Raw genomic sequence first — 67,135 nt, forward strand, 5'->3', positions numbered from 1 at the left:
CCTGATTATCTTTATTTGGCCCACAAGCTGAGAACTTTTATTTTCAGAAGAACATTTGCAATTGATTTGAGGATAGGGAACATTAACCTTGAATCTCAATTAAGTGAAATCTTGTCTCCTAAAAAAGAATTCCATTTTTCTCATCAGTATATCTGTACTACAAAAAATATACTCAATTGAAGTGAAGTGAAGTGAAAGTTGCTCATTCGTGTCTGACTCTTTGTGACCCCATGAACTATACAGTTCTTAGAATTCTCCAGGCCAGAATACTGGAGTGGGTAGCCTTTCCTTTCTCCAGGGGATCTGCCAAACCCAGAGATTGAACCCAGGTCTCCTGCACTGCGGGTGGATTGTTTACCAGCTAAGCCACAAGGAAAGCCCATGAATACTGGAGTGGGTAGCCTATCCCTTCTCCAGCATAAATTATTATTGTATTTTTAATGTTACCATTTTGAAATGTGCAGAAGTTTGTTTTCTCGCTTATTATGTGAATACCTACCTAATATTTATGGTTGTGCTTCCTGGCCTTCAAAGCCTAAAATATTTTCCATCTGGCCTTTTACAGAAAAAGTGTTGTTAAACTCTGTCCTAGAGGAATCTCAGGTGTTGTGTTCTCATTTAGCCAAGGAAATTTCTAAGCATCAGTGAAAACATTTTAATTATGATAAATAGGATTGATTTTTATCTGTTTTCATTTTACAATAAACTATTTCCCTTGTTACTTTCTTTATAACAGCTTTATTGAGATATAATTCACATATCATATAATTCACCCACCTGAAGTATATAGTTCAGTGGTTTTTAGTATGTTCACAATTTTGCCATCATCCCCACAATCAATTTCAGAATGTTTTCAGTTCAGTTCAGTTCAGTCGCTCAGTCGTGTCCAACTCCTTGTGACCCCATGAATCGCAGCACGCCAGGCCTCCCTGTCCATCACCAACTCCCGGAGTTCACTCAGACTCATGCCCATCGAGTCAGTGATGCCATCCAGCCATCTCATCCTCTGTCATCCCCTTTTCCTCCTGCCCCCAGTCCCTCACAGCATCAGAGTCTTTTCCAATGAGTCAACTCTTCGCATGAGGTGGCCAAAGTACTGGAGTTTCAGCTTCAGCATCATTCCCTCCAAAGAAATCCCAGGGCTGATCTCCTTCAGAATAGACTGGTTGGATCTCCTTGTAGTCCAAGGGACTCTCAAGAGTCTTCTCCAACACCACAGTTCAAAAGCATCAATTCTCGGCACTCAGCCTTCTTCACAGTCCAACTCTCACATCCATACATGACCACAGGAAAAACCATAGCCTTGACTAGACAGACCTTTGTTGGCAAACTAATGTCTCTGCTTTTGAATATACTATCTAGGTTGGTCATAACTTTTCTTCCAAGGCATAAGCATTTTTTAATTTCATGGCGGCAGTCACCATCTGCAGTGATTTTGGAGCCTAGAAAAATAAAGTCTGACACTGTTTCCACTGTTTCCCCATCTATTTCCCATGAAGTGATGGGACCAGATGCCATGATCTTCATTTTCTGAATGTTGAGCTTTCAGCCAACTTTTTCACTCTCCACTTTCACTTTCATCAAGAGGCTTTTTAGTTCCTCTTCACTTTCTGCCATAAGGGTGGTGTCATCTGCATATCTAAGGTTATTGATATTTCTCCTGGCAATCTTGATTCCAGCTTGTGTTTCTTCCAGTCCAGTGTTTCTCATGATGTACTTCAGTGGCCCATACAGAAATTTCATACTCATTGGACCCATTAGCAGTTAGTCCCCATGTCACACAAGCCCAGACTCTCCAGCCCTAGACAAACATTCACCTACTTTCTGGGGGCTTCCCTGGTGGTCCACTGGCTAAGACTCTGGGCTCCCAATGCAAAGCAGGGTGTGATCCTGGCTGGGGAACTGGATCCCACATGCTGCAACTAAGAGTTTACTTGCTGCAATGAAAGATCCCACATGCTGCAGCTAAGACCCAGAGCAGCCAAACAAATAAATAAAAATAAATATATAGTTAAAAAATCTACTTTTCTGTGTCTATGGATCTGTCTATTCTGGACATTTCATACAGATTGTCTATGTTACTTTTCTAAATTTGCTTTGGTTATATTAATTTTTTAATTCATTTTATTTCAATCCTTTAAGAACAAGAAGAATTAAAACTAGATGTGTGAGCCATAAAAAGTTTTTATTTCTCTGACATCCATCTTTCCCATCCTGGTATTTAGCTCACACATATGGTCCCACTGGCTACATATCCCATGTAGACTAAAAATGTCCTGGATTTCCCTTACAGAAACATTACATGACTGAATGTCCTGAGGTCAGAAAGTTGGAACTTGGTACACAGGGATCCTAAACCTCCCAGCTTGTAGCTTTTTGAGTTGCTAAATTGTGACATGTGAGGAATCACCCCATATATCTGTCATAGTTTATTGGTAATATGAATCTCTGCAATAGGAAGGAACAGTGGTAAAAATTACTTACACAAATTGCCTTTGAGAAATACAACTAATCTTTAAATATTTCATATTAACTAAAGTGAAGCTCTTTCAGAGTCAAGATTTTTTTTTTAATATTATTTGGTCTCACCAATGAATTATTTGCCTTAATTATGGGGAACAGATCCTCTGCCTGGAAACTGGCAGTTCTCTTTGCTTGTTACAGTAATTAGCTATAATGACTTCTAATGGTCCTAGGGTTCTTCCCTTACTTATTAAAGAGCCATAGTATTTAAATCACCTCCTCTATTGTTCTGAATATCTATTGCTGCATGATGAACCACCCCAAAGCTCATTGGCTTAAAATGACAACAATCATTTTATTATCTCTTGTGGTTTCCGTGAGTCAAGAATTCAGGAAGAGCTCCACTGGGTGGTTCTGTCTTTAGGATCTCTCATGCAGTTGAAGTCATTCAGGGGCAGGAACTCAAAGAACAAATATTCGCAGAGTTGGGATGGCCGGGCATCTCTCTCCATGTCAGAAGGCCTCTTCATGTGGTCTGTCTGCATGAGTTCGCTTGTGCTTCCTCACAGAATGGTGGTCTCAGGGTGGCAAAACTTCTTACAAGTTCATAGTTCTAATGCAGGGCCCAGGAAACCAGGTAGACTCTGTACCACTTTCTATGACCTGCCCTGGGAGGTCACATATCACTTCTGCCACAGTTTACTGGTCAACTGGTCACTAAGGTTTGGCCTGGATTCAAAGAGAGGGGCCACAGAATTCACTCTTTATGGGAGGTCAAAGAATTTGCAGAAATGTCTTTCAGGCTGCCATTATCTATGCAGAAGACATTTTTTTGGTTTATACAATAGATACTCCAGCAAGAGACATTATTTCTCTCTTCCTCTTGCTTCCTCGTGACTTTCATTTTTTTTTCTTCTTTCACAATCCCCTTAAAATGTTTACAAATGAAAGATTTCAGCTCCATATATTTTGCTTGGTACTTCTGCGTTCTGTAGACAGATTAATTCTTGCACCAGGCCCAAATATTTCCGGATGTTCTGTTCTACTCTGTCTACTTCCTGTTTGGTTGACTTTTATTTCCTGTACTCTTTGTTGAAGTTGTAAACTTCCATTTTGGCCTAGGCACTGTGTTCTATTTCTGAATCTGCCAGTGGTCTTGAGCAACAGTATGCATACAGCAACTGCAAGTATAACACAGGAAGTGAAAATTAAAGTACTATGTCTTAATATTAATAGAATTAAATATCCACTTTAAGGAAATATATATTGTAGTGGAGACTGTTTTCCAGGAGCTCAGACCTTAAAAGAGTCCGTTCACCTTCTCTGAAGTGAACTGTTCTGAGCCATTGGTCACATGCCTAACTGAAATTCTTCCTTTTAGGGACAGTTCTATAGCTCTTAAATTGTTTGGGGCTGTGGGCAACAGGAACCTCAACTCAACTGGCTTAAACCATAAGAGAATATTTTTATAACAAGGGATCTGATGGTTCCAGCTAACTGCGTCATCAAAAACTCAGATTCCCACTAAATCTTTCGGCTGTGTAACATCTTCAGTATGTCAGCTTTATTTTTAACTTATGCTCTTAAAATGGCTTCTCTGGTTCACTTGTCACTCTCAGACACAGCAAAGTCCAGTGAATTCCTAGGTGTCTCTTTTTATTATGAATGAACAAAAAATCATTCCAGAATCTCTCTAGCAAATTTCCCATCCTGCTACATTGCTGTCTATGTATGTCTATGTATCATGTATGTCTACATACATGTCTATGTATCATTTGCCCATTCCTAAAGCAGTCTCTGGAGATGGAAATGGCAACCCACTCCAGTGTTCTTGCCTGGAGAATCCCAGCGATGGGGGAGCCTGGTGGGCTGCCGTCTATGGGGTCGCACAGAGTTGGACGCGACTGAAGCGACTTAGCAGCGGCAGCAGCAAAGCAGTCTCTGGCTCAGGAATGGTATTACCATGATTGGCTTCAAGATGCACTTGGCATTTGTAGCATGGCAAATTACCCAAACAAAATCAGGATTCTGCTAAAAAGAGGGAAGAGAAGAAAGGATAATAGATGGGGAACCTTCTACTATTTGGATTTAATGTAATACAAAGTAAGACATTCTCCTCCCGTGGGGTTCCTAGATCATTGAATAGCACCACAATTGATACAGTGGCTCAAAGCAGAAACCTGCAGCTCTTTTTACCTATGTTTCCCAGTTGTCTATCCCCCCAAAGCTACTGCCTTAATTCAAGCACTCATTTTCTTTCCCTGCAATTGTTACAATTATTTTCCTTACTATTCACCTGCCTCTAGTCTTCCACTTCCTCTAATCCATCTTCCACTTTGTTGAGCGGGTGAGCTTTCTCTCATGAATTATCAGGGTATTCTCACTGAAACTCAAATGCTAAAAATGGAGTGAGATGCCACTTTCACTGTCTACTTCCTCTACATGTGTTGGTGAAATATGTTTTTGTGGCTGCAGGTGTATGAAAGAGTTCTTGTCTCACGTTCAAGAGACAAGAGGAGATGGGATGGCATTTGTTGCTATCATCAGCCTAATGATGGTTTGGAGTTACTATAGAGGGGTTATGTGCTCAGTTGCTTCAGTCGTGTCCAACTCTTCACAACACTGTGGACTGTGTCCTCGTCCATGGGATTCTCCAGGCAAGAATACTGGAGTGGGTTTCCATGTTCTCCTCCAGGGGATCCTCTTAACCCAGGGATCAAACCCTTATCTCCTGCATTGCAGGTAGATTCTTTACCACTAAGCCACTGGGAAAGTCCCATAGGAGGGGTTAGAGCCAAAAGATAAAGATACTGCAGTCATGGCAGATTATGTGAGACTTCTGGCACAAGCAGTCCTTTTTGAGGCCTAGGTGACAAAGTGTGACACAGTGTTGGACAGAAGGGAAGGTCATCTGAGCTCAGCAAAGTAGGAGAGAATATCTCATAATCTATTGTTCTCTGTCCCTCCTATTTCTGTGATATTATCAAAAGTCTAAGGCAACATGGATGGACCTAGAGATTATCAAACTAAGTGAAGCAGTCAGAAAGAGAAAGACAAATACCATACGATACCACTTATATGTTGAATCTAAAATATGGCCTATCTGTGAAACCGAAACAAACTCACAGACATAAAGAACAGATTTGTGGTTACTAAGGGGGAGAAGGGATGGGGGAGGGAAAGATTGGGAGTTTGGGGTTAGCAGGTGCAAACTATTACATTAGAATGGATGGACAAGGTCCTAACGTATAGCACAGAGAACTATATTCAATATCCTGGGATAAACCATAATGGAAAAGAATATAGGAAAGAATGTATATACACACATAACTGAGTTACTCTGCTATACAGCAGAAATTAATGCAACACTGTAAATCAACTACACTTAAATTAAAAAAAAGTCTAATACAAGATTTCCCCAGTAGTCTAGTGGTTAAGACTCTGTGCTTCTACTGCAGGAGGGACAGGTTCGATCCCTGGTCAGGAAAGTTCCACATGCCATGTGGGGCAGCCAAAAAAGAAAAAAAAAACAGTCTAAGGCAAAAATCATATTAAAAATATATCCAGTAATCTGAATGAAAATTTTAATATTGATCTGTAACATTAGTTAAGTACTAAATAAAAATGTGTATATGTTTACCATAAAAATGAAAAAGTTTCATCTGGAATATTCAAAATTAGGTTTAATATAGTTTGAGACTCATTAGAGATTTTGATAGTTATCTGTAAATATTAGATGAAATAGTAAAGTAATAATAATTTTTTCTTCAATCTCTTTTGTTAAGATAACAAAATATAAATTTTTCATATGTAATAATTTAAAAAGCCCAACCTTCCGCTTATAATTTCCTATTTTTCCAACTTTCCCATTCCTTGGTCACACAAAATCTGTTTCTTATCCTCAATAAGACCTACAAACCTTGCAACTATTCCCAGTTTGCTAGGACATCCATTCTTAAGCCAGCTTCCTTCCTTAAAGAGCTTAGTATGAAAACTATGTAGCAACACAATTTAATGTGGATGGTATAATTACCAAGTGAAAAAAAAGGCTACCAAATTTTATATATGCATAATATTCACGGTTGAAGCTGTATACAATAGGTAATAAAACTTATCGAGGATACACTCCAAACCATTACTCTTTTTTTCCCAGGGCTGGAGGTGAAGTTACTTTCAACTGATTCTCATTTTCTCTGAAAATGAAGAAAGAAATCAAAGCCTGCATATGGAAAAGTCCTGCAAGGAAACACATATACTCATACAAGCACACAGGTGATACTTGTGTTAATCAGGTAGATTTATAGGCCTTCTTTCCTACAACTTTCATTGTATAAACATATATATATTTTTGGCTGCACTGCATGCCATGTGGGATCTTAGCTCCCCACCAGGGATCAAACGCATTCCCCCTGCAGTGGAAATGCAGTCTCAACCCCTGGACCACTGGAGAGTCCCTTATATGTATATTTTTGATGGACTATTAAAATAAATTAATTAAAAGTTTAATAAAAACTTAAGGGCTTTGCATATTATTGAAGAATTTGTTAACTTGTTGACTCAACTTGCTTCTATGATATTAATTGGAGATTTTGGTATCTGTCTTAATTTCATTGTTATTATGTCTCTCTGCTTCCCTTGTGGCCCAGTGTAAGAATCCACCCCAATGAAGGAGATGCAGGTTCAATCCTCCGGTCAGGAAGATCTCCTGGAGAAGGAAATGGCAACCCACTCCAGTATTCTTGCCTAGAAAATTCCATCAACAGAAGAGCCTAGAGGGCTACAGTCCATGGGGTCATAAAAGAGTCGGACATGACTTAGCACTAAACAACAAGTGCCTCTCTGCAGGCGTGGTTACTTACAACTTCTGGGAGGGAGAGTTGTAGCCTTGTGTATGCATGTGTTTGTTTTGCTCTTTTTTAATAGTATCTAGCGGAGAAGGCAATGGCACCCCACTCCAGTACTCTTGCCTGGAAAATCCCATGGATGGAGGAGCCTGGTAGGCTGCAGTCCATGGGGTCGCTAAGAATTGGACACGACTGAGCGACTTCACTTTCACTTTTCACTTTCATGCATTGGAGAAGGAGATGGCAACCCACTCCAGTGTTCTTGCCTGGAGAATCCCAGGGAAGGGGGAGCCTGGTGGGCTGCTGTCTATGGGGTCGCACAGAGTCAGACACAACTGAAGTGACTTAGCCCAGCAGCAGTGGTAATAAATTGTTACTCATAGCAATACTGGAGTGATGCAATGTATAACAATTATATTTCATTAGATATTTACTGAACATCTGAATACTCAGGGCACTCAGTAGGAATAAACCACCACTGTAGGAATAAACAATGACTATGACAGTCAATGCCTTTAACAAAAAAGTTAAAGTACTGATTTTAACTTTTCCCATAGTGTTCAGTTGAGAACTTTTGGGGAAATAGCATGAGGGACTTATTTTTTTTTAATTGAGGGACAGTTGATATACAATATTACATAATGAGAGTCTTAAAAGATACAGAGCCTGTGAATACTAAATACTTCCTATGTTGGCATTTTTACTGATAAGATTATGGCTGTGAGGTAACTATCAAATATTTTTATATTGTTTCCTATCTTAGATCATATTTGGAAATGTAATGTGACGTGGAAAAAAGATCCAAATTATGAGTTTGGAGGTCTAGTTTCAAGCTCCAGCTCAGCAAAATAGCTGTATTATATGGGCATAGCACTAAAATTTTCTGCGCCTCAGTTTTTTCATGTGTAAAATGAGAATGTGAACTAAATGTTCTACAGGATTCCTTCCAACCTTAAAATTTAACTATCCTCTGTTGAGACAAATCAGAAACATCATATGACTTTAAGGTGCAAATGACTTTAGTACCAGTTCTGAAAAATGCTAACTCTAAATCTGTGAAAGTAATTATTGGATCACAAGCTTGTGGAACAACAGCTATTATCACTACTTTTACAGAAACCTAGTATACGGCATCATGCTTCCAAGCAGTGCTATACACATAAAGCTAGCATATATAGAACTATCAGGCCTACACAATATAAAGATTAAAAAGAGAGAGAGATTTGACAAATGAATGTTTTGTGACTGCTTTTGAGAGTTTTCAGATACTAAGATATCAATTCTCTGGGTGTTCACAAGCCTCACATTTCAGTTCCTCAAATGAAAATAGGTGAGTGGGGCAAGTTTCATCAGGGCTAGAGGTTCTTATTTTAGGGACTGGTGGTGGATATGAGGGAAAACAGGCAGCCGATCTGGGTTTGCTGCCACACTCCAAACGATCTATGCAGTTTTGAAGTTAATCTATGTATTTCTGTTTTCCTGGTAAATTCAGGAAATTCTTGCTGCATCAGCAGTTTTCCAGATGAGAAATCTAGGCCTTTTCTCTGACTCCTGGTTCTTCTTAATACTGTATGTCTAGTTGGTCACCAAGGCTAATCACTTCTCTTTGTAATCTCTCTCGTTTTCCTTCCTCTTGTTTTTTACTTCATTTCCACACTCAGTATTCTGGTCTGTTTCAGGCTCATATTTGTTTGACTGCAATAACTACTTAGGTGGAGGCTTTAAATGCTACCAGTCTGATTTTCCTGAGATATGGCCCCCATCACAGCACTCTCTAGTTTAAGAATTTGGAATATTTCTCCAATGACAAGGAGACAAAACTAAACTATTTCTCCTGGCATTGTAACCTCTCCATTACCAGGTTTTAACATTATTTCTATTTCCCAATATGTACTCATAATATTAGTTATTGTAATGCTAGCTGCTATAACAAAGAGATTCAAATGCAATGGGTGAGGAAAAGAGATTAATTTCCCAATTTAATGTCTGAGCTCCAGTTCTCAGAACCCATGTAATCATACAGATTCCTTCCATCTTATTTTTAACCTCTAGGACAGCATCCTTAATATTAGAACTAAATCTGGATAACAGGACATCTCATTAGCTTGAGGGAAGGCAAATAAAAAAGAAGTAGGCTCACCATCTGAAAGGCTCTGCCTAGGAATGGGTGGGTATATATTTCTACTCAAGGGAAGCTGGGAGATAGAGTGTAGTTGGGCAATCATATATACCAAGCTATAGTTAACACCAAAAAAGAAGAAAAGTCAGCCAGCACTGTCTACCACACACCCTCTGCTTCAGTTTTCCTGGTTGCTCCAACGTGTTGGATTTCCTTCTTTCTTTTCTCTCCACGTAGCCAAATGACGTCCACCCTTCTCTTTTCAGTATTGCAGCCATTTTCAAGGAATGCTTCAGTATGCTGAAGAAAGTGGAAATCGATTCCAGGACTCTTCAAAGCTGGTTTGTAGTCCTCATTTTTTATGTTTTTAAAAAAAATTTTTATGATTACATTTTATGTTTTTTCCCTTACTTTGGTCTTTTATAATGTCTTAATTTATGGACATGGATTTAGGAGATCTCAAACAGTGCCCACATAGAAAGCAGGTTAACAGGGGAGGAGCAGTGATGAGATACAGTGAAATCCACTCCTAAGAACTGATTCCGGCTATTACAACTATATGTCCTGACTACTAGTACTTGAATTGGGACTATTGTAGTCTTGATAAAGCTTAATTTCTTGTAAAATAACCCTGTAGCCTAAACTGATGTAAAATATCTGCATAAACTTTGAATAAAAAGGGGTATTGAAGAGAAGCCATGTGGTCATGTTCATCTGGGGCTTCCCTGGAAGTCCAGTGGTTAAGACTTCATCGTCCAATGAAGGGGGAGTGGGTTTGAGTCCTGATTGAGGAGCTAACATCCCACATGCCTCTCAGCCAAAAAACAAAACAAAACATAAAACAGAAGCAATATTGTTTCTTCAATAAGTTTAATAAAGACTTTAAAAATGGTCTACATTAAAAAAAATTGTTAAAAACTGAAAAAATAAAAAAATTTTCTAAGGAAGAGATGCATTGAATCTGATGAACAGGATCATTCTGGTTATTCAGTTCAATTCAGTTCAGTCACTCAGTCGTGTCCAACTCTTTGCGACCCCATGAATCGCAGCACACCAGGCCTCCCTGTCCATCACCAACTCCCAGAGTTCATTCAGACTCACGTCCATCGAGTCGGTGATGCCATCCAGCCATCTCATCCTCTGTCGTTCCCTTCTCCTCCTGCCCCCAATCCCTCCCAGCATCAGAATCTTTTCCAATGAGTCAACTCTTCACATGAGGTGGCCAAAGTGCTGGAGTTTCAGCTTTAGCATCATTCCTTCCAAAGAAATCCCAGGGCTGATCTCCTTCAGAATGGACTGGTTGGATCTCCTTGCAGTCCAAAGGACTCTCAAGAGTCTTCTCCAACACCACAATTCAAAAGCATCAATTCTTCAGCGCTCAGCTTTCTTCACAGTCCAACTCTCACATCCATACATGAGCACTGGAAAAACCATAGCCTTGACTAGACGGACCTTTGTTGGCAAAGTAATGTCTCTGCTTTTCAATATGCTATTGAGGTTGGTCATAACTTTCCTTCCAAGGAGTAAGCGTCTTTTAATTTCATGGCTGCAGTCACCATCTGCAGTGATTTTGGAGCCTAGAAAAATAAAGTCTGACACTGTTTCCCCATCTATTTCCCATGAAGTGATGGGACCAGAGGCCATGATCTTCGTTTTCTGAATGTTGAGTTTTAAGCCAACTTTTTCACTCTCCTCTTTCACTTTCATCAAGAGGCTTTTTAGTTCCTCTTCCCTTTCTGCCATAAGGGTGGTGTCATCTGCATATCTGAGGTTATTGATATTTCTCCTGGCAATCTTGATTCCAGCTTGTGCTTCTTCCAGCCTGGTTTTTAGAGCAGTGTAAAAATAACTGTTTATGCATGTTAAAGTATTGAGAGAGACATGTACTATTGTCTACAATTCAAATCCAAGGTTTGTGTTGTTTGCAAAGCCAGGGCCCTTAGTTAAGTATTGAACAGTGATAATTCAACAGACTTTTTTTCACAGCCTCCATTAAATATTATTTATGATTCTCTCACTTGTAGGGTAATCAATTCAAAATATAGATTTCAGGACCCTTCTCCTACCCACTGAACCAGAATTTCTGGGAGTGGAACCAAAACATATGTATTCCCAAGAAGTGATTCTTCTGACCACCAAAATTCAAGAACCAGTGTTCCAAACCATTGGGGATATTCTGGAACTCTATGACCAAATAGTCCATAACAACATAGGAATACCTCTGAGATTTACTGCAGGGGTAGTCAGGAATGCTAGACGCTAGATTCTCTGCAAAGGACAGTCTAGCATGGCCAAGAATTGTCTCCCATCTTCATGACCTTCCTATGTTTCACCAAAAATTTACATTCATATACATGAAAAGTCTATTTATAATACAAGCCTAGATCACAATTCCATTTTACATATGAACTTCCCAGTAATGCAAGTATAGTTGTTCCTCAGTATGCAAAAGTGATTGGTTCTAGGACCCTTCTCCCCATATCAAATATTCTCAGATGCCCAAGTCTCTTACATAAAATGGCATAGTATTTGCATAAAACCTATAGCAATCCTCCCTATATACTTTAAACCATCTCTAAATTACTAATAATACTCAATACAATGGAAATGCCATGCAAATAGTTGCTAGTGCACAGCATATTCAAGTTTTGCTTTTTTGAGCTTTTGGAAATATTTTCTCCAAATTATTTTCAAATTGTTTCAAATTAGTTGAAACTGTAGATATGGAACCCATGGATACAGAGGGCTGATTGTACTGTATAAATCAAGAGATGATTATTTTATGAGAAAAATTTTTTAAAAGTTAAAAAATTGCAACTGTGACAGCCTACTAATACAACACATCAGTATCAGGCTGCATTTGTAGCCTGTGATTCTATGTATCAGTACAAACATTTAAAATCTTCATTATGGTCTTTTAATGTACTCATGCCCAAACATTTACATATCAAAGTCAATATTATTTTTCATAAATGGCTTCCTATTTTGCCTTGATATTGCTATTATGGCATTATTTTTGTTTGAAAACATACATGTAAGGTAGATTATATGTAAGACTTTCATTTTGGGGTAGTAAAGGGGATGTTACAAATATTTGCTATAAAACAGTGAACACTGATCTGGGTGGGCAGAAAGGCATTACTCTTGATACTAAAGAACATGGCTTAAACATTTTAAATCTTGTGGAAAGAAAAAAAAAAGACACTTGTCATTAAACTGAATAGATATAACAAAGTTTTATAATAAGATTCATTGTAGGCTCAGAAGAGCTATCCAAATGTAAGGCTATCAGCTCAGTTCACTTGCTCAGTCGTGTTCGACTATTTGCCATCCCATGAATCGTAGCATGCCAGGCCTCCCTGTCCATCCATCATCAACACCACACACTAAAGCCCAGATGTGGTAGCATGTTCAATAACCACACCAGGGCGGAGAAACAAAGGTGCTGATCTCTAGACAAGATAATTCATTCAACAAATATTGAACATCTGCTATGTGACAGCCATCTGGAATAAGAGGCCTGCTTTCAAGGATTTTATTGGAGAAGGCAATGGCAACCCACTTCAGTACTCTTGCCTGGAAAATCCCATGGATGGCAGAGCCTGGTAGGCTGCAGTCCATGGGGTCGCTAAGAGTCGGACACGACCCAGCGACTTCACTTTCGCTTTTCACTTTCACGCCTTGGAGAAGGAAATGGCAACCCACTCCAGTGTTCTTGGCTGGAGAATCCCAGGGACAGGGGAGCCTGGTGGGCTGCCATCTATGGGGTCGCACAGAGTCGGTCACGACTGAAGCGACTTAGCAGCAGCAGCAGCAGCAAGGGAGCCAGGCCAGGTGGCGCTAGTGGTGAAGAACCACCTTGCCAATGCAAGAGACATAAGAGATGTGGGTTTGATCCCAGGATAGGGGAAGATCCCCTGAAAAAGGGCATGGCAACCCACTCCAGTATTATTGCCTAGAGAATCCCATGGACAGGAGCCTGGCGGGCTACGGTCCACATGGCCACAAAGAGTCAGACACGACTGAAGTGACTTAGCCCACACGCATGGGAGCCAGGCACAGGACCTGTACTTCGGTGCGGTAAATGAATGGTAGATGATTTGCTGGCTACTATGTTGCCCAGAGTAGAAACAGCCCATCTGACCAGAGGAATCTGTAATGGCTTCCTGTATAGATCTTAAAGGATGAGGAGAAATGAACCAAGCGAAGAAGTGAAGGGTTGGGGGTGGGGGCAGGAATGAACCAAGTGAAGAAAGGCGGAGGGCGCCGGGGCGGGAGGAGATAGAAACTGGGAGATAGCGGCCCTTACTTTAAGTGTTGGCTGGAATAAACAGTAATTTCTTTTGGCAACCTTCAGTTTCCTTAAGTTGAAAACCTATGGGAGCTGAAGTTGTCATCTTAGGGTTGCGGCCTTGAGCTATCAGAAACTTTGCTAGAGTTTACTCAAGTCTCTTAGCAAGAGAGAGTTGACAACATTACTTGTGCTGAGAACCTTCAGTTGTTAAAGGTCAAGGATGAGGCCGAGTTGACAAGAGGGCTCAGAGGAGCCTGACAAGAGTTTGGTCAAGGAGAGAGTCGTTGTCACTCATCCCCAGATCAAGATATGGGATGTTTCCAGCAACTCAAAAGGCTCCTTCAGGGCCACTTCTCATCAATTTCTACCCTCAAAGACACCTAGTATTTTGCCCTCTATTATAATAATTATTTTTTAATCTGTTTTTGAACTTGTTATAGATGGATTCATATAGTATATACTCTATTGTATGTGACTTTTTCACTTATAAGACTCACCCATATTATGTGGCAATAGTATATTCTTTTTCATAATTGGGGATAAATCTGTTATGAATATATTACAGTTTATCCATTCTGCTGCTGATAAATATTTGAGTTGTTTTCCTATTGTTGGATAATACAAATAAAGGTGACTTAAATATTCTTATCTGTCTTTTGGTAGATACAGACATTTATTTCTGTTTGGAATACATCCAAGATTAATACTGCTGGATCATTAAGTATTTGAAAAAGTTGACTTAAAACTCAACATTCAGAAAACTAAGATCATGGCATCTGGTCCCATCACTTCATGGCAAATAGATGGGCAAACACTGAAATAGTGGCAGATTTTATTTTTTTGGGTTCCAAAATCACTGCAGATGGTGACTGCAGCCATGAAAGTAAAAGACACTTTCTCCTTGAAAGAAAAGCTATGACCAACCTAGATAGAATATTAGAAAGCAGAAATATTACTTTGCTAACAAAGATCCATTTAGCCAAAGCCATGATTTTTCCAGCAGTCATGTATAGATGTGAGTTGGACTATAAAGAAAGCCGAGCACCGAAGAGTTGATGCTTTTGAACTGTGGCATTGGAGAACTCTTGAGAGTCCCTTGGACTGCAAGGAGATCCCACCAGTCCATCCTAAAGGAAATCAGTCCTGAATGTTCACAGGAAGGACTGATGCTGAAGCTCAAACTCCAATACGTTGGCCACTTGATGTGAGGAACTGACTCATTAGAAAAGACTCTGATGCTGGGAAAGATTGAAGGCAGGAGGAGAATGGGACAACAGAGCATTAGATGGTTGGATGGCATCATCGACTCAATGGATGATAAGTCTGAGCAAGCTCCGGGAGTTGGTGATGGACAGGGAAGCCTGGCATGCTGCAGTCCATAGGGTCACAAACAGTTGGACATGACTGAGTGACTGAACTGAACTACTGCCAGTTTTCCCAGGTTGTTGTACAAATTTATATTTGAACAAAAATTTTTATGAGAATCCCATTTGTTCTGTCTCTCCACCAACACTTGGTATTGTCCTTTTAATTTTAGTCATTCTGATAATGATGGCTCTAAGATTAATGAATGGCCTTAAAGCACAAGAGTGGTGTGGTCTGATGTGCATTTGTCCAGAGGATTCAAGCAGCAATGGGTTTGAATATGACTGAAAGGCTTTCAAATGGGACCAAGATATAGACAGGCAAATAGAGATTTTAGTAGTTCAGGTGAGATATGATGAAGATTTGAACAGAACAATGTCAGTTAAGATGGAAAAACAATGGATTCATATTGGACTGGTAAAATCAGCAGGACTTGATGATCCTACATTGTGGGTTAGGTGGAGGACAGTTAGAGAGTCAAAGATGGCTCCTAACTTTCTAACTTGTGTCTGGGTAGATGGTAGTACAAAAAATATGGGAATAAGGGTAAACTTCAAGAGAAGATGTTGTGTTGATTGAATCCCGGATGTCTATGAGTCTCCTAATAAATAATCAGATATACAGGCCTGAAACCCATGAAAAAAATCTAGGCTGTATATATGGTCCTGGTACAATAGGTAACATCATGGGAATGGGTGACACTCCCAGGGAGTATGTATGTATGTGTGAGCTCAGAGGTACTTGGCATCCCTCCTTCATATTTCCATTCAGATTAAAATTTTCCTAGTTCTTTGTCTTCTTTTTCAGAAAGAAACCCATTGATATACCTGGGTTAACAACCACATATGAAATACTGTGTACTACTCTGACATTACATTTATGACCACCAATTTCAACTGGTCATTCAGTATAGCCAGACACATATATGTTCCACTTTCACACTGCATTTTAAACTTCTCCTCTTCCTTGTCGCCCTCCACTCTCAGCTGAACATAACCTCATACCTTACACAAGACTAAAAAAAAAAAAAAGGAATGCGACTGACTACTTCATCTCCATACCATCAGGTCTACCAGGTTCTGCCTTCCTTCCTGTTACCACAGAGGAAGTGTCTGCATTCCAATCTGTGGCCAACCCTATAACCTGTGCTCTAGATTTCACCCTTTCTCCCATCCTCATGCCTCCCTTCCTCTCAATCACTGCCAATTTCTCCTTCACTAGTGAGTCAGTCTCATCTTTTACAAACATGATTTAATTGCACCCTCTCTAAACAAAACAAGAGTTCAGTACCAGAGACTGATAGTCATTACTCATGTTCAATATCTTCCCTATTTCCAGGGCACATAGCTAAATTCCATTTCTCAAATTATATTTCTCAGCCCCCTTGTGGAGGCCATATGGAAAGTAGATAAGAAGTAATGTATTTCACTTTCAGGTCTGGCCCATAAAAACCTCCCATTTGTGATTCTCTACCCTCTTTCCTTTTCCAAGGTGATTTTGAAAGCCACATGTTGGTGCTACAAGATAAAAGGAATTTAGGCTCCTGGATTACTTCCAGAAGAAAGCCACTCAATTTATAATGGACTGTGACTCAGCGATAAATAACCTTCTGTTAACTTGTTGACAGGGAGGTGGGAGTTATAGCCCTTAGCCTAATACAACCCCACATCCCCCTCCAGCTAGTGCTCCATTTCTGTTTTCATTAACAGCCTTCAAAGCATTCTATATACTCATCGTTTCCATCATTTCTCTTCTCAACCTCCTCCATTTCCACTTTCATTCCCACCATTCCATAGACACGGTTCTCATCAGGGTCATTAATGACCTTCATGTTGCCAAAGGCAATCATTTCTTTATTTTCATCTTTTGCAGTCTCAGCATTATTTAACACAACTGACCACTTCCATTCTTTTTGAAGCAGTCTCTTGGTCTTCCTCCTAATTCACTGGCAGTGGCTTCTTTTCTACTCACCTTTTGGGGCTCTTTTTCTTTTTTTTTTTTCTCTATGTTCTTTCTTTCTCTCTTTTTAGTGAAGTGTTGCTGACTCACACACCTTATTTCTAACTCTGACCTCTCCCCTTAGACTAGTTCTACATATATCCAAATACCTACTCCAGATGTCTAATAGGTATCTGTAACTTAACACGTCTAAAACACAACTCCTGGTTTTCCCTTTTAGAGCTTTTTTCTCACCAGCCTCCTTTTTACCTGGTTTTTCAGACCAAAAATGTGAGTTATCTTTGATTCCTTTTTCTTCCCTTCCACTTGCATCCAATCTATCAGCAAGTCCTTTAGGCTCTTACTGAATATTCACCCAAATCTTACTGAATATGACCCCTTTTCACCATCTCCTCTGCTGGAACACTAATCCAAACCACTTTTACTTCTCCTGTAGACCACTGCAATAGCCTCTCTGCTGCTCTACCTTCACTCTTGCCCCTGGTTATACTACAGTGCCCCTAACAGTTTAAAACATCCTCCAGAGTAAACCTCTCAAAACGTAATCATAAATCAACCTTGTGCTTAAAACTCTCCATATGTTCCTCTGGGCAGCTGGAATAAAATTCATCCTCCTTACCATGACCCTGCTTATCTCTTCAGCATCGTTCAGTTTGGTCTGGTCCCACTGGCCTCTAAGTCCCTCAAATTAATGCTTTCCTGTCCCAAGGACTTCATACTTGGTTCCACCGACTGGAAGGCCCTTTCCCTGAATCTTTCTGTGGATGTCTCTTGTTCTTCAGGACTTGGCTCAAATAGCACCTCTTCAGAGTATGCCTCTCCCTCTCAGTCACTTTCTATCCATTACCTTATTTTCTTTACAGCAATAAAGAAATAAAATAGTTTAATTATAGTATTTGAGATGATCTTACATGTTAAAATGCTTGATGTCTTTTATGTGAAATATAGCTGCATGAAGGCAGAGATTTTTGTCTTTATCTTTTTTTAACTGAGGAATAGTTGATTATCTTGTTATTAGTGTTTGTGCCACAATCTAAAGAGCACCTGGCACAGAGTAGATATTTGCTGGACTGAATAAATAGTATCAACAACTGCAAGCCCTTGAAGAAAAATACCACGTGCTGGTCACTGGGCTTCCCTGGTGGCTCAGTGATAAAGAATCTGCCTGCCACTGCAGGAGATGCAGGCTCAATCCCTAGGTCGGGAAGTTGCCCTGAAGAAAGAAATGGCAGCCTATTCCAGTATTCTTGCCTGGGAAATACCATGGACAGAGGAGCCTGGCAGGCTACATATAGTCCATGAGGTGCAAAAGAGCCGGACACCACTTAGGAACTAAAAAACAATTCATTATAACCCCCCCCCCCCAACTAGCTACCCATCATCTTTACAGTAATACACTATTTTTTCCCAGGATAAGCCCTAACAAAAATAAAACTACTATTCACATTTATTGTTGTTTTTAGTCCATCCATTACCTTGTCTTGTAATCTTCCTTTTTTTCTAATTAAATTTATCCCACACAAGTGAAATAGTTTCACTTTTCAGATGTGGGCTGGATCTTTGATAAAAGGGTTCAGCAAGTTTTTAAAAAATATTTATTTATTTATTTGGTTGCACTGGGTCTTAGTTGCAGCATGTGAATTGTGACCTGTGGGATCTAGTTCCCTGACCAGGGATGGAACTTGGGCCCCCTGCAAAGGGAGCGCAGAGTCATAGTTACAGGACCACCAGAGAAGTCCTGGCAAGTTTTTAAAATAGTGAAAGAGTTTTCAAAAAAGCCTTTTAAGGGTGGCATAATATAAACCTATGGCTTACTCATGTGACAAATACAAATAGCTCTGGAAATAAATACAAACATGCATTCCTATTAGTGAGGAGGTTTAAATAAGTTAAGTCTTTGGAAAATAAAAATAAAACGAATTCAAAATTGTGTAGTGTTACTAAATCTCCTAAGATCTAGCTTGTGATTTCACAGGTGGGAGTGGTTTTAGAACTCTGGGGTCCTGTACCTGGGGAGAGATTTTCTGTCTGGCTCCGAACTCTCTGCAGTCCATTGGGTCGCTAAGAGTCTGACACGACTGAGCGACTTCACTTTTACTTTTCACTTTCATGCACTGGAGAAGGAAATGGCAACCCACTCCAGTGTTCCTGCCTGGAGAATCCCAGGGACAGCGGAGACTGGTGGGCTGCCATCTATGGGGTTGCACAGAGTCGGACAGGACTGAAGCGACTTAGCAGCCGAACTCTCTGTAAGCAAACATTATTGTGTTCTATTAAGAAGCACCTAAAGTCAATCAGTTTCTGGAGGTGAAATATAAGAAAATACATGCAAAATACTTTCCATTCCTCTTTTGTCTCTCATCCTCCTAATGGATTCTTAAACGTTTATGCTTAGTTCATTCACATAGCCCTGACATTTGTGGTGGTACGGGTAAATACAAGTCTAAAATGATTACACTGAAAAATCTGCCTAGTGCCAAAAAGAACAGGAAACATTTTCCCCTCTATTTTCATTTAGCAATGCTTTTAGAAAAAAAAGAAACTGTAAACAAATTCTGTACACCTTTAAAAAAACCAAATAAGCTTCTTGCCGGTTTTGCACCCCCTTAAGATCTTTCTTGGGGGCCTTGGAGCTATCTCTTTGAAATCTGAACATCAAGGAAGGTGGGGCCTCAGCTACCTATCTCTGGGAGTTTTAGCTCCAAGATGTAATTCCTATTATTTTCCCTTGGGAGAAAGACAACAGGTATTGTAATTGATTGCATCTGATGATATAAACGAGAGAGATTTCCTTTTTCTCTTTGCGGTCTCTTAAGTGCATCACAATATGGTTTAAGGCTTATGCTAATTATAAAACTGTTTCATTGTTTTCTATATTTTGTGGAAACGATGCTTTGCGGGGGGAGGTGACAGGAGAGTTTATTTTTAATTATTTCCCAACTGAGGCCTCCAGTTTGGGCATTTGTATGGCTGATAGCTCCCATTGCCCCTCCATAGTTATTTTAAACGGTAAAGGAAAATGGAAAGAGCACGGAGTTCTGGAGTCCGAAACCTTGAGTTTAAAACTGTTCTTTTTTACTAGCATTCTGATGTACAGGCAAGTTACTTCTCTGAACCCTGATTGCCTCATCTATAAAATGAGGATAATAATACATTATAAATGGGGTAACTAAACTGACACATACAAAATTCTTTACACAGGAAGGAAACAAAAGTTATCCTAGATTCCGATGCTACACGTTCGTCCTCCTTTCCTCGTGAATCTGTCAAATCCCAATGGGGTGTCCACTTCATTAACTTGGAGCACTGAGTAACGAGGAAACGAACTCACACTGCGGACCTTACGAGTTTGAAAAGTTTTTTAGTTTGTCAAGTACGTTAACAGAGCCCTCACAAATGAGATGTTGCAAAGGGATATCAGGGGGTCCCCGTATACAAATACCTGAATTACAGGCTCACCGAGGCCGCGGCAGCTTCCGCACTTCCCCTCGAGGGCGCTCCGGGACGCCCGCGCTGCGCCGCTCGCCGGTCCGGGGGCGAAGATTTGCATGTGCGACAGAGGGAAGAGGGGGAACCACCCAACGAAAACCCCGGCCGTCGTTCCCCTAGCCTGGGAGGGCTGGCCCCACTTCGCCGCCCGGCCCGCCCCCAAGTGCTCGCGGGCGGGCGGCCGGCCCTTCTCGACGTCACCGCACCCTCCCACCCCCTCCTGAACTTTAAGCCACGCGCCCAAGAACATCCTGGAGGAGGGGGATTTCTCGGGGGCCGGCGGCTTTCGCACGCTCGGGGCCGTCACTCCCCGGCTCCCAGCGTTCCCTACGCTCCCGGAGAGCCAGCTTGCCCGACCGGTTCCCGAGCCCACCCGGGCTTCAGGAGAGGGGTGGGTGGGCGGGACATGGGCGGGACAGGGCCCGGCAGCGGTGGGCGGACGCACGCGCGCAGGTCGCAGGACGCTCCGCCCCCGCCCCCGCCCCGGGGTAGCGGAGGTGAGGGATCCTACGTCAGTCTCTGGAAGTCCCCCTCCCGCCGGGCTGTCCGCCTCTCTGGCAGACCTGCTCTCTGCTGTTGCTGCGCTCCGCCTCCTGGCTTCTGCCACCTGGACGGGCGACGCCGGGTGACCGGAGCGCGAGGATTAAGCGGGTGGGAAGGTGTGAGCCGCAAACCCAGAGGAGGGCGGAAAGGAGGAGGAGGAGGCCCGGGGGGTGGTCAGGGGGACTGGGGATCCCGCCAGCAGAGGTCCCTGGGCGGCCCGACTGACTGACGGGCTGAGTGACTGTAGCTGCCTCCGGTCCGGACGCTCGGAGCGGGGCGGCACAGTGAGCGCAGCCATGGCCTCAGGTGAGTGTTGCCGGCCGCGGGCTACCGACGGCCGGGCGTGGGCAGGGTCCCGGACGGCGGGGAGGGAAGGAGTGAGTCCGAGGGTCTAACTGCTCAGGGTTTCGGGGGCCCAGTTTTGGTTATTTCTCATTCTGTTTTTAAAATCGCCTCTGGCAAGTTTGTCAGCCTTTTAAAAGTGACCTGGTTCAGGGTTTGCGTGCGAAATCTAAGTCACGCTCTGTAATTTGATGCCATTGTAATAGCCGGAACCTTAGACCTTCCTAAAGACTTGGATTTTGGATTAAGGAAGTAATAAGAATCTAAATAAAGGAGGACGAATACTTTTAAATTGATTGAAGTTGAAATGGTGGTTTTTCGTTTTAGAATAGGAATGAGGAACCTTCCGGCCTCAGGAGAGCTCTATCTTTTTTTTAAGTTCAGTTTCATCAGTTGCCAAGAGGTGATTGCAGTTGTGCTGACAGTTGGACAAATGAGACGCGCCTTTAAAAATCACCAGTGGTATTTTAACAGGTCTTAAGTGGAAATGTTGCTTCAACAAGTGGATCATTTTTACTGTAAAGTGCGTACTTTTAAATTTATGGAGCAGAAATCGAGTTTTGCTTTCTTTTGTTGGAAGGAAGGTGAAAAGAGGATTTTTAGGATCCCCGTGCTTTAAAGTAACGGGTGAGAATGAAAACTCGGTCACTTACATGAATACTTATTTATAGTCAGTAGATGCGGGGATCTCTTGCTATACCTAGAAGCTGCTTAAAGGATACGGGAGGGAGCCTCCCATCCAGCCGTGGTTAGGTTTGCCTGCAACTTAAGTGTTACTATATCAAGTAGACTGCTTTGGAGCGGGACCTTCACTGGAGTCTGTCACGGTTCTTGGAGGCACCTTCCCCGCAGAGGGAGCAAGCGTGAGCAGAGGCAGGGAGGCCTAAAAATGTGAATTAACGCTGTGCCAGAGGCTGAAGACAATAACAGGAGGCTGAAGAAGGAGGCTTGTTTATGTTTGACCTGCATCCTCCCAGCACCCTGGTTCAGTGACCCACAGTAGAAGACTGATGACTACCAGAGAAGAGGAAGTAGAAAGCATAAAGGACTTTTTTTTTAAAGGGTTGAGCAGAACAAAGCCATAGCTACTGCTTTAGGCCAAAAAGGAAATTGGGGTGGTTCACATGACATTTGATTTCAGTTTGTCTGTGGTTTTCATGTGAGAATACAAATGTAGTTTAAAATATTTCAACTTTCTCTTTAGCCACTTCAGTGACCCTAAACTTTCAGATAATCTTGTAAATTGATAAATTCAGACCATGTTGAGATTAAAAGTGCAAAGTTGATTGAAACACTTGGTTAATTTATTGACTATCAGAAAGATTTTGTATGAAAGTTAAAGAATGGTTAGCATAATAAAGTAAAAAGAAAAATCAGCCTTCTGGTAATTTAACCAGACTTTGTTGATACATGGTGTGAATGTAACACTTGTAATCCATTCAAAAGAGAGAAAAAAAGAATTAGCCATTTATGGACTATTGTAAGACCCACATCATTTAAAAATGTGGTACAATTTAGACTTGTTTAATGACATTTGTTTTTGTCTTATTGTGAGGACTGATTTCCTAAATTGATGGGGGAAAATTTTAAAGGGTAATTATCACCCTCCCCTTTTCTGGAATTATATTAAAATGACACTATTTAAAATGTAACAAGTTATTTAAATTGTAATTCAGTTGTTTGAAAACTACTAAGGAAAAATCTGGGTGTACTTTCCTTAATCATTTGTAAAAACCTTAGAGAAAAAGATTCACAAAATTATAAGCTCCCATCCTGTTTTGAAACAGTAATTTAAGCAAATGAGTAACTGAAAAAACCTTTTGCTTTGTTAGTTTACCATTGTCTAGTTTATAGTTTGTAGAAAAGAGTATAAAAACCTCAGAAAGTATTTTTATTGATTGATTACCAAGCATTTAAGACTGTTTGTCCATTTCTCACCGGATGTTATATGTAAATAGGTGTCTAGTTGAATATATGATCTGTAGAATATGACAGTAACATCATAATCTCATAAATAAAATTATATAAGTATTATGAATAACCGGGACTATATGTTTGATTCTAAATTTTGTTCAGTTAAATTGTCATATTTAGGATTTCACAGCTCGTGTTCTATTAAGCTGTCTTGATTACTTTTTTAAAAAAAATTACACCTTGATTCCAGTCTTTTGACACTATTAATTAGGACAGGCATTAAAAAAAAGTTCTCAATCCCATCCAAGGTATACATAAGCAGTCATTACTCTTGGATATTTATGATTCTAATCTGTTTAAGGTAAATAAAATTAGCTATTTTTTGGTCTGAATTTAAAGCTTCTTATTCCAGTAGAAGGTGCAAATGTTTTGTGTGCTTTGTTTACTAATAAATAGTACTGTCTTTGGTAAAATATGTATTATAATTTAGATAACTTATTTTTATTTACAGTTTAAAAATTATTATTTTTTAAATTGGAATATAGTTGATTTATAGTATTGTTTTAGTTTCACGTGTACAGCATAGTGACTGTTTTTTTTTTTTGCAGATTATATTCCATTATATGTTGTTACAAGATACTGGATATAATTCCCTGTGCTGTACAGTAAATCCTTGTGGCTTATCTATTTTATATATAGTGTATTCAGTTTTCTTTAGTATCGTTCTGCTACATCATGTAATAGGAAGTACATGAAGAAATTATTTGCAGACCCACTGCTTATCACCTTTGTAGTGTAAATTTCAAGAGAACCCTTTTGAGTAAGGAGGAAAAATCAGTGTAAGACACAATCTTTGATGATAAAACTGGATGCTGAAATTGATGGGTAAAGAAAATGCTTTTTTTTTTGCATAAAAAACTAAACACATAAACACGAAGGCTGCTTCAGAAGTGCAGTACGTGAAAATGTCAAGATAACAGTATTATAAAGGAATTAGGGTGATACATGATAGATATAGAGTGAAGGGAATTAGCTAGTGAAATGACTTGGGGGGGGAATCAGAGGAGAGTCATAATTAGGAACACCTGGGGTGTGTGTAGTATCTTTCTTAAATGTAATTTGAGGGACTCAGAATTTCCTTTTTTTCCATCTTTCCCTCAACTGTTTTCTACAAATGATTGTGTTTGTAGGCATACGACCCAAATAATTGCATGGAGTATACGTATGGTAAAAAACTATTTGGTTCATATTTAAATGGGCATCCTATAATTTTTATTTTAAATATAGCAGTCTTAATTGCCCAGATGATTTGGTCCTGCCATATATTTTTAACTTAGTTTCTCTACTTTTTTTCGTCCTGGAAGTTATATTTTTTTCAAGATTTATTCCTCCACTCCATACCCCAACAGTAGTGGATTCTCTAGCAGTAGGATCTCTTTGCCAAATTTTTTTACATCTCTTATTTACTTTATGGTGCATACATCAATCAAGTACTCTTCTGCACATCCCTTATTTGGATTCTTAAAGCCCAGATGAGAGAGTAAATCTGATATATTGGAGTAAACCTGGACTTCAGTCCATGATGGACCTGGGTTGGTTTTTATTCTAGTTCTGCCCCTCTGTGATTTGAAAATGGGTCTAACTATGCAGAGTCTTAATAGGAGCGAATGAGGTAATATATGCCCATAAATATTCGTTTTCTTCTGTAGTGGAGACTCAGAACTCTTCTGTTTTGGGACTCAGAACTCTTCAGAAATAGGTGCTACTAGGCACATTTGGCACTTAATATTGTTTAAATAATCTGACAATTATAGAATTTTATGAAACCTTAAGTTTTCATAAAAATAGACTAAATCAGATGCTAGATAGATAATATATCTTTTAAGAATATGTAAGAATTCCCATTTACTTGTAAACATGTTGAAGTGGTTCCATATGTATTTAAACTAGGGGAGTAGAAGTTGACAGTGATCTTTGGAGGCCATCTCCTTGGTCCACTTAAATGATAGCATTCTGAAGAAAAAAGTAAATAAAAAATTGTTTAGTAAATAAACCACATGTCCTTTTGGTAATTTGACTGATACAACTTACCTACCTATCCTTCGTCTGATTTCCTCTGCACCTTCTGTGTTAGTCTCCTTCTGACCTTATGGGAAGAGGCTTGAGTTTTCTTTGCCCTTTTGTTACTTGGATGTAATGTCATCTATGTAGGAAATGGTCTTTCTAAATTTTTATCGTAATTGGGTAGAAGTGGAAAAAACTCACCTGTGTCTTGAGGTGAAGAAATAGCAGCATAATTCTGTTGGGTTCCTAGGTTTGAGGAAAGAATAATAGGTCTATTCTTTTTCTCCAAAGTGAGTAGAGGTGATATTTGGAAAAGTATATATTGTTACCTCCATTTGCTCCTTTGAGTCTTAAGCAGTCTATTATCCAGTACTTCAGTACTGGATATGCAGTACTAGAGATGCAGTCTCTAGTCAGTTGCTCAAAACTGTGGTGTGTCACATTGGCATGCTGTCTTGTAAGAAATGTTACTGATGGTAGTTATAATAACTAATTTTGTAAAAGGTAAATTTTAAATAAATCAGTGTAATTGAAAGCTGTCTCTGTAATAGTATTTTTTTTTTTTCTCTTGCTTGCCTTTGGGTAAACGTTTGAGAGAGGGAGAGAGTTAACAGGTAGTTAGAATTCCTGCGCCTAGTTTATCCATCCCCTGGCTCATCCTTGTGCATGAATTTAGGGATTGCTTCTCTAGATATGTGCCTTGTGGTTTCCACCTCTTTATGTTTTAGGGCAGTGGTTCTTAATCAGGAGTGTGTTCAAATTGCTTGGAAGGATTTTTTCACAAACAGGTCCGGGCTTTAGATTGATTTCTATTTCAGTTCAGCAGATCTCAGGTGTGGTCAGGGTATGTATTTTTTGAAAAAGCTACCTAGATGATTCTGATACATATGAACTCTGTTCTAATAGGATCCAACAAGATGCATTATTTTCTTACACTAAAGTTGCATTTATTTTAGGTCATTTGCTGTATCAGTTACTGTGACTTTATCCCCAGCTATTTTTATGCTTGTTGTTCTGTTAAATTTGATGTCCCTTCCCTCAAGGATCCCAGCTGTCATATTTACTAGTATCATTCATAATTTCTTTTTCTTATAACTTCATATAATTTTGAACTTTAGTTTTATCAACTGTGAAATGGGATAATATTTGCTGTCCTGTTTTTATGAGATTAAAGTTAAGAGGATCAAATGAGAAGTGTCTTAAAATTAAGAGTGTTTTAATTACTGTACTTAACATTTTTTTCACTCTTCAACTAATGCTGGTTCCCAGTGCTACCTGTAAAGTTTTAGTTAATAATCTGCCTGTCTGACAATTGATCATCCATTTTTAACTTTTATTTCAGTAAACTTTACTTTCTTTTTTCTTTTTTTTAATGTACTTTCTTTTTTTAATCTTAAAAAATCAAGTAGTACTCTTTCTTGCCTAAGTGCAAATAAAAACATAAATATATCTTGCAAACATTTTGGCTATATTTCAGATATTATTCTAGTCTGCATTACCATTTTACAGTACTATTAAAAACTTAGGGGTCAATTCCAGCTTTGCATAATATTGTTTAAAGAAAAGTACAGTGATCTACTTGCTTAGAACCAGTTTTGAAGACATTTCTATTGAGATAATCTTAGTAGAGTACTCACTTTCTCTACAATTCCCTAATTTATGTTTTACTGTCTTCTACTCCATAAATGATTGCATTTCACCACTTTTTCTCTTCAGGAAGGATAGCACTTTAAAACAGGATACTGAAGAAGGAAGTCACTGATACACTATACAGAGGCATGATATAAATGATTTATAAGTGGAAAGGTTTTTTAAGTTATAAACATAGGTAAAGAAATTAGAATATGAGTAAATATGAGGAGTATGACAGTATAGTGATTTTAGCACTTACAAACAACTTTTTTCCTAGTCAGTTCAGTTCAGTCGCTCAGTTGTGTCTGACTCTTTGCGACCCTATGGACTGCAGCACGCCAGGCCTCCCTGTCCATCACCAACTCCCAGAGTTTACCCAAACTCATGTCATTGAGTCAGTGATGCCATCAACCATCTCATCCTCTGTCGTCCCCTTCTCCTCCCACCTTCAATCTTTCCCAGCATCGGGGTCTTTTCAAATGAGTCAGCTCCTCACATCAGGTGGCCAGAGCTCTTCACATCAGGATTGGAGTTTCAGCTTCACAATCAGTCCTTCCAATGAACATCCAGAACTGATCTCCTTTAGGATGGACTGGTTGGATCTCCTTGCAGTCCAAGGGACTCTCAAGAGTCTTCTCCAACACCACAGTTCAAAAGCATTGATTCTTCGGTGCTCAGCTTTTTTTGTAGTCCAACTCTCACATCCATACATGACCACTGGAAAAGCCATAGCCTTGACTAAACAGACCTTTGCTGGCAAAGTAATGTCTCTGCTTTTTAATATGCTGTCTAGGTTGGTCATAACTTTCCTTCCAAGGAGCAAGCATCTTTTAATTTCATGACTGCAATCACCATCTGCAGTGATTTGGGAGCCCCCCAAAATAAAGTCAGCCACTGTTTCCACTGTTTCCCCATCTATTTGCCATGAAGTGATGGGACCTGATGCCATGATCTTAGTTTTCTGAATGTTGAGCTTTAAGCCAACTTTTTCACTCTCCTCTTTCACTTTCATCAAGAGGCTCTTTAGTTCCTCTTCACTTTCTGCCATAAGGGTGGTATCATCTGCATATCTGAGGTTATTCATGTTTCTCCTGGCAGTCTTGATTCCAGCTTGTGCTTCTTCCAGCCCAGTGTTTCTCATGATGTACTCTGCATATATTTTTCCTAGTAGTAGAACCTAATAAGGAAAATCCAAATAATTATTAATATAGTCCTTCATTGTTTGCGTGATTTATAAAAACAAAAAAAGATCTCCAGATTTTCAGTCATTCATTCCACAGATATTTCCTGAATATCTGTGCAAGACACTGATGAGTAAGGCACAATTCCTGCCTTCAGGTAGCTTGAAGAAATAAAACAAATAGCTTTTTTTTTTTTTTTTAAGAAGAAATAAAACAGTAAGTCTTCCCTCACAGTTATTTGCAATAATTGCCATAAACAAAATGCTCAGTAGTTTAGAGCAGGAGATTATTTCCAGCTAGGGGAATGGAGAATATTACAATAGACTCTGATTGTCAGACTTTTTACCATTAAAGAGCTTCTGCAATAAAAACAAGAGAATTCAGGGGTTTTAAAAGTACTTGATATTATATGATAACTAATATATGTCATTCTTAGTATTCAAACATCTTTTAAAAATGTTTTTTTTAATCTTTCAACAACTGCTTTTCTGTTCTCTTGTCCACAAACTATTTTCTTAAATGCACTTTCTAGTTTAAGGAAGTTTTGTGTAACCAATGAAAAATATTTGAATGCTCACTTTAAGCCTAGCACTTCTATTCACACTCGTCCCTTTAAAGTTAGCCACTTACCATTAATGATGTCATTCTGTATCAACTTCCCACTAAGACACCTTTAAGTAAGCAGTGGGCAGGGATTTATTTGACCTTTAGTTCAACCACATAGATGATTTAAGATATTACTTAAAAAATACTGTTGAGTATTTTGAACTTCATTTTGAGAGGAGAATGTACTTTCTTTTAAATACTCCTACAAGGATATGCAAGTATGTGAAATATTTGAAACTGAAGTGTGAATTTGATTATTTGAAATATATGAGGATATATATAAGGATGTGAAATTGTTTTGTCTTTTTTAAAATTAATTTTTATTGGAGCATAGTTGATTTACAATGTTGTGTTAGTTTCTCCTGCACAGATACACACACATGTATAAATATATATATGTACACACACACATATCCACTCTTATTAGATTCTTTTCTCATACAGGCCATTACAGAGTATTGAGTGTGTTCCTTGTGCTATACAGTAGGTTCTTATTAGTTATCTGTTTTATATATAGTACTGTATAGATGTCACTTGCAGTCTCCCGATTTATCCCTCCCAAGGATGTGAAATTGAAATACTCATCTGTATGCCTTACATTTTTCAGTAAAATTGAAATGAGTATTATAAATTTGATTAGCTAAAGTCACTCTTCTCTAGCTCCTTGTGTTTAGAGTAAACAGATAGATAGTAAATTCAAGCACAAAGAATCTAAACCAAACAATAGAATTAAAGATACCGGTAATACTTGACTTAGAAAATATGTAATATGGAGCCATCAATGATAGTTTCTGTTAACCCTAATGTTTATTTTGTCACCAAGTACTGTCAATTTTGTCTTGTAAATAATCCTTGATTCCTGTTATCACTACCAAATTTCACATATACCCTCATCATCGCCCACATTGCTGTAACAGCCTCTAAACTGATCACCTTGCTTTCTCTTTCTTCAGTCTGTCCACTGCCACCAGAATTCTTACTCTAAAATGTCAATCTGATTATGTGATTCCCCTGCATAAAACCATTAATTGATTTTCTGTCACTCAGAGTAAAATCCCAATCCCTAGATGTACTCAGGTTCTGGTTTTCTTTCTAAGGGTAGACGTGTGTCTCAGCTCCATTGGGGCTGTCGTTTGATTCTTTAGCTCTTTTTTTCTGTGCCACCACCTTTGAACACCCTCTTCCCTTTCCCTTGAAATGCCTGCCTGCCTTCCTTCCTCCTCCTAACTCCCCACCCAGTATTTCAGTAACTTTTGTTTTCCTTGACATAGGATAGGCTTTCCGAACTCTTTTGCTCTTATTATCATTTTATGCAGAATTTTGTTAGCATAAACAAAATTTTGTTTTGTTCCTTCCTCTATAGTCTAATAATTTGTGTTGTTTGCCACATTGTTCTGTAAGATCCTTAAAAGTAGCAGTTGTTATACTGTCATGGTATCACTATAAATTACTGCTTTCAATAAAGCATCTAGAATAAGAATAGACCATTTATTGAATATTTGTTATATGCCTGACACTTGGTAAGAAACTAACACTTGTTATCCCTGATCTTCACAAAACCTATGTGATAGGTGTTATTGTTATTATGTCCATTTTATAGAGGAGGAAACTGAAGAGATATAATATTTCCAGTGTCTTCAATGTTAGGAAGTGGCTGAGTTGGACTCAAAAGGCCTCTTCCCCATACTACATTGATAAGACCCCCTGTGTTACCTTTCTGAAGATTTTCTTGCATCCTAACAGAGGATAAGTCTTTAGTTAAATAAATGGATATCTAACTGTGGGAATTTAGAAATCACTAAACTGATGGAGGGAGGGGTTTTTTTTGGGGTTGTGGTTTTTGATTTGGGGTTTTTTCATGGAAGACATCTTTATACCCCTGAAATAAAGATACATTGCTAATATCCTACTTGTAAGCACACTAGTGTGCTTTATTTAACTGTCATTTCCATGATTTGGATAATAAGAGGGGATAAAGGTACATATATTTTAGACAACTTTATTGGCATATAACTAATGTACACTGTTTAGAGTATGCAATTTGATAACTTTTGACGTATTTATACAATTTTGAGATCAACACAGTCAAGTAATTAACATGTCTGTTGTCCTCCAAAGTTCCTCATCCACTCCACACCCCTATGCTTAGGCAACCAGTGATCTGCTTTCTTTCATTATAGATTAGTTTACATATTCTGAGTTTTATATAAATGGAATCATAACACATAAAATTATGTGCACTTTTGATTTGACTTCTTTCACTGAGCATATTTAGATACTTATCCACATTGTTGTGTGTGTCAGTAGTTCATTCTAAAGGTATATTTTGAATTACATTCATTATAGAAAGTAAATAATTATTTTCCTCTATAGTGTCTTATACTTTAGAGGGATTGACTGAAAATTCTTCTGAACCTAAGTCCCTTCTGGAAGTTGTTTTGATGTACTATGTGTAAGTCCTTTAAGAGTCCAATGGAGATATAAAAAAAACTTAACATTTCCTTCTGCATTTTTATTTTCAATGAACAGTCTTAGTCCACTGTTAAGCCTAATGTAAAATCAAGCAAAGTCACTTTTGGAATATAATATTGTACTTCTGAAGACTATCTTCTTGACCCTTCTGGGAGAATTTTGGGGGAAAACCCTTCTGCTTGGTCTCATGTAAGTGGGTATCTCTGAAGTGGTTATCACAGAACTTCATGGTAGCATTAGTTACAGATATTAAACGATAAAGTGCTAACCAGTAAATATGATTTGAATGACTTGTGTTTACACAGTAAGGGAGTGCAGTTTGAATGAGAGAGGAGTGTCTTCACCAACCAGTCTTGGATAATTGCATTTCAACCTTGTTATTTAGTAGACAGGGAACATTTTTTAGACTACTGTTTTCTAAAAAACAAAATGGTTAAAATCCATTATTATTTTGATTGTAATCTCACTCTTCCCCCTTTTAAAATTTCCAGGTGGGTTTACCCCATGTATAGAGATAATTGAGCAACCCAGGCAAAGGGGAATGCGTTTTAGATACAAATGTGAAGGGCGATCAGCAGGCAGCATTCCAGGGGAGCACAGCACAGACAACAACAGAACATACCCATCCATCCAGGTAATAGAAGGCTCCTGTGTGTGTATATGTCTCTTAGTTGCTTCATATTTTAGCTATGGCAATTATGTTAAAGATCCAGCTTCTTCACAGTGATCTCCATTAGCTTTTCTTTTTTTCCCCCTCTTTATTCTTTTTAATGAATCCCTAGTGGATAGAATGCTTGGGACATTTCTTAAGTAAAGTATGGACTCTTCATTCCTGCAGATAGTTATACTTGTGTGTTACTCTAAGTGATACCCAGTGGTTAGTGTACATTGGCAGCTTTTGGATGATTATCCCTTTCATGGGACAAAAAGCTAATAAGGAAAAAGCTTTCTCTCCTTCCAGAGGTGAGCAGAATTGTTCTGAAATTTAAAAACATGTATTTGGGAACTGACTTAGAATTCTTCCTGCAGTCACTTGGCTAATCTAAGGGCTATGGATAAAGAAAACGTTTTTGTCTTTTTTTCCTTACCTTTATTGCCTGTCCCTGATACTCTGGGTTGCCTTGACTGATTTGAAATATTGTCACTTTTTAAATACAATGTTTTCATGTTAGCATAAAATTTGAAAGTAATTTGGTAATCCAGAATGACTTTGGTAATATACTGTATTTATAAACTATACTATATTTATATTTGTATTTAAATTTATTCCATTTATAATGATTTTTTTATTCTTTAAATGCCAGTTTAAAACCTTAATGGCAGAGAGCATTTTGAAAAGCATTATTCAGTGTTTCATCAGTAGATTTTAAGCTACTGTTTTATAACTACATTATTTACAAAATTTATTGGACTTTAAGAAAATGCTAAGTTATATAACAAACCAGTAGCAAAATTACATATTGAATTCCAAATTCCAGTCTGTTATCACATTTTTTGTTAGCAATGTAGATTTGAGTTATCTTGTCTTTTTTTTTAATATTAAAATGGGAGAGATGTTACTAAAAAGTAAATAAAACAGTAATCCTTTCCTTTATAAGAGCAATTTTTACCTCATTTCCATAATTCAGCTTATTCTGTATAGTCTCTTGAATATTTCTATGATCTGTATCCTTGCCATTATAACATGTTCTGAACAACTTTGCAGCTTGAGTTCTACATTAGCCTACCTTTCACTTTTTTTTTTGCCTTTTTTTTTCGGCTGCAGTACACTGCTTGCAGGATCTTAGTTCCCCAGCCATGGGTCAAATCTGTGCTCCTTGCAGTGGAAGCTCAGAATCCTAACCACCAGACTGCCAGGGAATTCCCAACCTTATACTCTTAAATTTTTACTTTCTCTTTTATTCATAAAGGCAATAAATACTTTCTGATTACTGTTCAAATTAAGTTTAAATTCAGAGTTAAGGAGTTTAATGCCCTTTTACCTGTGAAGCCACCTGTTTTTACTTAACTGCCTTGCTCCCTTGTATGCTGTTTTTTAATGTTTCCTGCTTTGTGCTTACAAATTTGCTAGCTTCAAAGTAAATATTAACTCCTTCCCACAAGCTCCTCCTTCCTTTCCCATGTTTAACTCTTCTCCTCATTCTCAGTGTTCTGTGTGAAAACTTAATTTTGCAAAACTCAGCTTGATTTATTGCCTGTTATACAGTGAACACTTGGGATATGCTTACTGATTAACAAATATTTTTGTGAAATGAAATGTCATATATTAAGTTACTTAAGTGATCATATTTATGTACTATCATTTCCATTGTGGTTTAAATATATACTTTGAAGGGATGTTATGGTATGGCATGGCAATGGTATGGCAATGAATATAGCAGCATGGCATTCAGTGACTCAGCATCTTAGAATTTCCTCATCCACTCTGATAATATTTTTGTATACTTTGACTTGTTTTCAAAGGAAAATAAGCAAAATCAGATGATATAACCAGTTGAAATTAGGGCACAAAATGATATACCAAGGGACTGAGAGGTAAATTCTTCCCTACTGGTATTCTCTGGATGTTTCATGCATACTGCAGTTACCAGTCAGTTGTACTTTATCCAGTGCTAACTATATGATGTAAATTGAACTATTGGATATAAATTCTGATACTGATGTAAATTTTATAATTCAGTTCTTGGTGAGACATATTTATGGATCACATATTTAATTTCCGCCCTTTTCAGATTTTGAACTATTATGGAAAAGGAAAAGTGAGAATTACATTAGTAACAAAGAATGATCCATATAAACCTCATCCTCATGATTTAGTAGGAAAAGACTGCAGAGATGGCTACTATGAAGCAGAATTTGGGCAAGAACGCAGACCTTTGTTGTAAGTACACAGTCATGGACATTTTTAGGAATAGTATAAGAATAGGATTCTCCTGTTTCCTATCTATGTACCTTTGTTACTTTTTGGCAGAATAAATAAATTCCTCACTGTACTTCTATTTACTGTAGTATATATTTGCATTCTCTTATCATTTGCGTTAGAAGTACCCTTTCATTTTTTATTAGTAGACACAGCCCATGATGGTAGTAGGAGTACTTCTTTATTGTAACTAAAAGTAAACATAAACTTATTTTATGCTACAGTTTTCTTTCTTAGTTTGAACAATTTATGAAAGGTTTTCTCTAACTTAAAAATTGTCAGATGTGAAAAAATCACCTGGAAAACTGGGATTTTTATTTGAAAAAGCAGTATAAAATTAACATACAACAATAGTTTTAAAGTTTAAAATATGTATATAGTACTTTGTGTGTGAGGCTGTTGGGTTCATTTTCATCCTATTGGTGAAAGTGTAAATAAATAAAATCTTTCTGGTAGGTACTATAATTTCAGCAAAGCCTGAAATTATATGAATGTCTCTTGAACTAGCAATTCTACTTCTAGGAATTTATCTTGAGGAAATAATCTAATTAAGCATGTTCTGAAACTTAGCTGTAATGATGTTCATTGAAGCTTTGTAATGGCAAAAAGTTAGAAGCAATCCGGATTATAAAACAGAGGGAGATTTGTTAAACTGGTACCTCCATGCAGTGTACTCCTATGTAGCCTTAAAAATAACATTGCAAAAATTTCTTTGTATAGAAAGATATTCCCAATATTTAGATAAATAAAAGAAGACTTTACAGTGAACTGTGATAAATAATTTAAAATTTTTTATTTTATATTGGCGTATCATTGATCAACAATGTTGTGTTAGTTTTTCAAAAGTATGTGTGTACATATACATGGTAGTTTAAACACTAAGATGTTGATAGCAGTTTTCTCTGGGTAGGAAGAATTGTGGGGTTTTATGTGGTTCTTTTAACTGATGTTCATTTTATAATTCTTTTTGTAATGAACATGTATTGCTTGTGAGAAAAAAATGAAACTGATTGCAACAGGAAAAGATTAGTAGCCTCCTTAAATACAAGTAGTAACCATTTAGAAAATATACTTTAGTAACAGCACAAAGCATAAACTATCTGGTTACACAAACTTGGCAAGGAATACTTCCTCTTTGTGTTATTTCACCTCCCAATGTTTTACATTGTAGATTACTCACTTATTGAAACATAATTACTCCTTGTTTTCTGATTTAGTGAGAACAGACTCTTTTGTTTTACTTCTTATTTCTCTGGCTCTTCTTTGTCAGCCTTCAGTTCAGTTCAGTTCAGTGGCTCAGTCGTGTCCGACTTTTTGCGACCCTGTGAATCGCAGCACGCCAGGCCTCCCTGTCCATCACCAACTCCTGGAGTTTACCCAAACTCATGTCCATCGAGTCGGTGATGCTATCCAGCCGTCTCATCCTCTGTCGTCCCCTTCTCCTCCTGCCCCCAATCCCTCCCAGCATCAGAGTCTTTTCCAATGAGTCAACTCTTCGCATGAGGTGGCCAAAGTATTGGAGTTTCAGCTTCAGCATCAGTCCTTTCAGTGAACACCCAGGACTGATCTCCTTTAGGTATAGGCAGTTAGATTTTTGGACTACCTTATTTATGTCCATTGATGCCCAATAATGCCTTTAGGGCAGCCATGAAATTAAAAGATGCTTTCTTCTTGGAAGGAAAGTTATGACCAACCTAGATAGCATGTTAAAAAACAGAGACATTACTTTGTCAACAAAGGTCCATCTAGTCAAGGCTATGGTTTTTCCAATGGTCATGTATGAATGTGAGAGTTGGACTATATGAGCACAGAAGAATCAATGCTTTTGAACTGTGGTGTTGGAGAAGACTCTTTAGAGTCCCTTGGACTGCAAGGAGATCCAACCAGTCCATCCTAGGGGAAAAATCGGTCCTGGGTGTTCATTGGAAGAACTGATGTTAAAGCTGAAACTCCCATTATATTGGCCATTTGATGTGAAGAGCTGACTCATTTGAAAAGACCCTGATGTTGGGAAAGATTGAAGGCAGGAGGAAAAGGGGATGACAGAGGATGAGATGGTTAGATGGCATCACTGACTCAATGGTGATGAAAACTGTTGGTGATGGACAGGGAGGCCTGGCGTGCTGCGGTTCATGGGGTCTCAGAGTCGGACTCGACTGAGCGACTGAACTGAAGTAAACTGAACCTTGCCCCTCAATCCAAAATCCTGTTAAGGAGCATACATTGTATTTAGGTGTCATGCTTATTTAGTCTCCTTTAACTTAGAATATTTTCTCAACTTGTGTTGTCTTTCATGACATTAACATTTTTGAAGAATATTATTTGTTTTGAAGAATGTTATTCAATGTGGGTTAGTCTGAATGGTTGCTCATGATTGTGTTCATGTTAACATGAAATATTTTGGATGAGAAATCTACAGAGGTGATGCTGTATTGTTCTCAAAGTAACACTTCAGGAGATGGTGATACTAGTTTTTTTCCCATTGGTGATATTAATTGGCATTCTATTATAAAGAAAAACATATCCATATTCCCCTGCCTCAGTTGAAAAAATACCAGTATAGACTCATGGATTCTTTGACAGATAATTTTGTTTATTTATTTTTGGTTGTGCTGGGTCTTCGTGGTGCACAGGCTTTCTCTGTTTGCAGAGAGCAGGGGCTACTCTAGTTGCGATGTGTGGGCATCTCTTGTTGTGGGGCACAGATTATAGGGTGCCCTGGCTTCAGTAGTTGCAGCTCCCTGGGCTCTGGGGCATGGGCTCAGTAGTTGTGGCACACAGGCTTAGTTGCTCCATGGCATGTGAGATCTTCCCAGGTGAGAGATCTAACCTGTGTCTCCTGCATTGACAGGCAGATTTTGAGCCACCAGGGAAGTCTAGACTCATGGATTCTTATAGTCAATGCATTATAATTGGATGCTAGTCTATTACTAGCATTATTATTCTGATTTTCACATTGACACAAATTTGACCAATGCAAGCCCCTTCAGTGGAGAAGGAAATGGCATCCCACTCCAGTATTCTTGCCTAGAGAATTCCATGGACAGAGGAACCTGGCAGGCTATAGTCCATGGGGTTGCAAAAAATCAAACAGGACTGAGCGACTAACTAACACACACACACAAGTCCCTTCAAACTGTTTACGCCTGCTCTAGGCTGTGAGCTCCATGAGAGGAGGGATTGTATATTCCCATTACTCATCACAGTCCTTGGGACACAGTAGGAACTCCAAAACTTGTTGAATGACTGTGAATGAATGAATAATTGATTCAGATAATCTCTGTGATCTTGGTTTCCTTATGTCAAAATTTGTGTGAATAGCACTCAAATAGGATTATTCAGATGAAACTATCAAGTAATGTGTAAATATCTTAAAGAGTCCTTTAAACTCTTTTGTCAAAGAAAAAGTGAGAACCAACCTAAGAATCTTTCAAAGAAGTGGAATACTTTTGAAGAGAAATATGGTTTTAGGGTTCAAGAAAGGATTACAAGTTCAAAATTTATTTTTTAATTATTGGAGGCAGAAGAAGGAAGTGTTAAAGATATTTTAGGTGTTAAAAATCACAAGGATGGTAAATATTAAAAGCACGAACAGTAAAACAACAGAGCATAGAGGGGGCACACACGGCAAGTGACCCCCTGTTGCCAAGGGCCATGTGAAGTTTGAGCAAATAGTAATGTTATTATAACCAAGTTTTGCTTCCTTATTCACACCCACCCAATTTTAATGATGTCATGGTTTTTCCATGTGGGAACAAGTATGACTAGTGGTGGTAGGGGAGTTCCCCCCACCATCGTCTGCACTACTCCTATGCAAATTAGTAATATTTGTAGCTGTTGAGAAATTTTCCATAAATGACATTTTGAAACTCTGGTTAAATATTATTGTTAGTTTTAAATATCTGTCTAATGAAAAAATACGTAGTTTGATGCTTTCTTATGATAAACGATTATTATAACTTCATGTGATAAGGCATAAAACATATTCCACTGCTAGTAGTGAAGTCATTTGTAGTCAGAAACCAGATGTCTGTGGAGTGGAGAGGCTGAGGTAAGAGAGGACTAGCAGGCACTGCAGCCAACTGGAGAACCCTGTGTAAATGGGGCCGCAAACTTAGCTCCAGGCAGGTGTTTCTGTGCCAGTCTACTGTTGCTTTTAAAATATTCAAGAGAAAGCAGGAATGTTTATATGCAGTTTCCTGATTTTTAAATGTTGGTAGTCTGCACACATTTTGAAAACATGTAGTCAGCATTTTTATGAACTCAGCAAAACTATACATGTAGGTGTCAGCCTGTGGGCAACTTTTTATGACTTTTGCTTTATATTATCAAATGTACAGATTCTATTGATTTGATTATGAATTTTGGAGGGAGGTGAATTTTAGCTTTGTGATGTTGCTTTCCTATTAATCTTTGTCTACTTTGATATATTTGATGCAGGAATGTTAGTAAAATATAACTGTAAAACACTATATATAAAAGTACTATAGTGTATATTACTTTTCTCTTTAACAGTTCTCTTAGAAATATAACCCCATTTTTTATCCTCACATCTTTATCATAGGAATTGGAAATGTATTTCATGCTTTTAATATCTCCATCTGACATTATGATGACTCCTCAGTGTTGGATATATGCTTGATTTTTGCAGTATTCTTTAATAAAATCTCATTTATGTGTCCCTGTGTTAGCTCTAAAGAAGTTTGAAAGTTTTGTGTTTCCCTTCTAGTTTTCAAAATTTGGGTATTCGATGTGTGAAAAAAAAAGAAGTAAAAGATGCTGTTATTTCAAGAATAAGGGCAGGAATCAATCCTTTCAATGGTGAGTATGTTTGATTTAATTATTTCTATTATTTGGATATTTAGTTATTTGTGTTAAGTGATTTCTATTTGTATCTTTAACCTGTGTTTTAAAAGCTGTCTTAAGTTCTGTGTTCACTTACATACTTGTCTTACACAGTATCCGAGGAATGAAATATATTTAAAATGCTTCAGTGTTGAAAAAACATTCCTATGCAGACAAGGCTTTGTGAAGAGTGTCATTGTTTTCTGTAATAAAATCTTCTCAAAAATATTCTGATTCTCTTTGAATGTGGCCTTCCTTTTGCCATACCAGCAGACAATTTATACTCCCCTTGCTGAATATTGAATAGGCACTGTGGTTATAAGGTATTGGAATGCATTTAACTCCAGGCATATTCAATGGTGAAGTAGTTTAGAAATAGTAGAGGCCGTGTAAAATATCTACATGGTGTATTTGTTTAGTGGATTTACTAGAAAGTTACTGTGTAGTGGATTTTATTGGGGTGGCACTGCCTGGTGCAGCACCTGGTAACTGTGCCACAATTGCTACCGGATAGGTGAGGGCTGCTGACACCCTGCACCACGGAAGTCTCCTTTGGAAAGTCATCTGCAGTCACTTAAATGTGCATAATTCGGGTATCGAACAGCTATACAATTTTCAAAGAATAGATTTCTTTGTCATATTTAAAATATCCTTATAGTGTTGGTTTATGTTTTTTTTCAGATGTTTAAAAATAAATTTAAGTGATATCATGATAATTTAAAGAATATGCTCATAGATAAGTAGTGTCTTGTGAATTATAAGGTCTATATCTCTTTTCTCTAGATCTTTATTTTTCATACTATTTAGTATGATGCAGAAAGCAAAAGTCCCTTTCAGTATTACTCACTGTAAGAGACTACTGTTAAATTTGATGAAAAATTTTCTAGAATTTCCTTTTTACATGTGTCATGTATTTATATATATTTTTAATATAAATGGAATCATGTTGCACTTCCTAATCTACTATTTCTTTCTTTTCACTCAGGAATATATCTTAAATAACTTTCCATATCAGTACTTATAAATCTATTTTGCTTTTTAACAGTATTCTGTGGCTTAGTTAGGCTTTAATTTGTTGATCTTGTTATCTATTAATAAACATTTAAGTTATTTTCAACTTACTGAAATGCTCAATTGAATATATACTTTGAACTCTTGTGTGATGCTTTTTCCTTATATTGTTTATGTTCCACTTCCTTATTTATAAAATGGAGATAATAAACCTACCTCATAGACTGTTATAAGAATTAAATGAAGTAAAATATGTGAAGCACTTATTATGTACTAGGAACTATTCTAAGTGACATATAAGTACATGTTATTAACACCAAGCCTTGTTCTGGATTGGTAAAAACAAAAAAGAAAAAAAATACTTCAGCAGTGGCCCATCTGCCATTCTGCATTTTCCTTTTTAATACCCTTTCCACTGGAGTTCAAAGGATTTGGGTTTGAATTCCAGCTCTGCCCCTGCTATATACTATGTGACATAGGAAAGTTAAGGAACCAAAGCTTTGGTTTTCTTTGCTGTAAAGCAGTGCTGTAATGATAAAATAAAATAGTGTACATGAGTTACTTAACATTTACTCCTTGACGTACAAATAATACTTAATAACTGGTAGCTATTATTTATAATATACTACATTATGCCTATTTCATACTACGCCTAGACTAGATGGCCTCTTTAATTTAAAAGTTGACCTTTTACTTTAACAATGAATCAGAATTTTAAATGAGCATACTCTTGACCCAGACATTTTCTACTTTTGAAAATTATCCTAAGGAAATAATACCTGGTGGAGCTAGGATTTGAAAACAGTTACCTTGGCTCCCAGGTGCATGGTTTTATCTCAACTATGCTTTATAACTCCCTGCCCCCATTAAAATAATCTTAGAACAATGCTTTAGCATATTACTGTGATTAAAAAGTTCCAGTGGTTCTTTAAATAGGCTAAAAATTAAATGGCCTTAAATTGGAAATTTTCTACATGTAGCTCCAACATCATGTTTCATACCTTCTCTTCCACTGTTAACTCTATTCCAGAAAAACTGCTTTGTTCACTTACCCTGACCAGTTGTCAGTCAACCTTCTCTGTTTTCACCACCATTGGTCTTGATCACCCTCCAGGCAGTTTATACACTCTATATCCAGAAAGATTCTTCTGAAACCAGTATGAATCATTTCAGAATTGTGCTTATTATCCTTCAGTGGCTCCACATCATCTTCACCAGTGACTCTCAATTTGAATGTGCGTAGCACCCCCTTAGTACTTGCTAAAAATGTAGAATCCAGGCCACGTTTTCCCTAATTTGATAGTCTGGTGTGGGGCCTTGAGTGCTGCATTTTAAAAAAACATCTAGATCCATGTTTCTTAACTACAACTCACATTAGGAAATAGATTTTATTTCTCTACTCAATAGATACACACATAGATGAAAAAAAAAGCAATATTGTTACTTCATGTAATATACTGTCTAATCTGTTCCTTTCCATTTTATTTTATTTTATTTTTTTGTAGAAAAACATGTCCAACCCAGTAAATTAATTTTATGACCAGTGACCCTAAACTCTTGGTACATGCAGTACGCCCTCCATCTGTTCTGTTCCGGTCCACTCCATTTCTTTTCTTCTTTTTCTTTTTTTTTTTTTTAAGAAGATGCTCAGTTAACCCACTAAATTATTTTTAGGACTACTGGGTCTCAGAGTACAATTCGAAAATCTCTGCCCTAGACGGTTCTAATGCTGGTGATCCATGGACCACACTGAGGAATTCTGATACACTGGCTAGATTGAGTTTCTCAAGCATGGCATTTAAAGCCCTTCATATTCTGACCCTTGTTTTCCATTCCAGCATCATCTCTAGGTATCATCTTCTGCCTCTGTGTTCTTCTGTTTGCAGTTCCTTTGCATGAAATTCTTTAATCTGTCTGATAAATTCTTTCTGCTCATCCCTCAAATTTAAGGGACACTTCTTTTATGTTTTCTCTGATCTTCTTGGAGCGAAGTATATGTTTCCCCAAAGTGCTATATATATTTCTAACACTGTTTGCTATAAATTTATTTATATGTTTCTCCCTCACTGAATTGTGAGACTCTGAAAGGTAGGAACTGTTCTTCTGTGCATCTCTGGGTACCTAGACCAGTGTCAGATACACAGAAGAAACATAATTAAAATATGTTGACAGAATAAATAAATAACTGAATGAACATGCTTTGTTTGTACTTGTCTACCAAAAATACTCAAATTGCTTTCCTTTGCTTTCCTTATCTGAAATGCCTTTTCAGTTCTCTTGAGCCCAAAGTCCTATCCCCTTAATTATACCATTCACTTAGCAATTGATCACAAAAAGCTTTATAATAACTATTAGGTTGTCTTCTGAGATGATTTCATGCTTATTGTAGACAGAGTCTCTAATGGAACTTATTTATATTTGACTTTGGCACCTAAACAATGTATTTGTGTTACTGTTATATTAGATATTTATCTTTACAGCCAAGTACCTTCAAGCAATGTGTTTTCTCCCTGTATACACTAGGTTACTCATCTTAACTACTTATGCATTCATTCCTTTGACAGATTTTTACTTTATTTTATCCTTTAGTCCCAGGTTGTTCTTGGTGCTCAGGATAAGTCAGTGAATAGAACAGACAGAAATTCCTGCCTTTGAATAACTTATATTCTAGGGAGAGAGACTAGGAGTTAACAATTAAACTTAATAAACAAGTATATAATTTATTGGGAAGCCCAGGTGGCACAGTGGTAAAGAATCTGCCTACCAGTGCAGGAGGTGCAAGAGATAACGGGTTCAGTCCCTGTGTAGGGAAGATCCCCTGGAGTAGGAAATGACAACCCACTCCAATATTCTTGCCTTCAAAGTTTCATGGATAAAGTAGCCTGCTGGGCTACAGGCCTTAGGGTTGTGGAGTCAGACATGATTGAATAGCTGAGTAGCCACACACACATATAATTTATTAGACAGCTAGAAGTACTAAAGGATAAAAACAGCAGTGTAAGGAGCTGGGAATCTGTAGTTAGGGGGGTGGGTTATAAATTTAAATAGAATGGTTAGAGTCACCTCATTCTCTATTCTGATGTGGTTTTTGTAATAGAAATAAATATTCTGTGTTTTTTTGTTTTTCCTAGACTGTTGAAATAAAACCTAAAATGTGCATTTCTAATATTAAGCAAAACATATATTATCTAATCCCCTTGAAAGAACTCAAAACACTAAAAACTAATGGAAGTAATCTGAACTCAGTTGTAGAGTTACCCTTTCTTGGTTGTTTATTCTGTGCTATTTTCAGAATATACCAGTAAATTCTACCACTTGTGTAGGAATTTGCCAAGCTGAACTGACACTTTTTAAAATAGATGTATCACTTAACACAGGAAAATTCTACTGATAAAGAATTACAAGTTAAGTATCTGACTTTGTATTATATATTTATGATATATAGAAACAATGGAATTGGAAATGTTTAGCTGAATGGGATCTACCAATTCTGGTCTATAGACAATCTGATTATGACAGTCCATTTTCTAAAGATCAAGTATGTGAAAATACAAAGACTATTAAAAATTGTTTTTGCTTTGTGTGTATCTAGGATGTTTAAGGTAAGTTCTTTCTTGCCATTAGTTCTTTAAAACAATAGCTCTCTCTTGCAGAAAGGGACATATAATAGTCAAGTAGTATTAAACTTGAGGCTTCATGTAAAATACCAGTTCAAATTATCTAATATGTGCTAAAGTTTAAATTGGATGGAGGAATTTAATTAAGGGCTCTGATAGCAATTTTTAACTGTGTTCATTTAGCTGGCACCAAAAAAAAAAAAAAAAAAAAAGACTTCATGGGGGGCTCTTACTGCAAAAGCAGGGAAAAAAATTTTATCACTTTCTGGCTATGTATTTAATGACATGTAAGGAATTCTAATATTAATTAAATTAATTAAAAGCCATAAGATTTTTACAATAAAGAATTCGCAATTCTGTTTTATTAGTTACTTTATACTGTTTTTCATGTATAGAGGACACTGAGTTGTTAGGGGAGCACAAAGACTATTTTACAGTTAAGTTTGGGAGGATAATTTTGTATTGGTAGTCTGAAAGGGAATGTAGTTTAAAAAGACAGATAGTCTCTAACATTCTCCTCTCTAAAGTGTGATTAAATACAAGAAAATAAGAGCCTTTCCTCACAACTTAAAGCTTAAAAAGCAAGAAGGAAGAAAAAGCTTTTGTGTACTTTGTTATCCTTTCTTCCTTGCAATCATTTTAGAAAGCCTTCTTTATTACCCTGTGCAGAACTTGGGACACTTCTTTTATGCCTTCAATGTAAAGGCCTATGCCTTGAACATACTCCCATTATAACACTTTTCATGTTATTACATTATATAATTTTAGCTTATATATCTGTTTCTCATCCAGACACTAATCTCACTAAGGGCAGGCACTGTCTTTTCATATCTCTATTTGGCATTTGTTTTAGTGTGTAGCACATAATAAAAACCCAATAAATATGTTGAAAGAGTAAGTAATGAATGGTAGATTGCTGTGACCATTTACCTTTTGCCTGGCACACAAGCACTTAAATGTTAGCTTTTACTGTATTATATCTATACATTTTAAGTAACAGAAATTAAATGAATTATCACTAAACTTTGTTTTTCTTCCTTAAATGAGACATAGCTCTTAAAATTGTTAATCTGTGTACTTTAATCTCTTTTTAAATGAGACATAGCTCTTAAAATTGTTAATCTGTGTACTTTAATCACTTTTTAAATTTTAGTAATATATAGCAATAATTAGAATATTAGAAAAGTCACATCTCTAGAGCTAGTAGGTGTTATAATTGATTTAAAAATTTTAATCCCTATTTTCAGGAGAAATCATGATCATATCTTTTTGATGAAAATAAAATTCTTAGTGCATATACACTGCTCCTAAGTATTTATAAAGATGGCTTAAGGAGAATAATTGTTACCTTGTATTTATCCTTTTGATAAGGTATAAAGAGAAATTTTAAACTAGTTTAAGAGAAATTTAAGAGAATTTAATTAATCTCATGCTTACTTTTGTTAGATTTGCAACTATCATTTTTCACATTGCAGAATTTTTTAAATAAGGCCTTTTGTATTATGCTATGTATGTATTACAAAGACTACAGTAAACATTATCTAAGTGGAGGAAATGGAAGCATTCAGTCTGAAGTTAGGAATGAGAAAAGGATGTGCACTCTTGCTGCTTCTATTCCCACTGTCATGGAGACTGTAACCAGTGCACAGAGATCCAGTCAAAACTGAGGAAATAAAACCAATTATTGGAAGCTATTATTTACAGTGAGAATGCAAAAGGATATAGAAATTATTAATATGTTTATTAATAAAAGGGTGAATGCATATAAAATTAACATACAAAAGTCAGTTGCATTTCCATAGAACAACAGTAAATAATTAAAGGAATTGTCAGAAAATATAAAATACCTAGCAACAGATCTAAGAAATCATGATCAAGATTTCTTTAGAGAAAACTTCAAAATTTTATTATGAGATAATTGTTGTTTTGTTGTTTAGCTACTAAGTCATGTCCGATTCTTTTTGTGACCCCGTGGACTGTAGCCTGCCAGGCTCCTCTGTGCATGGGATTTCCCAGGCAAAAATACTGAAGTGGGTTGCCATTTCCTTCTCCGGAGGATCTTCCCAACCTAGGGATCAAACCCACATCTCCTGCAATGGCAGGTGGATTCTTTACCACTGAGTCACTAGGGAAGCCCATTATGAGAACACCTAGATAGATGGAGAGGTATATCATGTTCTTTATTATCAATAATATAAGATAGTGTTTTTTCCCAAATTGATATATAGGTTCAGTGAAATTCCAAACTCCCAAAAAGAATTTTCAATAAATATGATAATATGATTCTGAACAGGAAAAGGAGGATAATTTATAGAAGAGGAACAGCAATGAGAAACTGACCTTATCAGCTATTAGGACTTATTATGAAGAAATAGTTATGAGATATTGGGGTTTATTATGAAGAAGTACTAATTAAGTAGTATTGTGGTAACAATCGGAGAAGGCAATGGCACCCCACTACAGTACTCTTGCCTGGAAAATCCCATGGACAGAGGAGCCTGGTAGGCTGCAGTCCATGAGGTCGCTAAGAGTTGGACATGACTGAGCGACTTCACTTTCACTTTTCACTTTCATGCATTGGAGAAAGAAATGGCAACCCACTCCAGTGTTCTTGCCTGGAGAGTCCCAGGGATGGGGGAGCCTGGTGGGCTGCCATCTATGGGGTCGCACAGAGTCGGACACGACTGAAGCTACTTAGCAGCAGCAGCAGTGGTAACAATAGACTAAATGACCAGTAGAGTAAAACTGAGAGCCCAGAAACAGACTTATGAAAATATGAAACTTCAGCAAATGACAGTGGTAGCATATCAGATCAAGAGAAAGGGAGGAAATATTGATAGCAGATAAATGAAGCTGAGGAAAGTTGGATTCCCTGCCTCTCGCCATATATAAAAATCAGCTTTCAAATGCCTTAGATTTCAGTGTAGATGAATACTTTAAAAATTCTTAGTATAAAAGAAAAATCTAAATATATATATTTATATATATAAACCTCTTAGTATAAAATGTTGGTAGATAGATTTTAGTCCTTGGTTTCTATAAAAAGATAAGACATGAAGTGTTTTCTATAAAACAGTTGATAAATTTGATGACATTTAAAATTTCAGTTTATTGTGTTTTTCAGTTCTATTGAATTTTGCTTGGTTCTTTTTCTATAGTTTCAAGTACTCTGCTGAACTCTCAGTATTATCTTTAACTCCTTAAATATATTAAATATAGTGATTTTAAGTCATGTATCTGAAAACTTAATTATTTGGAATGTTTATAGTCTGTTTCTATATGTTGTTTTTCTTGTCTTAAAAAAAAAATTGCCTTGTCTCTTATGCCAGGACTTCCCTGGTGGCTCAGAGGTAAAGAATCCACCTGCAATGCAGGAGACCTGGGTTCAGTCCCTGAATTGGGGAGATCCCCTGGAGAAGGGAATGGCTACCACTCCAGTATTGTTGCTTGGAGAACCCACGGACAGAGGAGCCTGGCGGGCACAGTCCATGGGATCAAAAAGAGTCAGACATGACTGAGCCACTAACACTTTCACTTTCACGTCTTCTTGTGCCTGCTTATTTAAAATAGAGTACAGTATTCTGGCCTGGAGAATTCCATGGACTGTATAGTCCATGGGGTCACAAAAAATCAGACACGACTAAACAACTTTCACTTTCACCAGTCACCTTATACACAAAAGTTTTGAGGTCTAGGATATAATCTCCCTTCAGAAGGCTTTCTTGTGGTAGGTGGCTAGTCACACTAGAAGTCTGAGATCATCTAAAATTAGTGAATGATTTAGGTTATTTGATGCTGGGCATTTATCCCTGTGAGGTCTTTCCATCCAGTTCACCCTTACTCTGGGTTTAGCTTCTCAAGAGCCCCAGCCAAAACACTGGGCATTTATCAGATTCTCTATCTTTGGCAGACCCTGCACTCCTTTATTTTTCATCTATAGTCTTTTGAAAGCTCATCTCAATTTCTCATCCTCTTAGCTACTTCTAAATTGGCAAGATATACCTGGAAAACAAGAAGCCTCTTATCCTGAACTTACCTCTCTGGGTTTCTTTGATCCTGACTTATAATAAATAAATCTTTATTCCCATTCCTGGTTTGTTAACCAGTTTATTTTTCCTCCATGTACTATTTTTAAAGATTTTAAAGTTTTCTTGAGGTCTCATTTATATACAGTGGGATCCACCCAGATGTATGTAACACCACCATAGTCAAGATGAGAAATATTTCTACTACCTCCACTATTACTACAAAATGTCTTTGTCTACCTCCCAGTCAATTCCCTCTCCCCTCTCTGGCTCCAGTCAGCTCTTTGCTTTCTTTTGTCATCAATTAATCTTTTCTAGAATTTTCATACAAATGAAAGCATGTGGTATATATTTTATATCTGGTTCCTTTTGCTCATGTAATGTTTTTGAGATACATACATGTTTGTGTATATATTCATAGTTCTTTTATATTACATAGCTGTCACAGTTAGTTTATCCATTCACATAGGTTTGTTTTTAAACTTGTCAGAACACTTTTCTAATTTATTTTTGTGTGTATTGATTACTCATCTCAGGAATTGAGAAACAGTCTTAAACTGTAAATTTGTAATGTTTAAAAAAATTATTTTGATGAGGTGGATCTCTCATTGCCTACCTAATTGTGCCAGCAGAGATTGCTGTGGTACAGATGTTTGTAATGTTTGTATCATAACATTTGACCTTTTAGTTGTACAGATATGTTTTTGTAGGCTCTTTGTAGGCTTAAGAATGCTGACAGTGGAATAATTTTTAATATCATGATAGCTACTGAGTATAGTTTACATAAAAACGTCAAAAATACATTATCATTTTTATTATTGCTAACTGTGAGAATAAAGAATTTGGGTTTTAACCGTTTTCAAATTTTGTATTTCAAGTTTCAATGCTTTTTGAAAAATAAAATTGTCATATAATTTAATATATGTATTTCTTGCTTTTTATAAACATGGCTGTTAGTTATAGTTGATTGCTACACCTCATAGTATTCTTTGAAAAGGCAGTTATATTTTCCTTTGGAACTAGATTTATTTTATTTTATTTTTTTTATTTTTTATTATTATTATTTTTTTTAGATTTATTTTAAATAGCAGTTTAACAGACTGTCATTATATTCTGTCATAAAACGTGTTTAAAAAAATTTTTTTTCAGAACTGTAAAATCTTCCTGCTGTGGGTTTTTTGTTTTTTTTTTTTTTTTTTTTTTTTTTGAGGAAAGTTAAGTTTGCACATAAAATTTCTTAAGGAAATTAGCTGATTTAACTCATCTAGTATCCTCTTGGTATTTGATCCCTAAAATATTGATCTAAATTTTAGTAAATATTCCTATGTATGTCATTTTTATGCAACACATATGTAAAATTCTGTAATAGGGTTCAGTTTTTTTAAGAGCATAGGCTCTGGATTCAGTGGCCTGAGTTTGAATTCTTCTCTGCCACTTCTTAGCTGTGAAACATTAGATATGTAATTTCATTTCTTTAAAATCAGTTCCTCATCTGTAAAATGGAGTAATTCTTATGCAGATTTTGGAGATAATTTGCAGAGTCCTTAATGTATGACTGAACTAAATACGTATTTGTTAAATTAGTGAATGAATGCCTAATCTCTGTTGTATAAAACCTACAACCATTTTTTGTGAAAATTTGATTTATGCAACTTTGAGGTTCTGCTTTAAATACCAGATAACTGGGATAGTTACTCCCTGACCATGGTCATTACTTATGAATTATGATGGATAGTGAAATATATGATGAAAAGCATAAAAGGCTGGCTTGAGATTGTGTACCATTGTATTTTTGTTAGTACAGATTTAGATGCTCCTTACTAAAGGTTATTGGCTGTATTGGGCAGGGAGGAGGACTTAACAGGGCTTTAGTTCTATGTGACTATTCTATATTCTTATTTTTTTTTAAATGTACTGTTCAGTCCCTGAACAACAGCTGCTTGATATTGAAGATTGTGACCTCAACGTGGTGAGATTATGTTTTCAAGTTTTTCTCCCTGATGAACATGGTAATTTGACAACTGCTCTACCTCCTGTTGTCTCCAACCCAATTTATGACAACCGTAAGTAATTTGTTTTTCTTGTATTTGTAGCCTTGACTTTTTATTTTATTATTTATTTGGCCACTCTGGGTTTTTGTTGCTGCACGGGCTTTTCTCTAGCTGGAGAGAGTGGGGGCTGCTTCTTTGAGGTGCGCAGGCTTCTCTTTGTGGTGACTTCTCTTGTTGTGGAGCACAGGCTCTAGGGCACTGGCTCAGTGGTTGCAGCACTCGGGCTCAGTAGTTGTGGTGCACAGGCTTCATTGCCCTGCATCATGTGGAATCTTCCCAGCCTAGGATCGGACCCACGTCCCCTGAATTGGCAGGCAGATTCCTAACCATTGGACCACCAGGGAAGTCCCAGTGTTAGCTTTTTAAAAAATTTTAAAGTATTTTGGCAATTAAAAAAAAACGAGTATGTTCATTATGGGAAAATTCAAACATTATGGAGTAGATGTTATCTATGTAAAGTAGATAACAAGCAGAGTAAACCTCCTATAATCTCATTCTCCAAAGATATTTCATCAGTTTCTTCTTACTATATATACAACAAATACCTCATCATCATCATCATTCATACCATCTATGTTTTTGGCAACTTTTTGAAAAAATCATCACTGATTTTTTTTTTTTTACTTTTTTTTCCCTCTTAGAAACATATCTTGAACCTCTTTCCCTTTCAGGTACCTGATTCTTTTCAGTAGCTGCATATGATATAACTGTATCACACTTTTATAAATCATTAGCTTGGATAAGGAAATGGCAACCCACTCCAGTATTCTTGCCTGGAGAATCCCAGGGACGGGGGAGCCTGGTGGGCTGCTGTCTATGGGGTCGCACAGAGTTGGACACGACTGAAGAGACTTAGCAGCAGCAGCTTGTTACAAGGCATTTGGTTTGTTTCCCTCTCAATTTTTTTTTTTTCTTTAACAAATTGTATTGCATTAAATATATCCTATATGTGCCTATCTTGTGTAGATGTCCCTAGCATAAATTTGTAGAAGTAGAAATGTTGGCAAATGGTAAATTAAAGGATCTGGTTATTTATAGTTTTAAAGATTATGAAATTGCCCTCAAATATTTCTGTGTATGTATACTCTTACATATGTGCCCACCAGTGATGTATGACTATACCAGTTCTACATGCAAAAAGATAGTGGAACATAGAGTTATAAAGGTAAGGTAAATCAGACTGTCCTCATCATGGAGAGCTTTGAATGCCAGGGAATTATTGGAATAATGTTGACCAGATAATAGGAAGTATGAAAACTGCATTGCCATAGGGTTATGGTTATGATTTTATAAGTTCAATCTGATGAGAGTGTATGGGATGGATAGGAAAAATCCCAGTTTACAAGCAGGGAGATTTAATTAGAAGATGTGTTAACGTCTACAATTGAAATCATAAGGCTCTAAATAAACCAAGGCAATACCATTAAGAAAGGAAAGGGATAGATGTGGAAGATTAAGGTATTGAGTGTCCTTTGTTTATACACTAAAGCTTTTATTGCTATCTATCCTGTAAATTGTTTTCCTAAAATTTTCTATCAAAAAGGAATAAAATGTATTACTAAGGTTCAGTTCAATTCAGTCGCTTAGTTGTGTCCAAGGCAATACCATTAAGAAAGGAAAGGGATAGATGTGGAAGATTAAGGTATTGAGTGTCCTTTGTTTATACACTAAAGCTTTTATTGCTATCTATCCTGTAAATTGTTTTCCTAAAATTTTCTATCAAAAAGGAATAAAATGTATTACTAAGGTTCAGTTCAATTCAGTCGCTTAGTTGTGTCTGACTCTTTGCGACCCCATGGACTGCAGCACGCCAGGCCATCCTGTCCATCAGCAGCTCCCAGACTTTACTCAAAGTCATGTCCATTGAGTTGGTGATGCCATCAACCATCTCATCCTCTGTCGTCCCCTTCTCCTCCCACTTTCAATCTTTCTGAGCATCAGGGTCTTTTCCAAGGAATCAGTTTTTCACATCAGGTGGCCAAAGTATTGCAGTTTCAGTTTCAACATCAGTCCTTCCAGTGAATATTCAGGACTGATTTCCTTTAGGATGGACTGGTTAGATCTCCTTGCAGTCCAAGGGACTCTCAAGAGTCTTCTCCAACACCACAGTTCAAAAGCATCAATTCTTCTGTGCTCAGCTTTCTTCATAGTCCAACTCTCACATCTATATATGACTACTGGAAAAACCATAGTGATTTTGAGCATTACTTTGCTAGCATGTGAGATGAGTGCAATTGTGCGGTAGTTTGAGCATTCTTTGGCATTGCCTTTCTTTGGGATTGGAATGAAAACGGACCTTTTCCAGTCCTATGGCCACTGCTGAGTTTTTCAAATTTGCTGGCATATTGAGTGAAGCACTTTTACAGCATCATCTTTTAGGATTTGAAATAGTTCAACTGGAATTCCATCACCTCCACTAGCTTTGTTCATAGTGATGCTTCCTAAGGCCCACTTGACTTCACATTCCAGGATGTCTGGCTCTAGGTGAGTGATCACACCATTGTGATTATCTGGGTCGTGAAGATCTTTTTTTCTATAGTTATGTGTATTCTTGCCACCTCTTCTTAATATCTTCTCCTTCTGTTAGGTCCATACCATTTCTGTCCTTTATTGAGCCCATCTTTTCATGAAATGTTCCCTTGGTATTTCTGATTTTCTTGACGAGATCTCTAGCCTTTCCCATTCTATTGTTTTCCTGTATTTCTTTGCATTGATCACTGAGGAAGGCTTTCTTCTCTCTCCTTGCTATTCTTTGGAACTCTGCATTCAAATGCGTATATCTTTCCTTTTCTCCTTTGCCTTTCACTTCTCTTCTTTTCACAGTTATTTGTAAGGCCTCCTCAGACAACCATTTTTGCCTTTTTGCATTTCTTTTTCTTGGGGATGGTCTTGATCCCTGCCTCCTATATAGTGTCATGAACCTCCGTCCATAGTTCTTCAGGCACTCTAAGAGATCTAATCCTTTGAATCTATTTCTCACTTCCACTGTATAATTGTGAGGGTTTGATTTAGGTCATACCTGAATGGTCTAGTAGTCTTTCCTGTTTTCTTCAATTTAAGTCTGAATTTGGCAATAAGGAGTTCATGATCTGAGCCACAGTCAGCTCCTGGTCTCATTTTTGCTGACTGTATAGAGCTTCTCCATCTTTGGCTGCAAAGAGTATAATCAGTCTGATTTTGGTATTGATCAGCTGGTGATGTCCACGTGTGGAGTCTTGTGTTGTTGGAAGAGGGTGTTTTCTATGACCAGTGCGTTCTCTTGGCAAAACTCTATTAGCCTTTGCCCTGCTTCATTCTGTTCTAAGGTCAAATATGCCTGTTACTCCAGGTGTTTCTTGACTTCCTACTTTTGCATTCTAGTCCTCTATAATGAAAAGGACATCTTTTTTGTATGTTAGTTCTAGAAGGTCTTGTAGGTCTTCATAGAACCATGCAACTTCAGCTTCTCCAGCATTACTGGTTGGGGCATAGACTTAGATTACTGCGATATTGAATGAATTGCCTTGGAAACAAACAGATCATTCTGTCATTTTTGAGATTGCATCCAAGTACTGCATTTCATCCTCTTTTGTTCACTGTGATGGCTCCTCCATTTCTTCTTGCCCACAGTATTAGATATAATGGTCATCTGAGTTAAATTCACCCATTCTAGTCCATTTTAGTTTGCTGATTCCTAAAATGTTGATGTTCACTCTTGCCATCTCCTGTTTCACAACTTCCAATTTGCCTTGATTCATGGACCTAACATTCCAGGCTCCTATGGAGTATTGCTCTTTACAGCATCGGACTTTACTTCCATCACCAGTCACATCCACAGCTGGGTGTTGTTTTTGCTGTGACTCCGTCTCTTCATTCTTTCTGGAGTTATTTCTCTACTGATCTCCAGTAGCATATTGGGCACCTGCCGACCTGGAGAGTTCATCTGTCAGTGTCCTATCTTTTTGCCTTTTCATATTGTTCATGGGGTTCTCAAGGCAAGAATACTGAAGTGGTTTGCTATTTCTTTCTCCAGTGGACCACGTTTTGTCAGAACTCTCCACCATGACCCACCCGTCTTGGGTGGCCCTATACGGTGTGTCTCATAGTTTGATTGCATTAGACAAGGCTGTTGGTGCAGCACACCTGGGTATGGCATAAACCCTCTTGGAGGAGCTCACCATTAAAACTCCACCATGGAGCCACCAGAACTTACACAGGACTGGGGAAACAGAATCTTGAGGGCACAAACAGAACCTTGTGCACACCAGGACCCAGGAGAAAGGAGCAGTGACCCTACAAGAGATTGACCCAGACTTGCCCCTGAGTGTCCAGAAGTCTCTGGCGAAGGTGTGGGTCAGCGGTGGCATGCTGCAGGGTTGGGGCACTGAGTGTAGCAGTGCGTTCATCGGACCTGTTGAAGGAGGTCCCCATTATCTTCATTGCCTCCACCATAGTTTGGCCCCAAGTGAATAACAGAAAGGGAACACAGCCTCACCCATCAACGGAAAATTGGATTGGAGATTTACTGAGCCTGGCCCTGCCCATCAGAACAGACCCAGTTTCTCCCTCAGTCAGTCTTTCCCATCAGGAAGCTTCCATAAGCCTCTTGTCCTTCTCCATCAGAGGGCAGACAGACTGAAAACCACAGTCACAGAAAACTAACCAGTCTGATCAAATGGACCACAGCCTTGTCTAACTCAATTACTAAGGTAGCAACCCATTAAAAAGAAATCCTTTGTATTTAGGTGCTCCTAATACTGCAGAATTAAGGATTTGTCGTGTAAACAAGAACTGTGGAAGTGTCAAAGGTGGAGATGAAATATTTCTACTCTGTGACAAAGTTCAGAAAGGTATTTTTTGGGGTTTTTTTGTTTGTTTGTTTCATTGAATTCAGAATATATTTTAAATTGATTGGTACATTTTACTTTGTGTTCGAATTATTTGTCTTTGTAATCACTAGACGACATAGAAGTTCGGTTTGTGTTGAATGACTGGGAAGCAAAAGGTGTCTTTTCACAAGCTGATGTACACCGTCAAGTAGCCATTGTTTTCAAGACTCCACCATACTGCAAAGCCATAACAGAACCGGTAACAGTAAAGATGCAGTTGCGGCGACCTTCTGATCAGGAAGTTAGTGAATCTATGGATTTTAGATACCTGCCAGATGAAAAGGGTATGACCTTTTGTGTTAATGTTTTATATGTTTCTTAGTCCTGCTAAGAATATTGTCTTGTAAGATATATTAGAATACAGTCATGTAATTTATTCACAATTTTCTTTTCCTTAAAGTTTTTTGTTGATTTTTGCCTCATCTTTGTGCTCTTTGAATCTCTTTCTTAGGAAAGGAATCTAGAATAATTTCAACATATCTAAACTGTTTATTAGAATTTGTTTTATATTTGAGATTCTGTTTTGGTCCTTATTGTGCCCTCTTGATAGATGGCAAACTTGCCACTCAGAAAGTGGTCTCCATCTTGGTCCTAATCTGCCCTTAGCCCATTAATTGACCATGGGTTAACCTGTAGTTATTATAATAAAACAAGATGAATATTATAAACTATTTTTTACTAAGAGAAAAATGCCCTTTATTACTGACTTGGGACATACTTTGTGACCCCTAGAAATCCATGTTATGTACATTTATTTAAAGCATTTTCTATGTAGGAATAAAACATCTATATATGTGTTAAAGGAGAGGAAGCATACTCATTGATGATTCACACATTTTCCTGATTTCTTCCTAACCAGACACATATGGAAATAAAGCAAAGAAACAAAAAACAAATCTGCTTTTCCACAAACTGTGGCAGGATTGTGGTAAGAATATTTTGGTTTGATTGGTATTTTAAGTAAATTTGGTTTTGGGTTGTTTTTTTTTTTTAATTCAGTTTTTCAAATTTTAACTGGTATACTGTTGTTTTTCAAATTACATTTAATAATGGAAAAAATTTATCACAGGAGTTAATTTTCCTGAAAGACCTAGACCTAGTCCCCTAGGACCAACTGGAGAAGGAAGATTCATCAAAAAAGGTATTTTATGCCCCATAGAGTATTCCTTGTGATCAGAGAGACCAGTGTTTTGCACAATATACTAGAATTCTATTTTTAATAATGAAAACTGAGTCTTTGATTTATTCCATTCCTACATATTTTTTTCATGCTATGAATATTGAATGAATTGATCTCAGCTTCTGAAAGTCCTGTTAGCAACTCTGATTATGTTTTGGGATTTATTGTTTGAGAAATTACATTTCATTCTTATGGTGGTAATTGTACTAATTACAGTATGTCATGAAAGAAATGGTTTAGATCTGGTCAATTACCTATATTTATTTATAAAGTTTTACTAGAACACAGCTCATTTGATTGCATATTGTTTATGGCTCTTTTCTTGTACTATTATTGCTGCAGAGTTAAGAAGTTCCAGTAGAGGCTGCATGGTGCACAAAACCTAAAATATTTACTATCTGGCTTTTTATGGAAAAAAAGTTGCCAATTTCTGGTTTAGATCGTTATCCAGGGTTAATTAGAAGTCTTTTTTTTTCTTTTTAATGTTCTTAAATCAGTGCTTCTTCTTGGTTTAATATGTACAGCAGTCATATAATATGTAATTAAATATACTACTACATTTTTTTATGAAAATTTTATAGAACATTAGTGTGAGTTATATCATAATATGGCTTAGAAATTTATGTAGATTTCTCAATCATCCTTAATGTTTCCTCCATCCCTCCATTTTCTCCTGAAAGAAGAGAATATGAAATGATTTTGAATATTTAGAGGCCCATTAAGTGAAATTCTGACATTTTATCTTTCACGTTTCAAAAATACCTTTATAAGGCCTCAGAAGCTAGATTTCCACATTTAACAGAAATGAAATTTTCTGTGCCAAAATAACTTACCAAATTATTTTATATGCATTTGTAAAACAGTATTATGGAATTCAGTTTTGGACTTATGTAATAATTATCTCCTATTTAACATTTTTATTTGAAGTGTTACATTGATTTCCTTGAAAATTTTTTGAGTGTTTATGTAATTTTAATTTAGAATTTTGTTCATTTCAGTTTTGTAAAAATACATTTCCTTCCCACAGAACCAAACTTGTTTTCTCATGGTGCAGTTTTTCCAGAAACTTCCAGACCTGTTTCAAGTCAAGCAGAATCCTACTATTCCTCCTCTGCGTCCATCTCAAGTACATTGTCACATCCTGCTTCAGCCATGCTACCAATGGGTACTCAGTCTTCTTCAGGCTGGTCATCAATCGCCCACCCCACCTCACGCTCAGTCAATACAAATTCACTGAGTGGTTTTTCAACAGGGACACTTTCCTCTAATTCACAAGTTATCCCACCATTCCTGGAAATGAGTGATCTGAATGCTTCTAATGCTTGCCTTTATAACAATACTAATGACATAGGTAGAATGGAAGCATCATCCGTATCACCAGCTGACTTATATAGTATTTCTGATGCCAGCATGCTGTCTAACTGCCCTGTGAACATGATAACGCCCAGTAATGACAGCATGAGGGAGACCGATAATCCGAGACTTGTGAGCATGAATCTTGAAAATCCTTCCTGTAATTCAGTGTTAGACGCAAGAGACTTGAGACAGCTCCATCAGATGTCTTCTTCCAGTATGTCAACAGTCACCAGTTCTAGTACTACTGCTTTTGCTGCACAGTCAGAGGCATTTGAGGGATCTGACTTTAATTGTGCAGATAACAGTATGATAAATGAGGCAGGACCATCAAACAGTACAAATGCAAACAGTCATGGTTTTGGTCCAAATAGTCAGTATTCAGGTATTGGAGCTATGCAAAATGAACAATTGAGTGATTCTTTTTCGTTTGAATTTTTTTAAGTTAACTTGTAAGATATAAATGGTGATTCAAGAATTAAATCCCATTAAAGGTAACTATTTTGATGCTACCTTTATAAATGTAACATTTTACGTTTCCTTGACTGAGGCTATACCACATTCATAGACCCTTTGACCCTTGAACAACATAGGTTTGAACCTATGGTCTCCTTATACACAGATTTTCTTTACTATGTCACAGGTGGAGCGTAGTTGAATTCATGGATGCAAAACCGTGGAGACAGTGCGCCAACTATACAGTTTTTTTTTTAATTGGAATATAATTGCTTTACAATGTTGTGTTACTCCAGATTTTTCACTGTATGGTGTGTGAGTACCCCAACCCCCATGTTGTTCAGCTGTACTTATAACCAGGTATGTAAGGAGTTCCTGTAACAGGCAATCTTGCCTTGGGAACTTCTTGTTTTGCTTAAACAGAAGAATGATATTTGCTTTTAAGCAAATTTAAGGTAAAACCTGTAATGGCTATGCCATTGGAAAAATTAATTCCTTTATTTTTGGGGACCCCTAAAATAAACCCCAAGGTGACCCCTAAGGGGTTTTCTGAGGATTTTTAGAGTTGCTAAGATTTACATGTAACTCAAACTTCCTTTAAAATGCTGATTGAACAGAATGCAGTAAACTTTCAAGTAAGCTTTCAGGCTATGGGAGTTCTCTACATTTTGTACTGTTTAGATCCATACATTTAAAATTGCTTGACGTTAGCTTTACAGTTGAGTTCAGTCGCTCAGTCGTGTCCAACTCTTTGTGACCCCATGGACTGCAGCACGCCAGGCTTCCCTGTCCCACACCAACTTCTGGAGCTTACTCAAACTCACATCCATCACGTCAGTGATGCCGTCTAACCATCTCATCCTCTTGTCGGCCCTTTCTCTTCCTGCCTTCAATCTTCCCCAGTTTCAGGGTCTTTTCTAATGAGTAAGTTCTTTGCATCAGGTGGCCAATATATGGGAGTTTCAGCTTCAGCATCAGTCCTTCCAATGAACATTCAGGACTGATTTCCTTTAGGATTGACTGAGTTGGATCTCCTTGCAGTCCAAGGGACTCTCAAGAGTCTTCTCCAACACCACAATTCAAAAGCATCAGTTCTTCGGCACTCAGCTTTCTTCATAGTCCAGCTCTCACATCCGTACATGACTGTTGGAAGAACCATAGCTTTGACTAGACAGACCTTTGTTGGCAAAGTAATGTCTCTGCTGTTTAATATGCTGTCTAGGTTGATCATAGCTTTCCTTCCAAGGAGCAAGTGTCTTTTAATTTCATGACCGCAGTCACCATCTTCAGTGATTTTGAAGTCCAAGAAAATAAAGTCTGTCATTGTTTCCCCATCTATTTGCCGTAAATTTGTCCGTAACACTTATCATGATCTGACTTTTGTTTGTTTGTTTATATTTGTTTTCCTATACTAGAATATAAGCTTTGTGAGGGCAAAGTTTTGTGTTTTTGTTGAATCCTGCATTTGTAGAACTGTGTCTGCGTCATATTAAACAGTAAGTATTGAGCATTCAAAGTATTACTAATAGAACTTTGGTTTTTGAAAGAAAGAATAGCTTTAATTATTAAATGTTGATGATTTTTATAGTTCATGTGACATTTCAGTCTGTTTCATGTGACATTCAGTTTATTATATCAGAATCATATATATCAGAATCAATCATTCAGGTTGATGATTAATAACTACTTTGCTTTCAAAACTATTTGCAAGCAAAGTAATTCCAGCGACAAAATGACTGTAGAATTTGGACAGTAATCTTAATTGTGATGCTAAGTAATTTACTAAAGACCTAGTTTATTTTACAACTAGACCCTGCAATTGTTGAGCATATTCCTAGCTAGAAACAATGTCTTTTCATTTATATAGGGGCTTCCCTGGTAGCTCAGCTGGTAAAGAATCTGCCTGCAATGCAGGAGACCCTGGTTTAATTCCTGGGTCGGGAAGATCCCCTGGAGAAGTGCATGGCAACCCACTCCAGTATTCTTGCCTGGAGAATCCCCATGGACAGAGGAGCCTGGTGGGCTACAGTCCATGGGGTCGGAAAAAGTAGGACGTAACTGAATGACTAAGCATAGCACAGTATCCAACCAAACCATAAATTTACTGGAATGATTAAAAACTAGTCAATTTTATCAAAATTAGGAATGTGCAAATGTCATAAAAATTAAAATTCTGAGTTGAGTGATACTAGGAAATGAGAAGGGAGAGCAAGATAAGAGTGTGGGTCAGTATAGTTTGAGAAGCAATAAAGATACCTAACTCACTAATATTTCTGAGTTATGATTTCAGAATGACATACTTTTATTATACAACTGTAAAAATCATAAGCATATACTTTAGTAGAACGTACCAGAAAAAACCTGAAGGCATAATTTCTTTCCTGTTCAAAATATGAACCCAGGATATCTCCAGACAGTAGCTTAGAAATGATGAACTTTTTTTTAAATACAGAATCCTATAGTTTTGTATTAACTTGCACTTATCAGCTTAAACACTGTTAGGATAGCTAAATGGATATTTTAAATTAAACAACCAACTTGTTCTGCAGGTTTTTTCTTGTCTAAGTGGAAGTAAGGTCCTGCTATGTTTGTATTCAGAGTATTTCCAAAGGTTTTTTTATTTTTCAGGTGCTATTTATTGGTCATAAATTTTATTTTATAATTTAAAAAAACTTGCAGCTTCTTTTCTCTAAATGTGGTTATACTTTCATCTGTTCTTCTATCACCCCACTTTCAGTTTTGAGGAAAAAAGGACCTCATGCTTTGTTAGCTCTTCTTATATAGCAGATCCCTCCTTTTCTCTCCCATCTTGTGTCTGTATCCTCATGTAACACTTAGTGCTTTTCTTGTATCAACACAGTAAATGTTTTCTCTCGCTTAAAAGAGCAAGAATAAACCCTTTTCCCACTGCCGTCATGCTCCCTCCCTTCACGTCCAGCACATCCAGCTGTATGAAGTGCGTTCAGCCTGTTTCCTCACTTCCCAGTCATTCTTTAGCTTGTCAGGCTTTCTCTTTTCTCCTCCTATTTTCTTAGGATATTCTGGGAAGTAACCAGACACCTTCCTTTGTCAAATCTAGTGTCTTCTTACCAGCCCTCACTCCACTCGACCTATTCATAACCTGTCCTCTTGACCATTCCCTCCTAGGGTACTCCTCTCTGAGGTTGACTTTAGTTCCAAAGTCTCGATCCCAGCGCTCGGTTGGTGCTATTTTTTCCCCTGGTTAAGCTCAAGAGCGTCCAGAAGAAAGCTTCAGCTTTCTCTCAAGAACTGGCTGCTCCTGTCACATTCTCGACTTTCATTAATGGCATTACCATGTACCCTGCCACTGAAGATATTTAATAGAAACCTCGGAATCATATTTTATTCTTTTTTGTCCTCACACTGAGAGAGTTATCAAGTCTTTTTGAATCTGCCTTCTAAAAAACTCTCTTGCATTTGTCCCTGCTTCACTCCTGCTTCATTCTTAGTTTAGGCCTTCATTCTTCTTCCCTCACAAGAGTCTTTTCCATTATTGCTCCAGTTAAAAAAGAATTCCCCATACTTCCAATCCAGTATTAAGTAGTTAGCATTCCTTGAAAAACAAACAAACAAAAACCTCTCTCAGGTCACTAGGCCTCCATGCCTTTGACATGTTATCCACTGTGCCTCTGCTCTTCACAGCCATAGCAAATGGCCTTTGAGAGCTGTGTGATGTTTATGTCCTGCGTCCCTAGCCGAGGCTCAGCTTTGCACATGTCCCCACTGCAGACCTCCTCGCACTGAATTATACACTTACATAGTTTATCTCATTCACCGTTGGGACTCCATCACTTAACACAGTCCCTAGCTGGTGCTAAATAAATGGCAATATTAAGAGAGGGAAAGAATGAAACTGACATATATATGATTATAAAAAATGTGGACAAGTGTATCATTTTTAAAGAGGAAGGTATTTAATCTGATAGAAAAAGCAGTGATTACCAGACTTGTGAAATACTTTACCCTCTGCCTCCTATAGTGTTGAGAGTATTAGGTAGAAATTTTACAGTTCTTAGGATAACTGTCTTGTATCTCTGAACTTACTCCTCTCTGTGTGGCAGGTTTAATCTCACCTTTGGTGCATTCCCTCAGCACATTCCCCTTGCACAGAAACTCCAGTATTCATGTAACCAATCACATTTTTTTTTTTTTGTAATTTATTTAAAAAAATTTTTTTATTATTATTTTTTACTTTACTTTATTTTTTACTTTACAATATTTTTGTATTGGTTTTGCCATACAGCAACATGCATCCGCCACCCAATCACATTTTTGAATGTCTAATGTGCAAAGCACCATGTTAGGGGCTAGAAATGACATAGAGGTGAATGAGACAACAGACTTGCTCTCAAAGATGTCAGTCTTTTTCTTTTGAGGGATAACATACAGTAAAGTGCATAAAGTAGGCTAATTTAAAATTTACAGCTTGGTGAATTTTTACATATGTAAATAATCATTTCTACATCCCCAGAAGTATTCTTCCTGCCCCTTGCCAGGAAAAAACCTCAAAACCACTATCTGATTTCTGTCATCAGAACCTACTCTGTAATTGGCATTCAGCACTGGTAGCTGGGCTTCCCTACTCAAAGTTGTATTTGTGCTAAGTACAAAGTTGTACTTAGTGAACAACAAACAGCTGGGTTATTTCTAACCTAATGCTTCAGAAAAACAAACTATGCCGTCCATGTTAAGAGAGACTTAGAATTGGTGATCCAGGGTGCCTAGTAGTCCCAAATAATTTCTTCTATCATAAATTGATTTATTGAGGGCTCTTAAAAAATTACTGTGTGGTGTTAAATAACAGAAATGGAAAGAGTAATTTTCAGTCAGGACATCTGGGTTTGAGTCTTCAGCTCTGCCACTTAGAAGTTATTTTGCAGATGGCACTTCCTATGGGCCTAGCTCTTCAGATATAAAACACGTGGTTTCCAGCCTACTTAACTCATAAGGTGTGTTGTATTAAGTAAAATAATGCATAAGAAGCACTGTAAACTGTATAGTACAAATCAAATATTGTAGTAAACCAACATATGCATATACCCTGTGGCCCTGATAATCTCCAATCCAGACACTTCTTCCAGTTCACAGAGTGACAAATCACTGTGGGTTAGATTCTTTAGTAAGAACCCTGAGATGACTTTCTCTTTAGAATGACTAGCTATTGTCCAGGCCAGGTCTGGAGGACTTTCATTTGGCCATATCCTTTCCAGAACATTTCCTATTGTATACTGAAGATAAGGTCAATTAATGACTTCCAGTTCTCAAATCCTAACTCTTAATTTCTTTGCCAAAATTGACTACAAGTTGCGAGTATTATGACTATATTCCTAAAAAGGAGTCTCATCATAGTTAATGAAGTAGCCACTGAAAGATTTCTGATCTGTTTTGCTTCTGGAGATGGAGTATATGCTTTTTGCATTGCATGTAACAGAAAATTTCATGCTTTTTACATAATAAGCCCAGATGTGGGCAGCGAATCAGAGATAAATATATGAGTTGTCTTGTCCAGTTTTATGCCTTTGTCTAAGATTCAGTCAAATTAATATTTTTAACTAATACATCTTAGCAGAGTTTAAAGTACAAACTTAACATCAGTGAGTAAAGTCAAATCTCAATAGTAATCATGTCCCCACTACCTTCACTAATAAAACACAGGTACAAAACAATTATTTCTTCTAAATATTTTTTCTATTCTAAATGTCTATAGTTTTAGAAAAAAAAAACCTAGTAATTAATTATATATTTAAAAGGAGTAGCATTTATACTCTTTATTCTTATATGTCTTATTTCTACAACTTCAGTTTACTATTGGACTTAAGAAATTTAAAGAATAACCAAAAAATCATTAAACACCTATGTGTTATCAGTAATAAATAGTAATTAGTGCAAAATGTTGGTGCTTCAGTAAATCAAATTCTCAGGAATATGGGCAGATCAATAAAATACAAAATTTTTTTAAAGGTAGCAAACATTCATCTTGCTTATTTTCTTAAACTTTAATCAAACTTTATAGCTTTGCATAAAATGTAGTGAAAAATAAGTTGGAGTGTTTGAGGATCTATTTCTGAAATTTAGTCTCAGGAGACTTCGTTGGTGACACACTTGATTTTATTGGGTAATTAGATAAAGATACTGATCACTGATCCATGGATTGGGACAATCCCCTGGAGGAGATGGCAACCCACTCCAGGATTCGTGCCTGGAGAATTCCATGGACAGAGTAGACTGGCAGGTACAGTCCATGGGGTAGCAAAGAGCCAGACACAACTGAGCACATGGTGCACACTTCAGAGAGCTTTAAGATGACACAGAAAGGAAAACACCAAGTTTTTGGGTAATAGGCATTTTTAAATGAATGGTTCAAATCAGATGACTCCTTTTCTAGATGATTTCCATTTTAAAAGAGTGTACTTAAAAATACTGTTAACCATGAAGAGCCCCAATCCCCGTAGAATATCACTGTTCTGTTTTTTTAAGTGTTCTAAATATTTGTATATGCTTCTTAATGACTAATGAATTTGGAAGCACTGAAAAAATGATTTTTAAAAGTTCTCAACTGTTTAATTATTTAATGTAAGTCTAATACTTAAAAGATGAAATCATTTTTTAAATGTCAAAATGTGTTTTGTAAAGACTATTTTATTACTTTTGTAATATCTTGTATACAATGATTTTTTTCTTGATAATATAATAAATGGAAAAAATTCTAAAGCTGTTACAAAAATTTGCTATCTGACTTAAAACATTTGAGATTTTCTTATATTTATAGCATACGCCTTACAGAAGAAGGCAGTTTTGGTTGCTTAGAAACATTAGACATTTTTATGGAATACTATAGCTGAATATATTTGCATATGTAACTGTCCTTTAAAATGATAATTCTGTATAGTACCAAAATGCCTTTTTAAAAGATTTTCATTTTCTGCCTTCCTAACTTATTTGCTCCCTGTGTCTCTCCCTTCTTGAACAATTCAGAACAAAAATCATTTGTTTATTCTGCACAAGATAAGAGTTACATCTGCCACAGGGAGAAAAGGTGCTAGCCTAGTGTGGGATTACAGTATGGAGCCTAGGAATATTCAAGGGTAGGAGGGAGGGGAATCTCAGTGATCTTGAATAAGGATGTGGCAATAGAAGATTGGTTATTTATCAAAGGGAATGATCTATTAAGTAAAATGTTAAGGCTAATAGGGGCCAGATTTCTGTCAGAAAGGAGCTGCAAATACGGAAAGGGAGAAAACTAGAAGAAGGCTGGACTTGGAAGTACTGGTATAAGCTCATAGTTTGTGTAGGTAAATACACAGGTGTATGTGTACACATGCACGCCCTGAGAGGGCTGGGAGCAGCAATGCCACAGTAGCAATGGGCACACCTAGTGCCTAGATCTTAGTTCTTCCTAGAGAAATGGCCATTTCAGGGCTGCAGATGAAATACAAGATAAGCCTGGAATGTCTTTGTATTAGAAAGTAAGAACATGCTTTAGGAATGATGGGGATATGTCAGAAGGACAAAGGAGCCAGCTTAAAGGGGTATCCAGTGGCCAAGTCAACACTTAGAAACAAAAATAAATGTCAGTAACAAATTATAAACCATCAAATAAAATAGGAAGCCATGAATCCCCAAGAAGGATGGGGATTCAGTGTAATGCCAACCAGTAAATGTAAAATGAATGGTGGAATTAGAAAATCATTTGACAATCATTGTGATAGGTTCAGGTGAAAGTCTTCAATAAATGCTAAAACTAGTGAATGAAAAGTTTGATGGTCTCCCTACAAGATACTTATTAAAGGGGAAAAAAGGGTTAACTAAAAAAATTGGAGGAGCTTGGCACATACCACCTTCATTAACTGATCAAAGCCCAGTCACCAGTAACTGCAGGTATCAAATCATGTGACAGCTGAGAAGATGTAAGATGGTAATCTTCCATTTGTGGGTATTCTTGCTAGAAAGGGTGCAAGCTAAACCTAAGTATAAGAGAGAAACTAGAAGGAGGTTGGAATTGGAAGTACTGGTATAAACTCAGTTTTCAGTATGAGTTTTCAGTTTGTTTCAGGCAAGCCCAAATGAGGAATAGTCAGCAAAATAGCCTGAAATCCTCAAAAACATTAAACTAATGAAAATCAAGGAAAGACAAGTTGTATCAGATTGGTGAAGATTAAAGAAACTTAATTAAATGCAGAATGTCATTCCTGACTATGAAGGACATAGTTGGGACAACTGGTGAAACTTGAACTGGGTGTGTGGATTAATTTATAGTAGTATTGGAGAAGGCAATGGCACCCCACTCCAGTACTCTTGCCTGGAAAATCCCATGGACAGGGGAGCCTGGTGGGCTGCAGTCCATGGGGTCGCGAAGAGTCGGACATGACTGAGCGACTTCACTTTCACTTTCCTGCATTGGAGAAGGACATGGCAACCCACTCCAGTGTTCTTGCCTGGAGAATCCCAGGGACAGAGGAGCCTAGTGGGCTGCCGTCTATGGGGTCGCACAGAGTCGGACACGACTGAAGCAACATAGCAGCAGCAGCAGCAGCAGTATTAGTGGGACTTCCCTGGTGGTCCAGTAGCTAAGACTCCCATGCTCCCAAAGCAGAGGCCCGGGTTCAATCCGTGGTCAAGGAACTAGATCCCACATGCCACAACTAAGAGTTTGCATGCCACAACTAAAGATCCCACATCTTGGAACTATAGATCTCACGTGTGGCAACTAAAAAGATACTGCATGCTAAGACCCAGTGCAGGCAAATAAATATATAAATAATAAAGGTAAAAAAAATAGTAATATTAGTGTTAATTTCCTGATTTTGATAGTTACATTGTGATGAAGTAGAACAATGCCCTTGTTTGTTGGAATTCGTCCTTATTTATAGGAATTACACACCTAGTGTATTTGAGGAGATATATTTCAGGAAAAAACAGTCTTTGTACTTTTCTTACAAATTTGAAGTTATTTCAAAATGAAAAAAATTGAAAAATGTTACAAAATGTATTTATAATAATAAAGGCTATCATTAAAAAAAATCAACTCAGGAAAGCTTAATCAAAGTTCATTTTCTTATATGGAGTTAAAAATCAAAGAACAGAACCCCATAAGAAAAGATCTATTTAAATAATATACTTTTTATAGAAATAGAAATATGATTTCTAAATTGATTTCACATAACGTAAATGAAACCACTTATCTTACTTGGGAAATTTTTCATTTTACCTTTTTTTTTTTTTTTTTTTTTTTTCACTTTTCCAGCTATTCAGTGTTTTTCTTAAACAAAACAAGACTGTATTTGGGACAAAGATATACTTAAAGTACAAAGGGCCCTTTCCCTTAAGTGTTACTAAAAAAACAAAACCAAACATTTAAACAATAGGAGATCACAAAACTAATTTAAGAATATTTTTATATAGGCAAAAAAACTATATTTTTTGCACTCTATGTTTTCAGTTCTAATTAAACAAAGACCTACATTAATTTTCAACAACCTGTCTCATGAATAGTTGGAATAA

General features: G+C 37.3%; 1 protein-coding gene across 3 annotated transcripts; it reads left to right on the plus strand.

Annotated features, from left to right (window-relative positions):
* Nucleotides 1-21,073: 21,073 nt before the first annotated feature.
* REL (REL proto-oncogene, NF-kB subunit) lies at nt 21,074-57,669 on the plus strand. 3 transcript variants are annotated; one of them, XM_006073874.3, is made up of 10 exons: nt 21,075-21,382; nt 31,779-31,921; nt 34,020-34,168; nt 38,937-39,028; nt 49,628-49,768; nt 54,481-54,585; nt 54,696-54,908; nt 55,484-55,552; nt 55,694-55,765; nt 56,832-57,669. In XM_006073874.3, exons 1-10 carry the CDS (start codon nt 21,373-21,375, stop codon nt 57,599-57,601), a joined length of 1,764 nt encoding a protein of 587 aa, XP_006073936.1. In that variant the 5' UTR covers nt 21,075-21,372; the 3' UTR covers nt 57,602-57,669. The 3 variants fall into 3 exon arrangements, with proteins under 3 accessions (XP_006073937.1, XP_006073936.1, XP_044781867.1); XM_044925932.1 differs by lacking the exon at nt 21,075-21,382 and adding an exon at nt 31,187-31,476; XM_006073875.3 differs by lacking the exon at nt 55,694-55,765 and having other exon boundaries at nt 21,074-21,382.
* The last annotated feature ends 9,466 nt before the right edge of the window (nt 57,670-67,135 follow it).

Source organism: Bubalus bubalis, chromosome 12 (genome assembly GCF_019923935.1).
Source record: "Bubalus bubalis isolate 160015118507 breed Murrah chromosome 12, NDDB_SH_1, whole genome shotgun sequence".
NCBI classification, from domain to species: Eukaryota; Metazoa; Chordata; class Mammalia; order Artiodactyla; family Bovidae; genus Bubalus; species Bubalus bubalis.

What these genes read in the sequence shown, in the direction of transcription:
- REL (XM_006073874.3), top strand. An exon ending in GAACATACCCATCCATCCAG is followed by an intron (nt 31,922 to 34,019) that starts GTAATAGAAGGC and finishes CGCCCTTTTCAG; the next exon opens with ATTTTGAACTATTATGGAAA. An exon ending in AGGAATCAATCCTTTCAATG is followed by an intron (nt 39,029 to 49,627) that starts GTGAGTATGTTT and finishes TGTACTGTTCAG; the next exon opens with TCCCTGAACAACAGCTGCTT.